Consider the following 71,044-nt stretch of genomic DNA (forward strand, 5'->3'; position numbering starts at 1 on the left):
TAGACAAACAGGTTCATCTGAAAACCAGCAGCCTTGAGTTAACACTTTACATCCTGCTGCCTCTTTACAGATTCCATCCTAAGAACCGTTTTTATCCTCTGTCCTCAAGGTTTTGCCCTGGGAGCCACCATCCAGTCCAAAACTAAGGGCATCTGGATGTGGTGTGTGCCTCACCCTGAAAAAAGAGACCACACCCTGGTGCTGCTGGATACAGAGGGGCTGGGGGACGTGGAGAAGGTGGGAGGTCAAAGTTCACTCTCTGTCAAAAACCTTTTATGGCTGTTTAGATGACAGAATATAACATTGCTATGGGTAAAATCCCATGTTATCTCAATAAACTGTGCCTAGTACTGATAGCTGATGTCATCATCTGTATATAATGTCTGACTTATAAATGTATGATGTATACCAATTGATTCTAAAGAGTATAACAAATAAATAATGACCCATGAGCTTAGTTCAACTGTCATACCCCATCAGAACCCAAAATATAAGCTTGTTTTACTCCAATGTTTGTAAATGTAATTAAACTCTGTATAACATCATGGTTAACTACAATTATGATGTCATGGATAGTGAGTCATTGCACCCATAGCTCTATGAATTTGAGTGGTTACATTTCTCCAGGCCCATCCCTAATTTATTTATATTTTTTTACCAAAACCGAGTTTGGGTGCAGCTTTGTTATTGTTTAAATTAAGGATTCCAGCTTTGACCTTTATTTAGGGAGGGATCCCATAAAACGGCATATGGAGTAGACATTTAGTTACTGACTTAATTTCACTCTAATATGAACAGAGTACCAATGTGTTCCTTCTGTTGTGTCTGCAGGGTGATGAGAAGAATGACAACTGGATCTTTTCCCTGGCTGTCCTACTCAGCAGTACTCTGGTGTACAACAGCATGGGAACCATCGACAACAATGCCCTGGAGAAACTACAGTATCCTTCAGCAGGCCTATAAAGAAATATAGATTGATGTCGTCTAATTTGGTTAGAGGAAATGTACAAACACAATCAGAGTAAGAATCAATCCTTTCTTACTCTTTGAACCAACCAGCAGTTTACTGTGTAGTGTTGTCTATCTGGGTTCATTTCGTCCTCAACCTCTCCCCACCCCTACAGCTATGTGACAGAACTGACAGAGCACATCAAGGTGAAGTCCAACCAGCGAGACGGGGAGGAATCTTCAGAGTACCTGCGTTACTTTCCTTCCTTTGTGTGGACAGTCAGAGATTTCACCCTGACCCTGGAGGTTGATGGAAGACCCATCACAGCCAATGAGTACCTGGAGAATGCTCTTAAACTGAGAACAGGTGAAGAGAACACCAGCTAGCACAGCTAACTTAATCTCTGAATATAAACTATGGTTAGATTGAATTTACCAAAGTTAACAATACTTTTACAAATGACACGTTGGACATAAAAATATGAAATGCTTTTCTTCCACAAAAAATGTCACGGTTAAACATTTAATTAGTTAATTAATGATTGATGTACTTTTCCTTTCATTTACAAAGGTCATAGTGAGAAAGATCAGGCATACAATCTGCCTCGTAGCTGCCTGCGGAACTATTTCTCTCCTCGCTGGTGCTTTGTGTTTGAGAGGCCAGCCAGCAGAGACAAAATGAGACGTATTGAGGAGCTGACCGACGCTGACCTGGAGCCTGCCTTTGTGGAGCAAGCCAAGGAGTTCTGTGACCACGTCTTCAATGACGCCAAGACCAAGACCCTGAAACAGGGCCTGAAAGTTACCGGCAGACGTGAGTATTACAACACTGATATTGAGGATGGAAAGCAGTTATGAAAGTGGGTCATGATGTTTGATAATACAACTAAACTACTGCTGCTACTATTACCACTTCCTCTATTATTATAATTACTACAAGTACCATGACCAGTACAACTAACAACACCATTAGTACTTAAATTACTACTAATTCTACTACTTACTTTACTTCTATACAAGCACTACTGACCACCACAGTACTACCACCATCACTACCACATCTACCAGATATGCTGATTTCCTGCCCTCTCCTGCAGTGCTGGGAAACCTGGCAGAGACGTATGTGTCTGCCATCCGGAGTGGGCAGATCCCCTGCCTAGACAATGCTGTGTTGGCGCTGGCCCAAATTGAGAACTCCGGTGCCATCGAGAGGGCCAGGGCCCACTACCAGAAGGGCATGGCTGACTGGGTGGCCTACCCCACAGAGACCCAAGAGGAGCTGTCTGAAGTGCATGCTGTCATGGAGAAGGAGGCTGTGGCCATATTCATCAACAACTCCTTCAAAGACGAGGACCAGAAGTACCAGTTGGAGCTCATGGTATGAGAATGTAGATTCTATATTCAATGAGTCAATATTCAATTCAGTGATGTATGGATTTACAAGATGAGGATAACCTGTCATTTGGGTGAGCTACCCCTTTATGCTACACTTACATGTACATTTTAGTCCTTTAGCAGACACAACTTATCCAGAACGACTTACAGCAGCAATTAGGGTTAAGTGCCTTACTCAAGGGCACATTGACAGATTATTCCCAATTTTTTACCTCAACTGAGCCAAAACATTATGGTTTGTTCTGGTACATTCTGAACCAACCTCTTTCTATAGAAAGTGGTTCAAGAGGAGTATGAGAAGATCTGTGAGAGGAACTACAAGGAGTCCCAGAAGGCATGCGAGTCCAAAATCCAATGCATCTTTGCCCCCCTGGAGGAGAAAATAAGGGATGGCTCCTACATGACCCCTGGAGGATACAAAGAGTACTGCAACGACCTGAAACTGGCCACCAGCGAATACAGATCTGAGGGAGGAAGGGGAGTGAAGGTATGTTGGGGAGGTGGTGCTATTTTAGGATATTATGTAATTATCATGTTTTATGGATGCTGGTCAAAAGAGTTATGAATGCACTGATGTGATGTTGGAAGTTAAATATTATGTGTGGTGGTTCCAGGCTGAAGAGGTACTGAAGGAGTACTTGGGAAGGAAGGCCAGCATTGGTGAGGCCATCCTGTCAGCAGACCACTCCCTCACTGAAGCTGAGCAGAGAGCAGAAGGTGATATAGGTCACCATGAATATGCACTCCATGACCTCGCAACAACATTGTAATGACTTCCAAATGGAGGCTCGTTCTGTTTGATATTTATCTCACTCTCTCACACATACTCTGTCCATCTTTCTCTGCAGCGGAGCAAGCAAAAAGGGAGGCATCTGAGCGGGAGAATCGAGCCATGGAGGAGCAGCTGGTTGTCCAGGAGAGGTTGAGAGCGGACCAGCAAAGGACGTATGAGGAGAATGTGAACCAGCTGATGGAGAGGATGGAGAGAGACAGCAGAAATGCCATAGCAGAGCACAATAGAGTTCTGCAGGCCAGACTCAAGGTAGGAATAAAAAAAAACACAAACATTGAGAAGTACACTTTAAAACTACAGTAACTCTAGCGGTAAGATTAACTGTGTGTATGTATTTTGTTTTAATGACACAGTCCGTGATGTGTAAAAACAAACCTTGTAATTTCAGGAGCAGAATGACCTTCTCCGGCAAGGGTTTGATGACAGAGCACACCAAATGCAAAGAGAGATAGATGCCCTTAAGGGTGCGAAGGCACAAGAGGAAGAGAAAAAACCCTCATTTATGAGCACAGCTCTGGATACTGTTGGGACTGCAGCTGCCTTGTTCCTTCCAGGAATAATTCCCAAAGTAGGAGGAATGGCTGTGAAATGGCTGTCGAAGTTGTTCTGATGTAGGTTCCCGAGGAGGATGATGAGCTGTTATTCTTATAGACGTGGATTGATTGAATCTGTATTTATTGATAGTTGATTCATGGATTTAGGTTAAGCACTCAGTTAAGGTTTTAGGTTATGTTTTGAATAAATATTTTGAATGCCTAATCATGATAAACTAATGCTTTTAGAAAACACACCTAAAAATGGTTTTGCACAGGTGTTTTTTAAATGTTACTATTACCAAATAGGCCTAATTTTTAACACTGATGTTTATATGCACACCAATATCCCGTTATTGTCAGGCATATGTGTATAGGTGGCAGGGAAGTCAGGCGCAGGAGAGCCAAACGGAGTGTAAAATGGAGTCTTTTAATAATGTCCTAGTAACATGCTCCATAACACTAAACAGGAAAAGAACATAAACAAAATATGGGTACGAAGACCCGACGCGCACCTATACAACAAACAACGCTACACTGACAATAAACAATCTCTGACAAAGACATGAGGGGAAACAGAGGGTTAAATACACAACAGGTAATGAATGGGATTGAAAACAGGTGTGTGGGAAGACGAGACAAAACCAATGGAAAATGAAAAAAGGATCAATGATGGCTAGAAGACCGGTGACGTCGAACGCCGAGCACCGCCCGAACAAGGAGAGGCAACGACTTCGGCAGAAGTCGTGACAGTTATTATTCGGCATACTCAAGTATTCTATTCTTGAGTTGACTCATATAAACGTCATATGCCATTTACAATAACCCGAAAAATCTTGGCGTATACTGCGTCGTAACTGTTGCTCATTTAATGATTAAAGGTTTTTAATTGCGTGATGAACTGAATCAAGTAATTATTAACTCATTAACCTGGGGCACCATGGGAAAATTAGTTTTATTGAGTTTCTATCTCCCAAATGAACTCAAAGAATATCAGAATATCGATTTGACAACAGCCGCTAATTAATAGGTTACCTCTACAGTCTCGTTCTGAACGTCGCATAATCCGGGAATCTGCACGGACCCGGGTCTCACCAATGAGTTCGTACCACACCAATCTTTGTTTAGTATTTATTTACTAGAAAGCTGAAATGATGATAAAAGATATACATACACAAAAACACATTCTAGGCTATTGATTAGAACTTAGTATAATGGGCCAACACACTATGGCGCATGTTACCCAAAATGGGGATTTAAAAGAGAGAGAAAAAGAGAAAGTACACGAGAGAAATATACATTTGGGTGAATTTGTCAGCTATGCTTATTCTAACCCGAGCCTTGCCCCAACTGCCGCTCTTATGGGTCAGAATATAATGATGTAATTACGTGGGGAAGGTCTCTGTGGATTCTCGGTCTCTGTGGATTCACGGTCTCTGTGGACTGTTCAGGCTGCTCAATGACGCATTTCTCCGGCGCAACTCTTTGGTGTTCCTCACGATGTCAGTGTCCTTTTGGCTTAGGAGTCTGTTCCCTCGCCCTTGCTCTGGAAGGGCTCTTCTGAGGACAGACAGCTCTGTAGCTCAGAGCTCACAGCGTAGGAATGAAACCGTGTAGATACCACGATTCGATGGGGAGTGGAGGCTTGGTGGTTCGACTTGAATTCACCCGCTTAGACACAGCCACTCATCCGTAGCTTGGGTAGAAAAATATTTATTTGTCTTCAAACTTGTGTTGCGTTTTGGGTTCGTTGACTTTTTAGACCTCGGCTGCAGCTTGGGTCACTTAGTCTTGTCATGATGTTGGCCTGGGGCTAGGTTTATGACAGTCATAAATACCTCTTCCCCCCTTTTTGCTCTCTCTACCCTACTGATGTTACATTTGCAAAACCCTTGGTTAACATAGAGATTCTGGGAACATCAGAAGGTGGGGGGAAATGAACTATATTCTGGTAATCTGACCAATTGAACATATGCGGTGGTACTTAATGAATATGATGTCAGTTCGGTTGTCATCTGAGACATTCTCATCAATGATAAGATGACAAACTCTACACATCAGAGTTATCTGATTCACATGGAATTGTTGTTCAATTTAAATGTTTGAATATGAAATTATTTGTGATGGGATGAAATGTGATTTTAGCTTCTAAAATGTGAGATTTGGGTTTTCATAAGGTTAGGGCTCTGCTCAATCAGTGACCTGCCCCTGCGAAGGGACATGGGCTGTCAAACACGCCCTCCTCTCCCTTCCTATATAAAGCCTTGACGACAATATAACCTCCTGTTCCGAGGATGTGAGGACGACGGTCCGATGTCAGAATGGTTCAGATAATAACTACAGAACGAAGCCAACATCAGCGTGAGCTTTGGTTGCGAATGGTATGAACTTTGAACTCTTATTCACTACAGAAGTGATACCGCCTAGCCGTTGAATTAGCAACAGCAGCTGCAAACGCAGGTTAGGAAGGAACAGACAGAGTATTCCGTCTACCACACAACGACGTTACTACAACGTATTCAATTTACTAGCAGAGACATTCTTCAAAGGACTCGGTTGGGCAACATGGCCTTCCATCTACCACCGACCTACCGAAGCGCAGCTCAGAGTAAATATTTATTGCATTTTCCTTTTCCAAATGGGCGGTAATTTAGAATGCATAAAATACTGTATTTATGATAGCACAGATTCTCCCTGTGTCCCTCAGTCTTCCCACTCTTTCACTCAAACCCAGCCACTTTTCTTTTGTGTAACCTGCTGTCATATCTGTTCCGCCCGCTAGGGGCGTTTTCCTTTATGACGTAATTTGTAATCATGTGTATATGTAATTCTGTGTGATTAGTTGGGTATTTAGTAAATAAATCATTAAAACCAATTTTGTATTGCTGATTCAACTTGTTAGCCAGGGTTCGTGCAGATAACCAAGAATTTACAACTTTCAGATGACTGAATTAAGATGACGATTAATATTGACTGCTATTGATGTAAAATATTACTAGGTCTTTAAGAGTTTATTCAGAAGATAACAGCTCTATAAATATTATTTTGTGGTGCCCCGACTCTCTAGTTAATTACATTTACATGATTAGCTCAATCAGGTAATATTAATTACGGATAAATGATTTTATAGAATAGCATGTCATATCACTTAATCTGGCATAGCCAAAGACACGACAGTCTTATCTGTAAATTCTTCACTCACAGGTTTTATACCCTCAGGTCAGAAGCAGGCGTAACCGCCTTTAGGGCAATTCTCTGGACCAAGTTAAAAAGCAAGGTCTAGATTTTACTCAAATCCAATTTTAGACAACTAATTTGATTCCGTCTCTCACAGTTGAAGTGTACCTATGATAAAAAAAATTACAGACCTCTACATGCTTTGTAAGTAGGAAAGCCTGCAAAATCGGCAGTGTGTCAAATACTTGTTCTCCCCACTGTATGTAAAAGGTCTTGGCTAAATTACTCTATCATGGCATTGTCTCTAATGTCATGTCTAGGGTGATCCTACTTGCAGGTGGGTAGTTAAGGCACTTGGAAAAACTTGGCCCCTGAAGGCCAAAGCTTACATTGGGCACATTACTGGATTGACCTAGCGAGTTCGGGAGAGGAGGCTGGGACTGGGCCCCCTAAGGGGCTTTCAGGATCTATTGCCAACTTTCCAAAAATCAGGATCGCTTCCTTCCCACGGGTGATCCTTGTATAAGACCTCATTAGGTCTTCCATTGCACGTGTGCGCCTGTGTACGTAGTAGGTGCACACGCCAAGGGAAATAAGACCAAGGATCATGGTAACAGTCAGAATACTGTCTGGCACCGTCCCAAGAGCGGACGACAGACCAATCTTTTGGTCTGTAGTCAGTCGGGTCAACTAAAAGTGCCCCATCCAGTACGCTAAGATCAACGGTCATGGGTCCCTCGTACTGGATTTGGTTTTGAATGGCTTGTGGTAACTCAAGGGAACGTTTAGCAAAAGCGTCCGGCATTTCAATCTCTGTGTCTATCCTGTCGTCGGGACGTTGGTATAGAGCGAGGTAGTCTATGTGAATAATCACCCTCTCTGGTACCTTAACAAAAACAGTCTGGTTGGGGATGTTCAATTGGGTGATGGAGTCATGGCGTTCGTAAGTCATAGTGGCGGACGTAAACGGTGTGTTGACCAACCATCGGTTCCCTACCACCTCCACTTGTGGTCCTTCTGTAGCACAGTTGGTAGAGCATGGCGCTTGTAACGCCAGGGTAGTGGGTTCGATTCCCGGGACCACCCATACGTAGAATGTATGCACACATGACTGTAAGTCGCTTTGGATAAAAGCGTCTGCTAAATGGCATATATTATTATTATTATATATTATGGTGGTGGCCCCATCCCTGGCTGTTAGTTTGGCTCTATAGCGTTCTTCGCTGGTGATAGCTTTAATACCACAAAGATCCCTGACAAACGGTTTGCTAGGACAGAGGTAGTGGACATCTTTGGTTAGAGTACACATTAACAGGTTAGGGGTGAGATAGAAATCTGCGTTGTTTTCCTGGTAAGCTACAACTGGAGGCGTGGCAATCTTTACATGGGTACTATCGCGCCAAAATCCTACATTGAGAACTGTTTTCAATCTATAGATATTCTCCAGTTCAACAACCGGCAGCGTCAGTAGAAATCCCACTTCATTACGATCAAGATCAACGTGTATTGGGATGGCCGACCCCAGACTATAGGCCAAATGTGACTGTAATGGCCTTATCGTGGTTGAAGTAGCTGAGGTCAATATGTTGTGCACCATTGAGAGGGGCACTAGATATGAGGGGATTCTATTCATGGCCAAGTAGTCCATAGAAGAGCTAACTTCACGGAGAAAATCCTCCAGTAACAATCAAACCAATTGGACATGGGCATAGTCATGGTTCATGACCTCTGCTAGCTTTCCTACAGACAGGATAGTTTTGTTCAGGACAGTAGCGTGTGTGTTGACCACCAGAATTAGTGTCCTGGAGAGACTTTCCCACATGTTGCAACCTGAGGGCCTGTGCCTTAATCTGCAGCTGGATAAGTGGCATCTCTTCAGTAATCTCCCTAACATTCCTCTTGACTTGGGCTAGACTGATTGCGTTGACGGCAGTGGTACCTAGGGCAAATAGTCACCCTACGGCTGCCCCTATCGATAGTAGTGCCCCGACAAATCGTTTCTCTCACCTGGGCTCGGCTAGTTCTGACTGGGTTACTGTGAACTTTTGGAGTTGAGCCAACATATGGGCAGTGTCTAGCTGGGTGTGCTTAATTGCCTGGCTGGTCCAGTCAGCCCCGGCCCAAATCAAATGCGCCGCAGGTGGAATGTGTTGGCGGTACACATTCTCTGCATCTAGGCGGACATACACCCTCTGCGTGTGTACTCTGCAGTTGGTTATGAGGAGTCCTGGGTCGGGTCGGAGAACGATTCCCGTAGGGGGTCCGTTCGTGATTACGTCTGCTGGGTTGGTTTTGACCAGGGCGCAGAGTGTCAGGATCAGCCAAAGGAACTCCATCCTACAGAAATGCATAATCAGACATTTTTTAAAAACAGTACAACGCAGGACGATATCAATAGTGTCAACAGATGTATATCTGGTAGCTGGGAAGCAAATAAGAGATGTTAGGTGCAACGTACTGATCTCTTGGAAGGGATCAGCTGAGGGTATTTAAGAATTTTCTTAGTACATCTGACTTTGCTAGGTTTTATCTATTCGGTGCTGGCTTGCACCCCTTCTATTCCCATGGGCGGACTGTCCAACTTGATTTGGTTCCGGTGGACCCACTTTAATGTGGCATTTTGTCGACCTTTGCTGATTCTGATCTGGTAAGCTACCGGTGATAGCTTCACCACAATCTCGTGTGGCCCCGTCCAGTGGGGCAGGAACTTTGTTGCGACGTCTGTGGGTTTGGTGTATATGGAGTACCACACCCTTTCCCCGACCTCGAACACCTGGTGTGAGGCCTTTTTGTCGTAATAGGTCTTGTCACCTTCTGCACTTCTTTACAACTGTCCTTGAGCATACGCAAAGGTAGTCTGGAGATGGTTCCACAGGTCGGTCACGTATTGATGAGCCGTGTAGGCGGTGGCTGCGGCGATATCTCCCGGTTGGTACAGGAGATGCAGTGGAAGCGTCATTTGCCGGCCCGTCATCATCTCGAAGGGTGTTATTCCTGTAGACCTGTTGCGTGTGGCTCTGATCGCCATCAGTACCAGTGGGAGTTTGAGGTCCCAATCTTTGTGGTTGGCTGCCACATACTTCCTCAAGATTCTGATGATTGTTTGGTTGCTCCCTTCTACCCTGCCCGAGCTCCTAGGGTGGTATGCGATGTGGAGTTTAGTTTTGACTCCCAGAAGCCTCCACAGTTCGGTCATTACAGCTGCCGAGAAGTGGGTTCCTCTGTCGCTGTCTACAGTTTCTCCTGGCAGGCCGAAACGACTGAAAACGTGGTTTAGCAAAAGAACGGCCGTGGTTTCCGCTGTGTCATTGGTCGCTGGCAATCACTCCAACCACTTTGTGAATGTCACTGCAAGTCACTGTGAGGAGATACTTGTTACCTCTGGCCGATCTGGATCGAGCTCCAGGAGTAAGACACACCCTTGTGTGGCAGGGGTGCTCTGTGAAGTGGCTTGGAGGGTTGAAACTGGCAGCAAACTAGACACCCCCTTACGTATTGGGCCACGTCTTGTTCCATGTGAGGCTACCCGTTGCAATGTTTCACATGTAGCCTTGACCCCCCCCTATGGCCTCCACATGGCTCATCGTGGGCATGGGCTATCATTATCCCCCTCTGTGTTTTAGGAACCACCCACCTTTCAGTGGTGTCAGGTGTTGTTTCGTTGCGTGCAGCGAACGCAAGTCGTGTGAACCTGCCAAAGCCAGTTCGGACACTGGGTGGTTGACAGGATCCGACAGGAACGCCATCAAAGTGGCGAGGGACTCATCTTGGTGTTGCATTGCTACCAGGTCGCCATTCAGGAATTAAGGTGTTAGCAACACATTATGTTCGTACGAAAATGTTTTCTGTGGTGCTACATGGCTACGTGTTACCGCAGACACCATAGCTTCCTCAGTGGTTTTTTCATCTCAAGCATCAAACACCCAAGGGGTGCCGTGAATTGCACCGGATTTCGCCATGCTGTCGCATGGTCGTTGCCAAGTTTGTCACAACCAGGTGATTTGGAGTGTCCTTTGACTTTCTCCCAATACACCTGTATGTCGTGTTTGGTGATGAGGTCATCACAAGCTAAGATGAGCTCTTTGTTTTTCACCTCTTTACCACTTGACGTAGTCATGTGCTTTGTTTCCAAAATGGCAAGTGGCGTAGCCTAGTGGTTAGAGCGTTGGACTAGTAACCGGAAGGTTGTGAGTTTAAACCCCCGAGCTGACAAGGTACAAATCTGTCGTTCTGCCCCTGAACAGGCAGTTAACCCACTGTTCCCAGGCCGTCATTGAAAATAAGAATATGTTCTTGCCTGGTTAAATAAAGGTTAAAATAAATAAATAAATAAATAAAAAAATAAGAAGGTGAGTTGGTGCAGATCGCCAGTTCTGAGAATTTGTGTTTCACCGCCGTTTGCAGGGTGATCAGCACGCCAGCCACTTCTGCAAACTGGCTGGTCTTGTTGCCAAGCTGAAATTGAAGTGGTTTGCACGGAATGACATTGTGCCATACCAATCCCACCCCAGCTTGCAAGTGGTCTAGATAGTGGTAAGAACACCCATCTACAAATGCCATTGGCATTTCAAGACACACTTTCTCTTCGAAGTAGTGATGGTTCGAAGGCAATGGCGGAGCGATGTCATGCGGGGGTGGTGCGGAGTCGGTTTCATCGTCACCACAGCGTTGACACACCGCCAAAGCACTGCCCAAAGGCAGGTTGATTACTACATCATGGCTCTGCAGCATCATAAGCCATGCCGCTATCCTGCTGTTGTGTACAGCACCCGGCTTTTCAGAAAAGTCACAGGCTGGCGACATGTTTCTATGATCACCTTTTGTCCGCCGACATAACTGGTGAAGTGTTTGATTGCCCAGACTATCGACACCAGCGCTTTTTCGCAGTCTGAGTATTTGTGTTCAGCGGGGTTGAGTGTTTTGCTCGAGTAAGCAACCACACATTTGTCTTGGTCATATTTATGGTACAACCCAGCGCTAAGGCAGTGCTCTGAGAAACGACTTCCAAAAAGAATGTCTTGTCTTTGTTGGGGTATACCAGGCAGGGTGCCATCACAAAGCAGGTTTTTCAAGGAAGCCACAGCTTCGCTGTGAGTGACATCCCAAACTAATGGGGTGTCTTTCTGAAGAAGACGAGTCAACGGTTTTGACAAGTCCTCTTAGTTTTTGATGAATTGACGGGAGTAAATACATACTCCCAAGAAGCTGCGCACTTCTTGGGAGGTTCGTAGGTGTCTCGGTGTTGCGGACTGCTTGGATTCAGTTAGACTGTGGCAGGATGCGCTCTGCACCCACCAGAAGCCCAACGTTTACCTTGGTCCTGCACCATTGTCCTTTCATGATGGCCAACTTAGCCCCTGCAGTCCCGAGTTGGGTGAGAACGTGGTCCATTTCATTGAGGTGATGTGACCAAGTCTCACTTCTCATGAGAACGTTGTCCACGTAGATTATCGTCCCGCTAGATGCTGCGTCTGGCATTGCCTTGTGCAGGAAGATGTTGAACTCTGAGGGGGAGTTCCCATACCCGAATGGGCAACGATTGAATGTGAAAGCCAACTTGTGTTGGTCATGAGGGTCGACTGTCATGGTCCAGAAACCATTAGCCACATCGATTGTGGAGAAGTACTTGGCCACCTTTGCCAACTCTTGGTCTAGCTGTGTCATTGGCCAACGAGACAACGGAACCAGTTTGTTGAGTTCTCTATAGTCAACGGTAAGACGCCATTTACCCGTTATTTTCAGATCAGGCCACACGGGAGCGCTGTACGTACTATTACATTCCCTGATTATCTGTTTATTTAATAGGGAGTTGATAATCTCTTGTACCGCTGCGTATGCTGCGAGCGGGATTTTGTATTGTCTAACAAATGTAGGAGTTGCTCCGGGTGGCGTAGGAATACGCACCACATGGATACCCGTAACACCACAATCCAGTGAGTCTGTTGACCAGATCTCACTGTGTTTCTGAAACAATTCTCTCAACTGATGGCGTTCAGTGTCATTGACAAGAGCATCAGCCTCCAACAGTAGTTGTATTACCTGTGCATGGAAACCAGGATATGGTTCGGTGACATTGTACAGGCTGTTCATCGGGTGGTGATGGCATGTCACTTTTGGGAGAGTCATCGGTTGTTACCTCACAAGAGTGTACTTCGCATGCAGGAGGAGACACGATATCATCCTCTGTGACGCTGGAGTATATTAACAGGTTGCTGTCAGAATCGACATCCAGCCTGAACGTTGATGTGTCGTTAAGTGGTAATACAGGAGTTAGTGTGATTGCTTTTGACTGACAAGTAAACAGAGTACCTCCCTCTCCATCTAGGTCTAGGGAGGACGGAAGAGGCTCAATCACGGGAACAACCAGTTCAAAATCATGGAAGGAATAATCGATCAATATTCCTAGCTGAGTGTGCAGAGAAATGGGAATATCCGCTTGAGTCAGATTTTGTGCCAGGAGGTAAGTGGATCTAGCGGTTAGTTCAAACAGCGGGTTGCCATTGATAGTTAGCCCCAGGTCGAATAGTTGCAGAGAGGGTTGGAAGAACGCAGTGGTGCCTTCCATCCGGTATCCGGGCGCCAGGTTCAGTCTTACAGATACCTCTGTGGTTCTTGAATCAACATGGCGGACTCAATTATCACCTTGCAAGCTTCAGGAATAGTCTGCCCGGATGCCATTTGCAACAGGTCGAAAGACAAGGCATGTTGGTTTGACCACGCCAAAGACCAAAGAACTTGGTGTATGGTGTCGAGTTTAACACCCAATCTTACCAAAATGTCCACTCCCACATTGACTGTATGTGGGAGGTCCGCGAACAACCAGTAGGTAGTGAGATACTTCCTTGGTTCCAATGCGGATCGATAGCACACACACCCCTATTGCGGTGAGCGTCGTCTGGGGAGTCGTTCCCAGTGGAAATCTAAACGTTTTCGGGACAAGGGGGTGGCAGTTAGCCGTTTTCGAAATTTCGATGAACATTTCCAAACTGATTGCGGATTTTTCTGACCAGTTTGCCAGTCTGGCATCCTCAACCATAGTGCCGTTTAGGCACACGCCCCTTACCAGAGGAGGGCGGTAAGTATCGGCTGGTGAGTCACCCAAGCCACACAGGAAAATCTCATGTTCGGTTAAGTTCCGAGTTGAACTCACCTTGACATTTGCCACCAATGGCGGGCTCATGGCCAAGTTGACCGGGTTTGTGTCAGATGCTGACGTCGAACCCACGTCGTTGCACAATGCGGTGAAGTCAACGGAGGTATTTGTGACCAGATTTGATTGGTTTTCCAATCCATTAGTGGTACCAAACGGTCAATTAAATCGATCCCAATCAGCATCCGTTCAATTTTGATGCTAGTCAAATACACGGGGTGGATTAGTGACACGCTTTCGAAGTTGAGTTTAAGTAGGAGACGTTTGGTTAGGGGCGAGGTAGCTTGAGTGAAGCCTCGAAGATTCGTATCAGAACGTTCCGTTTTCAACCAACGTTTTGCAGGGTCCACTGCCCTTTTTAGTTCATCCAGCAAGGTTTCGAATATGAGGGAAATTGTCTAACCCGAATCTATCAGATTGTGACAGTTCAAACAGTCCTCCAGGACTGTTCTAAGGTATGGCCTGTTCGAGTTGTTTTTTCTCGTCATATCCCCAACAAAATGGAGTGGGTTGGGAGAACGGAGCGGTTTGTAATCTGGGTCGATTTCCAAGACAGATAAGTCACCTACGTGATCCAGTAGGTCCTCTATCGGAATGGGAGAGGAATCATCTGTTGCAAAGCTGCTTATCTTGTGCATCTCCACATCCGTATCCAAGTCTGTAGACAAAACCGTAGCATTGTCGTTTTGCACGTGTTGCTCTTGTAGACGGATGAAAATTGTCACGTGTCTGTTGGACGTTCGCTTCAAAAGGTAGATAGAGCCTGTCTGCATTCGTAGAATTTGGGTAGCCATCCAAGGCGTTCTCTATGCCTGCTAAGAATGTCTGTGTCGTTTGGCTTTCCTGGAACGGGGTCAAAGAGGCGGAAGTTTTTGACAATTTGGTCAAGGCGATCCCCGCCAGGTGCGCGGGGAGCATCTGCACTCTCCCGTGGGGAATTGTGGGCCGAAAGGCCAAGAGGAAAAGTCAAGCTGTGGTTGTGTTGGCGAGGAGGCCCCAATTCACTGTGGGCCGAATGGCCAAGAGAAAGAGGCTGAAATCTCCTGTCATCTACATTCCTTCGGTCTCTGAGCTCCGGATGTGAGCTAGGTTGCTTGGTTTGGTTGTCCCGCGATAGCGCGTGACTGTTCTGGAGTTCCTCCAGATGATACCTAAGGGTAACAACGACGAGACGGCCTACAGGGAGGAGGTGAGGGCCCTCGGAGTGTGTTGTCAGGAAAATAACCTCACACTCAATGTCAACAAAACAAAGGAGATGATCGTGGACTTCAGGAAACAGCAGAGGGAGCAGCCCCCCCATCTACATTGACAGGACAGTAGTGGAGTGGGTGGAGAGTTAAGTTCCTCGGTGTACACATCACGGACAAACTGAAATGGTCCACCCACACAGACAGCGTGGTGAAGAAGGCGCAACTGCTATTCTTCAACCTAAGGGGGCTGAAGAAATTCGGCTTGTCAACAAAAACACTCAAACTTTTACAGATGCACAATCGAGAGCATCCTGTCGGGCTGCATCACCGCCTGGTACGGCAACTGCTCCGCTCATAACCGGAAGGCTCTTCAGAGGGTAGTGAGGTCTGCACAACGCATCACCAGGTACAAACTACCTGCTCTCCAGGACACCTACACCACCCGATGTCACAGGAAGGCCAAAAAGATCATCAAGGACAACAACCACCTGAGCCACTGCCTGTTCACCCCGCTATCATCCAGAAGGCGAGGTCAGTACAGGTGCATCAAAGTGGGGACAGAGAGACCTGAAAAACAGCTTCTATCTCAAGAACATCAGACTGTTAAACAGCCATCACTAACATTGAGTGGCTGCTGCCAACATACTGATTCAAATCTCTAGCTACTTTAATAATGGAAAATTGATGTAATCAATTTATCACTAGCCACTTTATATAATGTTCACATACCCTACATTACTCATCTCATATGTATATACTGTACGCTATACCAATTACTGCATCTTGCCATCTTGATGTAATGTATCACTAGCCACTTTAAACAATGCCGCTTTATATGTTTCCATACCCTACATTACTCATCTCATATGTATATACTGTATACCATCTACTGTATCTTGCCTATGCCATTCGGCCATCACTCATTTATATATTTTTATGTACATATTCGTATTCATTCCTTTACACTTGTGTGTATAAGGTAGTTGTTGTGGAATTGTTAGGTTATATTACTTGTTAGATATTACTGCATGGTCGGAACTAGAAGCACAAGCATTTCGCTACACTTGCAATAACATCTGCTAACCATGTGTATGTGACAAATAAATTTGATTTGATGAGAGAAATTCCACTTTTTGTCTCCTACCAATGCTTTGAAATTTGGCACAAATGGTGTGCATGCGAGCAACTCGGTGAGCCTGGTGCGGTATTTGTTTTTAATTAAGTTAATTGTGGAGGGCCTCCTGAGTGGCGCAGCGGTCTAAGACACTGCTTCACAGTGTTAGAGGTGTCGCTACAGATCTGGGTTCGATCCCGGGCTGTGTCGCGACTGGGAGACCCATAAGGCGGTGCACAATCGGCCCTGCATCGTCCATGTTAGGGGAGGGTTTGGCCGGCTGGGATGTGCTTGTCCCATAGTGCTCTTGCAACTCCTTGTGGCAGCTGAGCACATGCACGCTGACTTCGGTTGACAGCTGTACGGCGTTTCCTCCGACACATTGGTGCAGCTGGCTTCCGGGTTAAGCAAGCATGGTGGGTTTGTGTGGGTTTGTGTTTCAGAGGATGTTGCAGTGACGGGACAAGACTGTAACTACCAATTGGATATCACGAAAAAGGGGTAAAAAGTACTATAAAAAAAGTATATATATGGAGAAGGCTGATGTACAGCTGTATGTGGAGCCGAACATGGTCAGGATGTGTAGTGCCAGTTACTTGAGAACTGTGACATCAGCTGCAAGCACCATCTTTCCCCAGAAGGTGGCAGGGTCACAATCATAAGCCTGCTACTTCAAAGCCACATTTCCTTGCAGCTCAATCAACTCCATTTGCAGTGATGTGACATCTACCCATCTGAAAATCTGTTTTTCTTCCTCTGACAATTTTGTCACATTTATGACCAAGAAGGTTCTGGATTAGCAGTAGTTCTCTTCCAACAGTGAAGTCATCAAGCTGGGCATTGAATCATCCACATCTAATGAAGTACATGGTGCATTTTGAGTGGCCTCATCAAGTTGTTAAGTCAAAACTTCAGCAAATATTTCAGTTCTCATTGCTGTGGAATCTGACAGTGGGATCAGTTTTATATTTTCCATTCAAGCAAAGTGTCAGTAACTCCACACAAGCATTATTTTACCATCTCAGCGTCAGTTAAACCAAAGTTATCCGCAATGAACAGTCCCTTGCACGTTGTTTGGCTGTCAGGTAATTGACTTTGGTGGATGTGATTGGTGTCATAATAGAGCTTAATGTTGCCACTTTTCACGAGGACGACGGACTTGCTGCATGTCAGGCACGTTGGTTTTGTACGCATACTTTTCCGTCCACTCGTCTTTGAGTATTTTTTTAACATGTCATATTAACAAAGATACTGCTAACTTAGCTCTTTCTTCCATCTGTGATATTAACACTTGAACAGTGGTCAAATCTTTGTATCTTTCTGTCTGTTTGTCCCGAGGTTCCACAGAGGATATTTGCATTTATGTGGTTGGGTAAAACGAGGGGTTGAATTTCAGACGGGGAACTAGTAGAGGTGAGGGTTACTTCAAGAGAGAGAGAGTTGCTGAGTTAGAAATAACGCCACACCCAGTTGATTTTTGAAAGCTGTCCTAAAAATAATGTATTCATTTTGATATGACTGAATGCGATGTTGCCCGGTCCATATTGACCCTTCTCTGGGTCCAGACCCGGACCGCGATTTGAGTTTGGTTGATCTATCTGGTCAAGCTGGTCGACAAAACCACACCCATCATTATCCTATGTTTTTATTGAACAAACACAAGAATGGTGTATAGGTATAAATTACAAGTATACCATTCTTATCTAAACATAAAAGAGCAGACAGAAACAACAAGACCCAGAGTTCTGGGTACAAAACAAATAATACAGAACACGACATACAAAACAAGGACTGGTAGAAAGAAAGAGGGTATTTTATTCCTCCCCCTTATTCCCCACTATTCTAGCCTGACATTTATCACACAGGGGATGTATCAGGAAATATCCTATGCAGTTTGGTTTTGGAATCGTGTAATCTGTGTAATACCTTGAATTGTATAACGGACAGGACAGGAAGACCCGGACAGGAAGACCACGTCAGTGACTCAACCCACTCAAGTGACGCACCCCTCATAGGGACGGCATGGAAGAGCACCAGTAAGCCAGTGACTCAGCCTCCGTTATAGGGTTTAGAGGCAGAAAATCCCAGCTCATCAGTTCTCCCTGGTTATAAACTAAGGAACTGACTAAGGAACTCACTTCTATGAAGTGACAGCTGGTTTGGCCCCATTGTACCATTGTTGAACAGCAGTGTTTCTGTTGCACTATTTCCTAGTAGTTTTACTGGGCTCTTCTGGTTAATGTTGAGACTGGAGAAAGGTGTAGCTGCTGATCAGACAGGGCTCTAACTCCTCTAGCCACAATGACATAGGTTACAGGCTGGGCAGCAGGCTGTTATCCAGCCTGCCAGCTTAGTGGAGTCTGTCACTAGCATAGTGACTTTAATATTCACATGGAAAACTCTACAGACCCACTCCAAAAGGCTTTCGGAGCCATCATCGACTGGATCACCATCTCATTATGTTTGCAATCGCAACAAATAATCTACTTATACCCCAACCAAGGATCATCAAAAGATGTGCTATGAATTATCGGACAACCCAAAGATTCCTAGATGCCCTTCCAGACTCCCTCTACCTACCCAAGGACGTTGGAGTACAAAATCGTTTAACCACCTAACTGAGGAACTAAATATAAACTTGCGTAATACCCTTGATGCAGTCGCACCCCTAAAAAAAAACATTTGTCACAAGAAACTAGCTCCCTGGTATACAGAAAATACCCAAGCCCTGAAGCAAGCTTCCAGAATATTGGAACGGAAATGGTGCTCCACCAAACTGGAACTCTTCTGATTAGCTTGGAAAGACAGTACCTTGCAATATCGAAGAAGCCTCACTGATGCTCGATCATCCTATTTTTCCAAAATGTATTTTTGATACTGTCGCAAAGCTAACTAAAAAGCAGCATTCCCCAAGAGAGGATGGCTTTCACTTCAGCAGTAATGAATTCATGAACTTCTTCGAAGAAAAGATCATGATCATTAGAAAGCAAATCACGGACTCCTCTTTGAAGTTGCGTATTTCTCTAAAGCTCAGATGTCCTGAGTCTGCACAACACTGCCAGGACCTAGGATCAATGGAGACACTACATTTAAAAAATCCTATCTTTACACATTCATGAAAATAGTCATGGCCTGTAAACCTTCAAAGCTGCATACTGGACCCTATTCCAACTAAACTACTGAAAGAGCTGCTTCGTGTGCTTGGCCCTCCTATGTTGAACATAATAAATGGCTGCCTATCCACCGGATGTTTACCAAACTCACTAAAAGTGGCAGTAATAAAGCCTCTTGAAAAAGCCAAACCATGACAAAAACGATTGTCCTATAACGAAGCTCCCGTTCCTTCTCATTTTTATTAGAAAAAGCTGTTGCGCAGCAACTCACTGCCTTCCTGAAGACAAATAATGTATATGAAACACTTAAGTCTGGTTTTAGACCCCATCACAGCACTGAGACTGCACTTGTGAAGGTGGTAAATTACCTTTTAATGGCATCAAACCAAGGCTCTGTATCTGTCCTCGTGCAGCTAGACCTTAGTGCTGCTTTTGGTACCATCGATCACCACATTCTTTTGGAGAGATTGGAAACTCTAAGTGGTCTACATGGACAAGTTCTTGCCTGGTTTAGATCTTATCTGTCGGAAAGATATCAGTTTGTCTCTGGATGGTTTGTCATCTGACAAATCAATTGTAAGTTTCCTCAAGGTTCGGTTTTAGGACCACTATTGTTTTCACTATATGTTTTACCTCTTGGTGATGTTATTAGGAAACATAATGTTAACTTTCACTGCTGTATGGATGATACACAGCTGTACATTTTGATGAAACATGGTGAAGCCCCAAAATTGCCCTCCCTGGAAGCCTGTGTTTCAGACATAAGGAAGTGGATGGCGGCAAATGTTTTACTTTTAAACAAAGACAAAACAGAGATGCTACTTCTAGGTCCCAAGAAACCAAGAGATCTTCTGTTGGATCTGACAATTATTCTTGACGATTGTACAGTCGTCTCAAATAAAACTGTGAAGGACCTTGGCATTACACTGATCTCTCTTTTGAGGAACATATCAAGAATATTTCAAAGAGAGCTTTTTTCCATCTTCGTAACATTGCAAATATCTGAAACTTATCTGAAAAAGCTAATCCATGCTTTTTGTCACTTCACGATTAGACTACTGCTGTGCTCGACTTTCCAGCTACCTAGATAAGGCACTAAATAAACTTTGGCTAGTGCTAAACATGGCTGCTAGAATCTTTACTAGAACCAAAAAATGTGATCATATCACCAGTGCTAGCCTCTCTAAACTGGCTTCCTCTTAAGGCTATGGCTGAGTTCAAGGTTTTTCTGCTAACCTACAAAGCATTACATGGGCCTGCTCCTACCCACCTCTCTGATTTGATCCTGCCGTACATACCTACACGTACGCTACGGTCACATAATGCAGGCTTGCAAATGGCTGGAGGCAGGGCTTTCTCCTATAGAGCTCAATTTTTATGGAATGGTCTGCCTATCCATGTGAGAGACGGAGACTCAGGCTCAACCTTTAAGTCTTTACTGAAAACTCATCTCTTCACTTGGTCCTATGATTGAGTGTCGTCTGGCCCAGGGGTGCGAGGATGAACAGAAAGGCACTGGAGCGAAGAACCGCCCTTGTTGTCTCTGCCTGGCCAGTTCCCCTCTCTCCACTGAGATTCTCTGTCTTTGACCCTGTTATGAGGGCTGAGTCACTAGCTTACTAGTGCTCTTCCATGCAGTCCCCACTTGAGTGGGTTGAGTCACTGCAAGCTGTATCTTCTCAAAGACTGCTGTGTTCACCTCCCTCAGTTACTACAATCTAGTAGTTAGAGAGGATATAGTTAAAAAAATATGAAATATAAAATGGAGGGCAAGTTTTTTTTCGGTGGGGTATCGGATGCTTGAGGGGCAGCTATCGGGGAATGGGGAAATCATGGAGGGTTGGTTGCCTGGCGGTTGGGAGCTTGAGCCGGTGGCCGATATGTCGCTGGTTTGCATCCCCGTTTTGACTTGGTGGAAGATCTGTCGACGTGACCTTGGGCAGGGCGTTGACCCTGGTTGATTTTGTGGGTCGCTGTGGAAGGGAGTCTGTTAGATGACTAAATGTAATGTAAATGTTGAGCGGCTACACTGCAGGTAGATTGTATGTTTTAATATTCAATTATAAAAAAACATTTAAAAAAATACAAATAAAAAAGAGGTGCTGTCACGACTTCCTCCGAAGTTCGTCCCTCTCCTTGTTCGTTCGGCGGTCGGCGTCACCGGTTTTCTAGCCGCCACCGATCCACTTTTCATTTTCCATTTGTTTTGTCTTCATTGTACACACCTGGTTTCCATTCCCATAATTATATGTTCCTTATGTAACCCTCTGGTTCCCCTATAGTTTTGTGCGTGTTTGTTTGTTTGTTGGTCTGTATTTGTGAGCTTGATTATTTTCCTTCTTGGAATATTTGTTGTTTTGAGTAAAGTTACATGAATTACTCATCTCTTTGTCCTGCCCCTGACTCTGTCTTACCTGCTACACCTAGATGCCTTACAGGTGCATCAGGCCACTAAGGCATACATGGGGTTTTCCAGATGCAAGTCAGTAACAGACGATTACTACTTACTTAAACACAAAAAGATTCAAAGTGGATTCAAATGAATATATTTATTTATAAACTGATATGCATTTTATACCCAGTGCAACTTCAGAGATGAATTTTTCATATTATATAATATCCAAATGAATTATATTTAGCTTCAATAGACAATGTTCTCAAAGAGTATAAGACCATGAAAAGTAGACTGAACAAAAATAGAAATGCAACATGTAAAGTGTTGGTCCCATATGTCATGAGCTGAAATATAAGACACCAGACATTTTCCATATGCAAAGAAAGCTTATTTCTCTCAAATGTTGTGAACAAATGTGTTTACATCCCTGTTAGTGAGCATTTCTCCTTTGCCAAGATAATCCATCCACCTGACAGGTGTGGCATATCAAGAAGCTGATTAAACATCATGATCATTACAGAGATGTACCTTATGCTGTGGACAATAATAGGCCACTCAAACGTGCAGTTTTGTCACAACACAATGCCACAGATGTCTGAAGTTTTGAGGGAGTGTGCAATTGGCAGGCTGACTGCAGGAATGTCCACCAGAGCTGTTTCCAGATCATTTAATGTTAATTTCCCTACCTTAAGCCACCTCCAATGTCATTTTAGAGAATTTGGCAGTACGTATAACTGGCCTCAACACCGCAGACCTTGCGTAACCACACCAGCCCAGGACCTCAACATCTGGAATCTCCACCTGCAGGATTGTCTAAGAACAGCCTACTGGACAGGTGACGAAACTGTGGGTTTGCACAACCAAAGACTTTCTGCACAAACTGTCTCAGGGAAGCTCATCTACGACCTCGTCGTCCTTAACAGGTTCTTGTCCTGACTGCAGTTTGGTCCCGTAACCGACTTCAGTGGGTAAATGCTCACCTTCAATGGCCGTGGGCACACTGGAGAAGTGTTCTCTTCACGGATGAATCCCAGTTTCAACTGTACAGGGCAGACAGCATGTATGGCATTGTGTCGGCGAGCGGTTTGCTGATGCTAACATTGTGAACAGTGCCCCATTGTGGCGGTGGGGTTATGGTATGGACGGGCACAAGCTACGGACAACAAACACAATTGCATTTTATCGATGGAAAGTTGAATGCACAGAGACACCGTGACGAGATCCTGAGGCCCAATGTTGTGCCATTCATCTGCCGTCATCACCTCATGTTTCAGCATGATATTGCATGGCCCCATGTCACAAGGATCTGTACACAATTCCTGGAAGCTGAAATTGTCCCTGTTCTTCCATGGCCTGCATACTCACCAGACATGTAACGCATTAAGCCTGTTTGGGATGCTCTGGATCGACAAGTACGACACCGTGTTCCAGTTCCCGTCAATATCCAGCCACTTCACACAGCCATTGAAGAGGAGTGAGACAACATTCCACAGGCCACAATCAACGGCCTGATCAACTCTATGAGAAGGAGATGTGTTCCACTGCATGAGGCAAATGGTGATTACACCAGATACTAACTGGTTTTCTGGTCCACAGCTTAACCTTTTTAAAAGGTATCTGTGACCAACAGATGCATATCTGTATTCCCAGTCACGTTAAATCCATAGATTAGGGCTTAATGAATTTATTTCAGTAGATTGATTTACTTATATAAACTATAACTCAGTAAAATCTTAGAAATGTTTGCATGTTGCGTTTATAATTTTGTTCAGTGTATATTATGATTAAAGAAAAGTCTTAGTTATAGTCTAGAAATGTTTTTATTAAAACCTCTGGATTTAAGCGCTATACTAGTACAGTGATAATTTCACCAAAACCTAAATACATATACTGTATGAGAACAATAATACATCACTCTTGCATATAAAGCTTATACTGATACTGAGCATGGCTATCAACTTTACTTTCCGCTTTACATTGCTAGATAAAGCAAACAAATGTGTACATGCTCAAGTAATACACAATTCTTCTGGTTAGTCAAATCTCAAATTTGTGCAAATTTCTGCTCAATCTTGCATGCTTTCTCAAACAACTGTAACTGTATATGCATTCGTAAATCAGCTCCTTTCTTGAGTTGGGCTCTGGGATGTAACAACCGTTGAGCATTGTGGGGGAAGTGTGTGTGTGTGTGTGTGTGTGTCTCCCACATCTGTTGCAAGGGTGTAAGGATGTTAGGCACAATATAGGATGAATCACAATATTTGTTTGCTAAAATAATAAGTGCTTGACAAAAATGTAATGTAATGCAATGGCAATCCTGGTTATGGGTAACAATCCTTTGCATGAACTGACGACATTATTACACATATGAATTGTTAATGATGGAAATTAAGATGCGCAAGATTTTTGAATATATATATTTTTAATGGCTAAATATAAAGCAGATTGAGGTGAGAGCATTGGAAATGCTTTTAGCGGTTGATCTGCTTCTGTTCAGTGGGTGGCACTGTGTGCTCTTTTCAAAGGATGGGTCCTGGCCTCTCGGGGGGCCTAAGGATCCGGGGGGACGGGGGTGGTCTGCCGGTCACTGGGATGACAACCCAACTAGGGATGGGCTTTAGTGGGTGGAATAGTGGAGAACAATTGGAGGGTTACTTAGTAGCAATGAAAATATCATGGTACAGCTATATGAACACTCAATCCCTATGGTACATTTTAATGGTAAATCTACAAACATATATTTTGATGAATAAATTTGAAACGTGTGTCTGATTATGGTGAATGGTGAAATAAGTATAGCCAGTTATAATTGTAATGGCTTAGCAGATAAGAAGAAAATCAGAAAAAATATTTACCTGGCTCAAAGAGAAGGAATATCATATCTATTGTTTACAGGAAACTCATTCAACAATTTCAGATGAAGTTGTGTGGAAAAAGGGGGGATATAATTCTCCTATGGGCAAAGAAACTCGAAAGGGGTGATGATATTAAATAACAGTAATTTTGATCCGAATGTGCAAATTGTCCAAACAGGTCCGCAAGGTAGATGGATGATTTTAAATACGTTATTGGACCATAAACTGATATGGCTCATTAACCTTTACGGACCAAATAATTATGATCCACACTTCTTTGAAAAGATAGATAATAAATGATCAACCCTACAAGCAATACAATATTATATTATTATGGTGGGAGATTAAAATACTCTTTTAAATACCTCAATGGACCAGAAAGGAAACCACACTACAAACTATCACCTTCATGCTCTTCAGGAAATGTGAATGGCATGGATATATTAGAATTAGTGGATATATGGAGGCTTAAATCTCCGGACCTAGTAAGATATACAGTTGAAGTCAGTAGTGTACATACACTTAGGTTGGAGTCATTCAAACTCGTTTTTTCAAACATTCCTCAAATTTCTTGTTAACAAACTATAGTTTGGCAAGTAGATTAGGACATCTACTTTGTGCATGAAGCAAATCATTTTTCCAAAAATTGTTTAAAGACAGATCATTTCACTTATAATTCACTGTATTACAATTCCAGTGGGTCAGAAGTTTACATACACGAAGTTGACTTTGCCTTTTTAAACAGCTTGGAAAATTCCAGAAAATGATTTGATGGCTTTCAAAGCTTCTGATAAGTTAATTGACATAATTTGAGTCAATTGTAGGTGTACCTGTGGATGTATTTTGAGGCCTACCTTCAAACTCAGGGCCTCTTCGCTTGACATCATGGGAAAATCAAAAGAAATCAGCCAAGACCTCAGAAAATAAATTGTAGACCTCCACAAGTCTGGTTCATTCTTTGGAGCAATTTCTAAACGCCTGAAGGTACCACATTCATCTGTACAAACAACAGTACGCAAGTATAAATACCATGGGACCACGCAGCCGTTATACCACTCAGGAAGGATACGCGTTCTGTTTCCTAGAAATGAACGTACTTTGGTGCGAAAAGTGCAAATCAATCCCAGAACAACAGCAAAGGACCCTGTGAAGATGCTGGAGGGAACAGGTACAAAATTATCTATATCCACAGTAAAATGAGTCCTATATCGACATAACCTGAAAGGCCGCTCAGCAAGGAAGAAGCCACTGCTCTAAAACAGCCATAAAAAAACAGACTACGGTTTGCAACTGCATTTTGGGACAAAGATCATACTTTTTGGAGAAATGTCCTCAGATCTGATGAAACAAAAACACAACTGTTTGGCCATAATGAGCATCGTTATGTTTGGAGGGAAAGGGGGAGGCTTGCAAGCCGAAGAACACCATCCCAACCGTGAAGCACGGGGCAGCATCATGTTGTGGGGGTGCTTTGCTGCAGGAGGGACTGGTGCACCTCACAAAATAGATGGCTTCATGAGGATGGAAAATGATGTGGATATATTGAAGCAACATCTCAAGACATTAGTCAGGAAGTTAAAGCAAATGGGTCTTCCAAATGGACATTGACCCCAAGCATACTTCCAAAGTTGTGGCAAAATGGCTTAAGGACAACAAAGTCAAGGTATTGGAGTGGCCATCACAAAGCCCTGACGTCAATCCCATAGAAAATGTGTGGGCAGAACTGAAAAAGCGTGTGTGAACAAGGAAGTCTACAAACCTGACTCAGTTACGCCAGCTCTGTCAGGAGGAATGGGCCAAAATTCACCCAACTTATTGTGGGAAGCTTGTGGAAGGCTACCCGAAACGTTTGACCCAAGTTAAACAATTTAAAGGGAATGCTACCAAATACTAATTGAGTGTATGTAAACTTCTGGCCCACTGGGAATGTGATGAAAGAAATAAAATCTGAAATAAATCATTCTCTCCATTATTGTGACATTTCACATTCTTAAAATAAAATGGTGATCCTAACTGACCTAAGACAGGGAATGTTTACTAGGATTAAATGTTAGGAATTGTGAAAAACTGAGTTTAAATGTATTTGGCTGAGGTGTATGTAAACTTCCGACTTCAACTGTAGTGTACATGGAGGAGGCTTAATCAAGATAGTTGTCTCGACTTTTTCTTATGTCATTCTCGTTGGCACCAACAGTTTAGAAAGTGTTGATAGGGGATAGAATTGCGGTCGGACCATCAGATAATTGGCATATACATTACTCTTACTGAATTTCCACATGGACGAGGATATTTAACATTTAGTCAAAACCTATTGGATGCTAACTTTAAACAAAACTAGGACAGAGGAATTTATAACTACATTTTTCAGACATAACACAGGCACAGCAAATCCCCTTATTGTATGGGACAATTTTAAATGTGCGGCCTTGAGGCCATGAAATTCAGTACTCATCTCTAAAACAAAAGCAATTTAGGTCAAAAGAGCCCATACTAACAAAGGAAATAGAAGGTATGGTGGCAGAATTGCAAGATTATGTTATAATAATAATTTTATCACATCAAATGGTTGTTTTATGCAACAGAATAGAGTATTCTGTTAACTATTGTGTGTGTGTTCTACGGAGGATGGGCCTCTGGGAGATAACACTGAAAGGAGAGATTTACGATGTATTTTGGGTGAAAAAACCTAAAGATCATTACAGAGCATGAGTTAATATTTCTGTTATATATGGTACCAGGGAGAGATGGTTCCAGTTTGGAGTCGGAGGGCCAGACTCTGGTCTATACAATTAAAACTGTTAACACAGCAGATACTGTCTGCTGTGTATTATAGGTATCTTTCATACAAATCTTAACCTTGTGATCCATTATACATATCTGTTGTTCGTCATGTAGGTTGAAAGAGGTGTATCTTGGCTATAAAAAAACCTTTGTATTTTTCTCACTAATAAAGATTTAGTTTAAGTATAACTCTGACTTGTGTGATAAGTTTGTCCCTCCTCATTTGATAATACAGAAATTAACCACCACAAAGGTCTAACAGAACAAAAGGATAAAAACTCTACAATGGAGGCTCAGAATGATGTTGAGGAAAAACAAAAAGAAATGGAGGAACTTATTCAAGAAAGATCAAGTGTATATATTATTTTTTTAAATTAAGCAACTGTAGATAAGGTCCCAGTTTACCTATTTGCTTATGGTCTTGCCTACACCTAGCAAAAAGTATTTTTTATTATTTCAGAAAAAAATATTATATTTCATTTGGAACCGCAAAACAGACAAAATTAAACAGGCCTATTTATATTGCAAATTAGGAAGAATGTCTCACCCTATGTTCAAGAATTGCCTTCTTTCCTTTATTCAGATTACAACCTCTCACTTTCAGTTATTTGAAAAGGAGATCATCTCCCAAATATAACTATTTTTAAAACAAGCCATAGAAAGTTGGTTGCAATTTATATTTAATCCACCAGAAAAGACATAACAAATAATACAACAAATTGTGGTTACGCTCAAATATACTAATTGATCAAAAACAAAGAAGTATCATCTTCGCAAAAGATATCATAAATAGGACTGGTGGAGTTGTCACACATGCAGCTAACAAAAACATATGGAAATGTCTGCCCTACCCAAAACTACAACCAACTAATTTCAGCATTACCGCTAACATGGAAGAGGAAAGTGGAAGGGGGAAAATAAAGAAATGTGTCTATCTGTGTACCTGCTCAAGTAGTACACAATGTTTTTACTTCATAAAAGCTCCCCTCATGAGCTTATATTGAAAGAAAGTGTTGGCAGCGTCCAATCCAAGTCGAAGAACAGGCATGACTGTAGACTCAAGGAAACCACCTCCTTCCTTCTCAGGTTTGTTGCTCTTCTTGAACTCCTCTATCTCCTGTCTCATTAAGTCAGCCTTCTCCTTGTGGCCCTTCTCCAGCAGATCCTTCTGCTCCTGCATCTTGCACTCCAAGGCCCTGTGGAAGTCCCGTTCCTGTTGCTTCATCTCCTCCTTCATCTTCTCTTCCATCTGCTTCAACTTCTCATCTTTGCTTCTGCGATCGTCCTCCATGGTTCGCTCCATCTCCAACCGTTTCTCTTCAGCAGCCTTCTTCTCCTGCTCCAGCACAGCTGATCTCTCCTTCTCCTCTGCATGGTCCAAAGGAAGAGTTGAGGTAGGAAAACACTCTAGCTTCTGGACTACTCATGTTCTCTCTCATATGGAGTCAGACAGCCCCTGATCTTTTCCATGTTCTGGAGTAGGCCATACCTTTTAGATTACTCTTTCAAACATCCCAGATCTTTGTTGACTTCGTGCAAGATTATCACCAATTTATTGTGAGAAGTCACTCCAACCAGAAAAAATGAATGCAACCAGATAACAACATCCCAATGCTATATTTTGGACTTACCGTGGATCTTTTTCTCATTTTCTGTCAATTTTTTGTCAGCTTGCAGGATGGAATTCTTCTCTAGACTCTTATCCCTCAGGAACTGCTCAAGAATCTCCTCAGCCTGTAGAAAACACCCCCAAAGGCTACATGTTTTATCATTGGTTGATGGCAATCGGTTTCTGGTATGATGCTGCAGATGGAAGCTAACATGGAAGCAAATCATAAGAGGTTGATATAAACAGCAATCCATCTACAAAATTGAAACTAAGTGGATCGGCCTGAAAGACGAGAACAGCTCCAGTGTTTAATATGGATATTTTGATGAATGTTTCAGCCCTAGCAAGGATTCTTACCCTAACTCCTTTATCAGGCTCGGCCCGGTACTGTGCCACCATGTTGTCATGGTGACTGCAGTAAAGCTCATATCCTCCAGGTGTGGCATAGATCCCCTCCTTAATCTTCTGGGCCATCGGAGCAGACAGCTTCTCCAGAAGAGCCACACACTTCTTCTCTGAGGCATCCTCGTTCTGGATGAGAAGGTCAGCGTAGTGCTTTGCAATGGTCACCTGCAGGAGTCAAGACTGTTTTAGGGAAGCATTTGTAAAAAAGTGGTCCTTGACAGAGTTAAGAACTAAGGCAGTGTTTGTACCATACACAGATCTGAAATGATGACCCTTACCGCCAACGCTTTCAAGAAATCCCCATTTTCGTCTTTGAAGGATCGTTTCATGAAAGCCTGTGTGGCCTGGTGGTCTGAGCGGAGGTGATGATCTGAAATCTGACCCATGTCCACAGGGAATAAGGCCTTCACCTCCTCCATGCCGCTCTGGTATACCGCCTGGCCCTCATCCACAGCAGCCTGATTCTCAATTTGAGCCATGGCCAGCACCGCATTCTCCAGACAGGGCACAGAGCCTTTGGCTATGGTCTCCACATAGGTTTTAACCAAGTGGCCGAGCACTGCAATTAGATAAAGTGGGAAGAAAAATATAAGTGTATACATTTGGTGGTACAATAACATAGGCTACATTCAATGCATATGTGCAAAATCTGCTGATATTTGACTTACTTCTCCCGGTTACTTTGTGTCCCCCTTTGACAGTTTTTGTACGGCTCTCCTGGAAAATAAAGCAGCAGAAAGTGTCTGCAACCTTTCGGAAGCTTCCACAGAGGTCAGCCTCGTCCATGGAATCCAGATGGGGCATGTTGGCAGGAGTTGTAGGAGTGGGGAATGCAAAGCACTTGCGCGAGGGGAAGTAGTTCCGGATGCACTCTCGTGGGAGGTTGTACATCAGGTTATTTTTACCCCCACCTGAATGATAGTCAGCATTCACCATTACAGTTGACATTAATCTATTTTTAGGGCTGGTTTCCCAGACACAGACTAGGCCTTGTCCTGCACACAAACGTGTGTTCAGTGGAGAATCTCGTCTAGAGGCCTAATCTGTGTCTGGGGTTCCGGCCCTTAGAGTTCACCATCCAAACACACAGTCATTAACAGACAAGCATATACAGAGATATGCTTAAATTAACATGAGGCAGAATACCTTATGTCCAATTAACCAACTGGATAAAATCATTTGGTTTATGTGTCTGTTTGATTATGAGTGTAATCCTACATTACATTTTCATAGGAATGATTTTATAATAGGTCATTTTGACAGGCAGAGCCAATATCAATCATCTTGTTTCACAACCCTTATGCTCTTTGTGAGATAATGATTATTCCAACTGTGTAATTGTTAATGATGCACTATTCTATGTAGAGACATTGTTCACAGTTGATCATTGGGGTGGTGCTAATGTCACCTTTTCTGAGTTCCAGGGAATGCTCCAGATACTCATCTTCGGTGACATTTCTGCCGTCGATCTCGAGTAGTAGAGTGAAATCTCTGACGGCCCACACAAAATTCGGAAAGAACTGCACAAACTGGGCGTCCCCTCCTTCCTCGTCATCGTGAGAGGATGAAGCTGCACTGGAAGAATTCACCTTGATCCGCTCTGTCAGCTCACTCACATATCTTTAGGGCCGGTTGAGGATCGACTGATAAAAGCTACCAAAGTTTTTTTAAATCATGTGCATCTGCATTGACATGTGCCTGCTACAGTTGTACAAGGACTTGCTATACAACAGTTATAGCATATGAGCTGTTTCAGGTCCTTATTGAACGGACTGTGTCCACATGCACTGAGTAACCCCTAAGGGAATTTTTTCCAACAAACTACAGTGTGTTAAACATTCTGCAAACACGTAATTAACGCTGTCAGTAACACAATATATTGCTCCGGGTCTATAAGGACATTTTGTTCAGCATCCAATAGATATACAAATGTACAGCACTTTCACTTTCAATATGAGAGGGAGTTCCAAGAAATGGCCCGGTTGGGGGAAATATCCCCTAACCATGTGATATGTACACCTGTTAAAGTCAACAGGAAAGGAAACAGGGAAGGTTTGCCATGGGGAAATAGATATTGGTTTAAAGGATACTGGAGGTTCTCCACGGCTTGATTGTCAATGGTCCCTCGACTGTTGTAGACCAGAGTACTGCTTAACAGAATGGCCAAGGAGAAGATCCAGGCATCATTCTTAGAATCTCCCTGAAACAAGTATGACAACAACAACATGCCTACTGGTGATACGGCTAAATGAAATTAAATCATTTCAAATACACTATATATACAAAAGTATGTGGACATCCCTTCAAATTAGTGGGTTCGGCTATTTAATCAAACCTGTTGCTGACAGGTGTATAAAATCGAGCACCAAGCCATGCAATCTCCATAGACAAAGGCAAGAGATTGGCCTTACTGAAGAGCTCAGCGACTTTCAATGTGGCACCATCATAGGATGCCACCTTTCCAACAAGTCAGTTCATCTAATTTCTTCCCTGCTAGAGCTGCTCCGGTGAACTGTTAGTGCTGTTATTGTGGAGTGGAAATGTTTAGGAGCAACAACACAACGGCTCAGCCGTGAAGTGGTAGGCCACACAAGCTCACAGAACGGGACCGCTAAGGGCTGACGCTCGTAGCGCATAAAAACGTCTGTCCTCGGTTGCAACACTCACTTCCGAGTTCCAAACTGCCTCTGGAAGCAACGTCAGCACAAGTACTGTTCATTGGGAGCTTCATGAAATGGGTTTCCATCGCCAAGCAGTAGCACAAAAGCCTAAGATCACCATGTGCAATGCCAAGCGTCGGCTGGAGGGGTGTAAAGATTGCTGCCGTTGGACTCTGCAGCATTGGAAACACATTCTCTGGAGGAATGAGTCACGTTTTACCATCTGGCAGTCCGACGGACGAACCTGGGTTTGGTGGATGCCAGGAGAACGCTACCTGCCCAAATGCATTGTGCCAACTGTAGAGTTTGGTGGAGGAGTAGGAATGGTCTGGTGCTGTATTTTATCGTTTGGGCTAGGCCCCTTAATTCCAGTGAAGGGAAATCTTAACGCTACAGCATACAATGACAATCTAAACAATTCTGTGCTTCCAACTATGTGGTAACAGTTTGGGGAAGGCCCAGTTTGCCCATGATTTTGGAATGAGATGTTAGACGAACAGGTGGCTACATACTTTTGGTCATGTAGTGCTTGTGTGTTTCGATATTTGTTCACTGTGCTGGATTACTAATGTGAATTGTAAAGAGACTGAACTTTGACCTCTCACCTTCTCCACGTCCCCCAGCCCCTCTGTATCCAGCAGCACCAGGGTGTGGTGTCTTTTTTCAGGGTGAGGCACACACCACATCCAGATTCCCTTAGTTTTGGACTGGATGGTGGCTCCCAGGGCAAAACCTAAATCAATATCTCAAAGACCGTTTTCAGACGAAAAAATTGAATAGACTTTTTTTTCCTGAAATAAATGTACAGATGCAAAAAAATTAGGAATTGTCTATTGAGGCACAGATTAAACCCAAACCAGTTTGAATTCAGATATGTCTCTCAGCATTAGTCAGTCTCTGTCTCACCTTTTCTCTTTCCAGCCAGCTTGTTCATGAGGTAGGACTTGCCGGTGCGGTACAGCCCGACCACCGCCACCACTACAACTTGCTGGTTCAGTCCCATCAGGTACTTGATGGCACCAGGAACTACATGAAGCTCGCCGTCGGCGTTTTCGACCAGGCACATTGGGGAATCCATGGTCAAGTGGCTTCACAGGATGATTCGCCTACAGCTCCCAGAAATATTCAATCTATAATACAATTATGAATTAAATATAGTTCAGATTAATTATGTGAATATTATATAGACTAGGACTACTGCGGAGGTTATGTAAAAAATATTATTAAGATCTGCATAATTGAACAGCTGAGCCATATGCATACAAAATTAAAAGTTAAGTTAAAATATTGTCCAATTTTAGCTTCAATTTCATTACGAAATGTGTCTTCAAACATGTAACTGTTTTCCTGCTATGGAAAAGCATTAGTCGATAGTAGCCTACTCACATAAACGACCTCTCCAAAAGCCTGCTCCAAACCAACTGTATAATTGCAGAGGATGTCGCAATCTTGAGGATCTATTTCAAGGGGGTTTCAACTAGTTACCACAGTCACAAAGTCAAACGGTCTGTAATCATAAAAATGAATGAAAACAAAACAAATAGCTTTTTTGGTCTTAATTTAAGGTTAGGGGTAGACATACTGTTAGCAGTGTCAAGGTTAGGTTTAAAATCACATTTTAAGAAGGGAAATTATAGAAATAGGCTAGGTCTATGACGTTGTGGCTGTCGTAACTAGTGGTACCTATTTGTCTGCAGATACAGAAAGTGAAAGACTTCGTGGACTTCGTGCTTTCCTGGAAGCTTAACTGTTAACGTAAGAGTTAAGAGTTTCAGTTTCAATATCACAACCGATCTCTTTTTCCGGGCAAACGCGGACAACAGACTGAACAACAACCTCACTGTACGGTACAGTGTTGCCGAGGTAAGCCTAAACTCTCTTTCACTTCTAAATGTGGGCTTTTTTACTGTGTGATATATAGCTATTGATTTGTAAAATGACTTGTTTAATGTTGGCTGGTGAAAAAAATATTTTTTACAACAAAACATTTGCGGTCAATTAATTGATTGGATAACCACGCCTGTACATCCAAGCACATTCAGAACTATTCGCGGAGTAGCCTCAACGAATCAGAGAGTGGAAGACTCCTCTCATGTCTTTGAATTTGAACGTACTTTTCATGTTGTCTGCTGTTCTTATTTTTATGACACACATATGTAACGGATGTGAAACGGCTAGCTTAGTTAGCGGTGTGCGCTAAATAGCGTTTCAATCGGTTACGTCACTCGCTCTGAGACCTTGAAGTAGTAGTTCCACTTTTACGGACGTAAAGTTGTACTGTTACACATACAGTACCAGTTAAGAGTTTGGACACACCTACTCATTCCAATGTTTTTCTTTAATTTTACTATTTTCTACATGGTATAATAATAGTGAAGACATCAAAACAATAAAATAACACATATGGAATCATGTAGTAACCAAAAAAGTGTTAAACAAATCTAAATATATTTTATATTTGAGATTCTTCAAAGTAGCCACCCTTTGCCTTGACGACAGCTTTGCACTCTTGGCATTCACTCAACCAGCTTCATGAGGTAGTCACCTGGAATGCATTTCAATAAACATGTGTGCCTTGTTAAAAGTTAATTTGTGGAATTTCTTTCCTTAATGCATTTGAGCCAATCAGTTGTGTTGTGACAAGGTATGCAGAATATAGCACTATTTGGTAAAAAGACCAATTCCATATTATGGCAAGAACAGCTCAAATAAGCAAAGAGAAATAACAGTCCATCATTACATTAAGACATAAAGGTCAGTCAGTATGGAAAAGTTCAAGAACTTTTACATTTTCTTCAAGTGCAGTCTCAAAAACCATCAAGCGCTATGATGAAACTGGCTCTCATGAGGACCGCCACAGGAAAGGAAGACCCAGAGTTACCTCTGCTAAAGATGATAAATTCATTGGAGTTACCAGCCTCTGAAATTGTAGCATAAATACATGTTTCACAGAAATCAAGTGACAGACACATCTCAACATCAACTGTTCAGAGGAGACTGCGTGAATCGGGGCTTCATGGTCGAATTGCTGCAAAGGAACCACTACTAAAGGACACCAATAAGAAGAGACTTGCTTGAGCCAAGAAACACGAGCAATGGACAATGGATATATATATATATATTTTTTTAAATACACAGTCTGAAGGTGTCCTGTGTCCGGTCATTGTCCTGTTAGAAAACAAATTATTGATAGTCCCACTAAGTGCAAAGCAGATGGGATGGTGTATCGCTGCAGAATGCTGTGGTAGCCATGCTGGTTATTGTGCCTTGGAATTCTAAATAAATCACTGACAGTGTTACCAGCAAAACACCCCCACACCATCACTCCTCCTCCTCCATGCTTCACGGTGGGACCTACACATGCGGAGATTGTCTGTTCACCTACTCTGCGTCTCACAAAGACACAGCGGTTGGAACAAAAAAAATCACACATTTGGACTCATCAGACCAAATTACAGATTTCCACCAGTCTAATGTCCATTGCTCGTGTTTCTTGGCTCAAGCAAGTCTCTTCTTATTGGTGTCCTTTAGTAGTGGTTCCTTTGCAGCAATTCGACCATGAAGCCCCGATTCACGCAGTCTCCTCTGAACAGTTGATATATATATATATATATATATATATATATATATATATATATATATATATATATATATATATATATAAATAAAAGAGCTTGGACACACCTACTCATTCCAAGGTTTTTCTTTAATTTTACTATATTCTACATGGTATAATAATATATACACTGCTCAAAAAAATAAAGGGAACACTAAAATAACACATCCTAGATCTGAATGAATGGAATATTCTTATTAAAAACGTTTTTCTTTACATAGTTGAATGTGCTGACAACAAAATCACACAAAAATTATCAATGGAAATCAAATTTATCAACCCATGGAGGTCTGGATTTGGAGTCACATTCAACATTAAAGTGGAAAGCACACTACAGGCTGATCCAACTTTGATGTAATGTCCTTAAAACAAGTCAAAATGAGGCTCCTGAGGGATCTCCTCCCAGACCTGGACTAAAGCATCCGCCAACTCCTAGACAGTCTGTGGTGCAACGTGGCATTGGTGGATGGAGCGAGACATGATGTCCCAGATGTGCTCAATTGGATTCAGGTCTGGGGAACGGGCGGGCCAATCCATAGCATCAATGCCTTCCTCTTGCAGGAACTGCTGACACACTCCAGCCACATGAGGTCTAGCATTGTCTTACATTAGGAGGAACCCAGGGCCAACCGCACCAGCATATGGTCTCACAAGGGGTCTGAGGATCTCATCTCGGTACCTAATGGCAGTCAGGCTACCTCTGGCGAGCACATGGAGGGCTGTGTGGCCCCCCAAAGAGATGCCACACCAAACCATGACTGACCCACCGCCAAACCGGTCATGCTGGAGGATGTTGCAGGGAGCAGAACGTTCTCCACGGCGTCTCCAGACTGTCACGTCTGTCACATGTGCTCAGTGTGAACCTGCTTTCATCTGTGAAGAGCACAGGGCGCCAGTGGCAAACTTTCCAATCTTGGTGTTCTCTGGCAAATGCCAAACGTCCTGCACGGTGTTGGACTGTAAGCACAACCCCCACCTGTGGACGTCGGGCCCTCATACCACCCTCATGGAGTCTGTTTCTGACCGTTTGAGCAGAAACATGCACATTTGTGGCCTGCTGGAGGTCATTTTACAGGGCTCTGGCAGTGCTCCTCCTGCTCCTCCTTGTACAAAGGCGGAAGTAGCGGTCCTGCTGTTGGGTTGTTGCCCTCCTACGGCCTCCTCCGCGTCTCCTGATGTACTGGCCTGTCTCCTGGTAGTGCCTCCATGCTCTGGACACTACGCTGACAGACACAGCAAACCTTCTTGCCACAGCTCGCATTGATGTGCCATCCTGGATGAGTTGCACTACCTGAGCCACTTGTGTGTTGTAGACTCTGTCTCATGCTACCACTAGAGTGAAAGCACCGCCAGCATTCAAAAGTGACCAAAACATCAGCCAGGAAGCATAGGAACCGAGAAGTGGTCTGTGGTCACCACCTGCAGAACCACTCCTTTATTGGAGGTGTCTTGCTAATTGCCTATAATTTCCACCTGTTGTCTATTCCATTTGCACAACAGCATGTGAAATGTATTGTCAATCAGTGTTGCTTCTAAGTGGACAGTTTTGATTTCACAGAAGTGTGATTGACTTGGAGTTACATTGTGTTGTTTAAGTGTTCCCTTTATTTTTTTGAGCAGTGTATATGTTTAAATGTAACCTTTATTTAACTGGGCAAGTCAGTTAAGAACACGTTCTCATTTACAATGATGGCCTACCGGGGAACAGTGGGTTAACTGCCTTGTTCAGAGGCAGAACAACAGATTTGTACCTTGTCAGCTCAGTCCAGCAACCTTTTGGTTACAACCCCAATGCTTTAGTGGATGTTGGGAATTGAATGTTCACCTCTCTACTAGAGGTCGACCGATTATGATTTTTCAACACCGATACCGATTATTGGAGGACCAAAATGACGGTGGGTCGTAACCAATGACTGCCTAGGAACGGTGGGTTAACTGCCTCAAATATAAAATAAATAAATTGTTTAACACTTGTCGTGGAAGGATCAGAATTTGTTGGTAACATTTGTAAGATGTTTTATATTTATAAAATGTGTGTAAGTTACTTCTCATCAGAATTGTATTTTTGTATAATACTGTGGCGAGGTTGCAGTTATCTGTTCTATGTCAAAACTAAGTTGCATGGGCCACTGAGAGGGGAGAGGTCAAAGTGTCATCATGTGTAAACATATCTTTTACTCCCTACATTTCCCAGTGGGGAAAGGAGGGTGGCAGTATCTGGAATCATTCTATGCTCCCTCTGTTGTTTCTATCTTAACCTATAGCCTCACTCTCCTCAAAGGTGAGTTTGTATTTAGAGTGGGTTGTATCTAAATGACAATTTGATATATGCCTGTTGATATGGAGGATTGGTTTATGGTTCTGGGGTTTGGGAAAGGAGACAAAGCTGAACAATGAATTATGTCTATGCTGTCTGACTATGTGTGATCTTTGCTATAAAGGATCCCATTTTTGCCATTGTGTGGGGACTCAACTTTTCATTAGAGATACTGAACTGTTGAAAGTCAAAATGCTATAGAGCTTATATAATTAAAGATGGACTTTTATAACTAACTCTGACTTGTGTGTGTGTGTGGTTTGCTCCCATGATTTGGTAAATAGAGGAAATTTCCATGACACACTTTTTTGGTGTTGTCATTCCATGTGTGTTATTTCAAAGTGTTGATGTCTTCACTATTATTATACAATGTAGAAAATAGGAAAAATAAAGAAAAACCCTTGAATGAGTAGGTATGTCCAAACATTTGACTGGTACTGTACACACACACACACACACACACACACACACAGTGTCCTACTCAATCAAAAGTCATTATACGTGTCCTTTCCAGTGTTTCTATAGGTCAGCATCATGGCATGCCAGACAGTATCCATGAAGGAACCAGTATGTCTGATAGAGAACGACAATGATGGGAAGCTGCGTGTGGTCCGCAGTGCACTGGACATCCTGGACCAGATTGACCAGCATGTGGTAGTGGTGTCGGTGGTCGGTCTGTACCGCACTGGCAAGTCCTACCTCATGAACAAGCTGGCTGGGGAGAGGAAAGGTGAGCACATCCACTAAAGCATTTTTGTGATCTATGTTCCGATCACGTTTCATGAGCCTACAATAAAAGATCCTAGACAATTTCTACATACACAAAAAGCTTATTTCTCTGAAATGCAGTGCACAAATTTGCTTGCATCCCTGTTAGTGAGTATTTCTCCTTTGCCACGATAATCCATCCACCTGACAGGTGTGGCATATCAAGAAGCTGATTAAACTGCATGATCATTACACCGGTGCACCTTGTGCTGGGGACAATAAAAAGCCACTCTAAAATGTTCAGTTCTGTCTCCCAACACAATACCACAGATGTCTCAAGTTTTGTGGGAAAGTGCAATTGGCATGCTGACTTCAAGATAGTCCACTGGAGCTGTTGCCAGAGAATTGGATGTTAACTTCTCTACCATAAGCCACCTCCAACGTCATTTTGACAGTACATCCAACCGACCTCACAACACAGACTACGCATAACCATGCCAGTCCAGGACCTAAACTCAGCAAAAAAAGAAACAGCCCTTTTTCAGGAGCCTGTCTTTCAAAGATAATTAATAAAAATCCAAATAACGTCACAGATCTTCATTGTAAAGGGTTTAAACACTGTTTCCCATGCTTGTTCAATGAACCATGAACAATTAATGAACATGCACCTGTGGAACGGTCATTAAGACATTAACAGCTTACATACGGTAGGCAATTAAGGTCACAGTTATGAAAACTTAGGACACTGAAGAGGCCTTTCTACTGACTCTGAAAAACACAAAAAGAAAGATGCCCAGGGTCCCTGCTCATCTCTGTGAACCTGCCTTAGGAATGCTGCAAGGAGGCATGAGGACTGCAGATGTGGCCAGGGCAATAAATTGCAACGTCCGTACTATGAGAATCCGAAGACAGTGCTACAGGGAGACAGGACGGATAGCTGATCGTCCTCACAGTGGCGGACCACGTGTAACAACCCCTGCACAGGATCGGTACATCCGAACATCACACCTGCGGCACAGGTATAGGATGGCAACAACAACAACTGCCCAAGTTACACCAGGAACGCACAATCCCTCCATCAGTGCTCAGACTGTCCGCAATAGGCTGAGAGAGGCTGGACTGAGGGCTTGTAGGCCTGTTTTTAGGCAAGTCCCACCAGACATCACCGGCAACAATGACGCCTATGGGCACAAACCCACCGTCGCAGTACCAGACAGGACTGGCAAAAATTGCTCTTCACTGACGATTTGCGGTTTTGTCTCACCAGGGGTGATGGTCGGATTTGTGTTTATAGTCGAAAGGAATGAGCATTACACCGAGGCCTGTACTCTGGAGCGGGATCGATTTGGGTGTGGAGGGTCCGTCATGGTCTGGGGCGGTGTGTCACAGCATCATCGGACTGAGCTTGTTGTCATTGCAGGCAATGTCAACACTGTGTGTTACAGGGAAGATATCCTCCTCTCTCCTGCAGGCTCATCCTGGCATGACCCTCCAGCATGACAATGCCACCAGCCATACTGCTTGTTCTGTGCGTGATTTCCTGCAAGACAGGAATGTCAGTGTTCTGCCATGGCCAGCGAAGAGCCCGGATCTCAATCCCATTGAGCACGTCTGGGACCTGTTGGATCAGAGGGTGAGGGCTAGGGCCATTCCCCCCAGAAATGTCCGGGAACTTGCAGGTGCCTTGGTGGAAGAGTGGGGTAACATCTCACAGCAAGAACTGGCAAATCTGGTACAGTCCAAGAGGAGGAGATGCACTGCAGTACTTAATGCAGCTGGTGGCCACACCTGATACTGACTGTTACCTTTGATTTTGACCCCCCCTTTGTTCAGGGACACATTATTATATTTATGTAAGTCACATGTCTGTGGAACTTGTTCAGTTTATGTCTAAGTTTTTGAATTTTGTTAAGTTCATACAAATATTTACACGTGTTAAGTTTGCTGAAAGTAAATGCAGTTGACAGTGAGAGGACATTTCTTTTTTTGCTGAGTTTATACATTTGGCTTCTTCACCAGCGGGATCGTCTGAAACCAGCCACCCGGGCAGCAGATGAAACTGTGGATTTGCTCAACTGAAGATTCTCTGCACAAACGGTCAGAAACCGTCTCAAGGAAGCTCATCTGCGTGCTCGTCGTCCTCGCCCTGATCTTGTCCTGACTGCAGTTCGAGGTCTTAACCGACTTCAGTGGGCAAATGCTCACCTTCATTGGCGTTATGGTATGGCCAGGCATTAGCTACTGACAACGATACCGTGACGAGATCCTGAGGCCCATTGTAGTGCCATTCATCCGCCACCATCACCTCATGTTTACACATTATAATGCACGGCCCCATGTCGCAAGGATCTGTAGACAACTCCTGAATATGTCCCAGTTCTGCATAGTCATCAGATTTTGTGGCAACCAATTTTTGGGATGCTCTGGATCGACGTGTTCGACATCGTGTTCCAGTTCCCACCAATATCCATTAACTTCGCACAGCCATTGAAGAGGAGTGGGACAACATTCCTCAGACCACAATCAACAGCCTGATCAAGTCTATGCGAAGGAGATGTCACGCTGCATGAGGCAAATGATGGTCACACAAGATACTGACTGGTTTTCTGATCCACACCCCTATTTTTTTTATGTTATATTTTCTGATTTCCTTCTTTGGACTGTAACTCAGTAAAAACTTTGAAATTGTTTCATGTATTTTTGTTCAATGTACATAACAATATGCATGACCTCAACACTGTTATATGGATAAGGAATGATTTATGTATAAGATAATTATTTCTCATAAAGATAGGGTAATAGAAATGTGAAACAGAAAGTATTATCTTATGTACTGCATTTGTCATTCAGAGTTAGAGACAGATTTGCTGCACCAAAGTACAGATTTGTCCTGTTCTGACCACATTATGCTATTTTTATTTCTCTCCAAAATTGGAAATTGGACACTGTTATTGCGTTGTGGAAACTACAGTTTCTCTTTGTTTTACACCATAACATACAACCAGACAGCAGAGCAAACATCAAAAAAACATTTTGTTTCCGACCACATTTGTTCAGGGTGGGTTGTGTAGATCAGGGTGCCGTGTTGCACTGGCTGCTAGTTTCACTTTCAGTCTGTCAGTATGGCATGCAGTATAACTAGACAAACAGGTTCATCTGAAAACCAGCAGCCTTGAGTTAACACTTTACATCCTGCTGCCTCTTTACAGATTCCATCCTAAGAACCATTTTTATCCTCTGTCCTCAAGGTTTTGCCCTGGGAGCCACCATCCAGTCCAAAACTAAGGGCATCTGGATGTGGTGTGTGCCTCACCCTGAAAAAAGAGACCACACCCTGGTGCTGCTGGATACAGAGGGGCTGGGGGATGTGGAGAAGGTGGGAGGTCAAAGTTCACTCTCTGTCAAAAACCTTTTATGGCTCAGATTGTTTAGATGGCAGAATATAACATTGCTATGGGTAAAATCCCATGTTATCTCAATGAACTGTGTCTAGTACTGATAGCTGATGTCATCATCTGTATGTAATGTCTGACTTATAAATATATGATATATACCAATTGATTCTAAAGAGTATAACAAATAAATAATGACCCATGAGCTTAGTTATAAACTTGTTTTACTCCAATGTTTGTAAATGTAATTAAAACACTGTTTAACATCATGGTTAACTACAATTATGATGTCACAGATAGTGAGTCATTGCACCCATAGCTCAGTCTATGAATTTGAGTGGTTACATTTCTTCAGGCCCATCCCTCAGCTCTTTTTTAGTTAGCTTTTTTTTAACCAAAACTGAGGCAGGGTGTGGCTTGGTTAATGTTTCAATTAAGGATTCTAGCTGTGACCTTTATTTAGGGAGGGAGCCCATAAAACGGCATATGGAGTAGACATTTAGTTACTGACTTAATTTCACTCTAGTATGAACAGAGTACCAATGTGTTCCTTCTGTTGTGTCTGCAGGGTGATGAGAAGAATGACAACTGGATCTTTTCCCTGGCTGTCCTGCTCAGCAGTACTCTGGTGTACAACAGCATGGGAACCATTGACAACAATGCCCTGGAGAAACTACAGTATCCTTCAGCAGGCCTATAAAAAAAATATAGTGTAGTGTCGTATGTCTGGGTTAATTTCATCCCCAACAACCGAACCGACCTCAAAAAGTACTAATCACTCAGCACTATATTGTATGTTAGTATATCTGGTTTCATTTTTGTCCTCAACACCGCCTTCTACAGCTATGTGACAGAACTGACAGAGCACATCAAGGTGAAGTCCAACCAGCGAGACGGGGAGGAATCTTCAGAGTACCTGCGTTACTTTCCTTCCTTTGTGTGGACAGTCAGAGATTTCACCCTGACCCTGGAGGTTGATGGGAGACCCATCACAGCCAATGAGTACCTGGAGAACGCTCTTAAACTGAGAACAGGTGAACACCAGCTAGCACAGCTAACTTCATCTCTGAATATAAACTATGGTTAGATTGAATTTACCAATGTTGACAATACTTTTACAAAAGACACATTGGATATAAAAATATTAAATGCTTTTCTTAATTAATTAATGATTGATGTACTTTTCCTTTCATTTACAAAGGTCATAGTAAGAAAGATCAGGCATACAATCTGCCTCGTAGCTGCCTGCGGAACTATTTCTCTCCTCGCTGGTGCTTTGTGTTTGAGAGGCCAGCCAGCAGAGACAAAATGAGACGTATGGAGGAGCTGACCGACGCTGACCTGGAGCCTGCCTTTGTGGAGCAAGCCAAGGAGTTCTGTGACCACGTCTTCAATGACGCCAAGACCAAGACCCTGAAACAGGGCCTGAAAGTTACCGGCAGACGTGAGTATTACAACCCTGATATTGAGGATGGAAAGCAGTTATGAAAGTGGGTCATGATGTTTGATAATACAACTAAACTACTGCTGCTACTATTACCACTTCCTCTATTATTATAATTACTACAAGTACCATGACCAGTACAACTAACAACACCATTAGTACTTAAATTACTACTAATTCTACTACTTACTTTACTTCTATACAAGCACCACTGACCACCACAGTACTACCACTACCACATCTACCAGATATGCTGATTTCCTGCCCTCTCCTGCAGTGCTGGGAAACCTGGCAGAGACGTATGTGTCTGCCATCCGGAGTGGGCAGATCCCCTGCCTAGACAATGCTGTGTTGGCACTGGCCCAAATTGAGAACTCCGGTGCCATCGAGAGGGCCAGGGCCCACTACCAGAAGGGCATGGCTGACTGGGTGGCCTACCCCACAGAGACCCAAGAGGAGCTGTCTGAAGTGCATGCTGTCATGGAGAAGGAGGCTGTGGCTATATTCATCAACAACTCCTTCAAAGACGAGGACCAGAAGTACCAGTTGGAGCTCATGGTATGAGAATGTAGATTCTATATTCAATGAGTCAATATTCAATTCAGTGATGTATGGATTTACAAGATGAGGATAATCTGTCATTTGGGTGAGCTACCCCTTTATGCTACACTTACATGTACATTTTAGTCCTTTAGCAGACACAACTTATCCAGAACGACTTACAGCAGCAATTAGGGTTAAGTGCCTTACTCAAGGGCACATTGACAGATTATTCTAAATTTTTTACCTCAACTGAACCAAAACATTCTGGTTTGTTCTGGTACATTCTGAACCAACCTCTTTCTATAGAAAGTGGTTCAAGAGGAGTATGAGAAGATCTGTGAGAGGAACTACAAGGAGTCCCAGAAGGCATGCGAGTCCAAAATCCAATGCATCTTTGCCCCCCTGGAGGAGAAAATAAGGGATGGCTCCTACATGACCCCTGGAGGATACAAAGAGTACTGCAACGACCTGAAACTGGCCACCAGCGAATACAGATCTGAGGGAGGCAGAGGAGTGAAGGTATGTTGGGGAGGTGGTGCTATTTTAGGATATTATGTAATTATCATGTTTTGTGGATGCTGGTCAAAGGAGTTATGAATGCACTGATGTGATGTTGAATGTTAAATATTTTGTGTGGTGGTTCCAGGCTGAAGAGGTACTGAATGAGTACTTGGGAAGGAAGGCCAGCATTGGTGAGGCCATCCTGTCAGCAGACCACTCCCTCACTGAAGCTGAGCAGAGAGCAGAAGGTGATATAGGTCACATTCTAATGACCACCTCTCGTTCTGTTTGATATTTATCTCACTCTCTCACACATACTTTCTTTGCAGCGGAGCAAGTGAAAAGGGAGGCATCTGAGCGGGAGAATCGAGCCATGGAGGAGCAGCTGGTTGTCCAGGAGAGGTTGAGAGCGGACCAGCAGAGGACGTATGACGAGAATGTGAACCAGCTGATGGAGAGGATGGAGAGAGACAGCAGAAATGCCATAGCAGAGCACGATAGAGTTCTGCAGGCCAGACTCAAGGTAGGAATAAAAAAAACACAAACATTGAGAAATACACTTTGAAACTACAGTAACTCTAGCGGTAAGATTAACTGTGTGTATGTGTTTTGTTTTAATGACACAGTCCGTGATGTGTAGAAACAAACCTTGTAATTTCAGGAGCAGAATGACCTTCTCCGGCAAGGGTTTGATGACAGAGCACACCAAATGCAAAGAGAGATAGATGCCCTTAAGGGTGCGAAGGCACAAGAGGAAGAGAAAAAACCCTCATTTATGAGCTCAGCTCTGGATACTGTTGGGACTGCAGCTGCCTTGTTCCTTCCAGGAATACTTCCCAAAGTAGGAGGAATGGCTGTGAAATGGCTGTCTAAGTGGTTCTGATGTAGGTTCCCGAGGAGGATGACAAGCTATTATTCTTATAGATGTGGATTGATTGCATCTGTATTTATTGATAGTTGATTCATGGATTTAAGTTAAGCACTCAGTTAAGGTTTTATTTGATGTTAGTTTTTTTGTAAGTCATTTGAACAAGTAATTAGCATGCCTAATCATAATGAAGTAGATCTTTTAGAAAGCACTCTTAAAAATGTTTTTCAGTTGTTTTACGATTACCAAATAGGCCTACGTCATTTTAACACTGACGACATTTACATGCACACCAATATCCTGTTATTATTCGGGATAATCAAGTATTCTGTTTTTGAGTTGATGCATATAAACGTCATATTCCGTTTACAATAACCTGAAAAAGCTTGTATCCCGGTTATGAGAATCCCGTATAAGATGCCTGGGATATGCTGATTTTAGACGGTAATCTGTGGCATGTAAACATCCTCTTCCATTTCCTGTTTTCCACGGTCTGCACAGGCTCAATATCACATATCATTGGTGTTGTGTGATTATGTTTTCATCTGATTGTCAAAGAAATCACTTTAAAAAGTAGGCTACCAGTGCAATTCAATCCACCATGATAGTTTATTTTGCTGATACTCCGTGCTGGACCGTATAGCCTACTAGCTACGTTCACCCCTAATTTAGACAAGTTTGTGCCTATAATTTCTGAGATTTGGTTGACCATTTGTTTGTCAACTATAGTTAGATCCATGCAGCTTCTCGTCTGTCATGACTAAATATTGTAGTGCTCACCAGAATAATGTCTTACATAGATAGCATGAATGCATTATTAATGTAGTTAACACCGGTATAGTTGTCTGTTTGGTTTAGGAACCAGGGAGAAAACGTAATAACTCCAAAACAGTGGAACTATTGGTGTTTGTATTTATGTGTTTATGTGTTTGAAATACTGTCTGGTTGCCGAACAATGTCATAACAAAACTTTCAAATTTTCTCAAGAGATGCTGAAATAAATATTTCTCCCCTCCTGTTCCCAAGACAAAACTAACATTTATTGTATAATTTTACTGCTAGAAATGCATAATTCAGTAGGTGTTATTATTATATTACACTACATGTGAGTGGTATAGGCCTAGAGTCAGTATCCAGATTTTCAGTTACTATTCCATTTAACCCATATGAATTTAAATGAGGAATATTCTGTTTATTAATTCATTATTTTTTAAACCTTTATTTAACCAGGTAGGCCAGTTGAGAACAAGCTCTCATTTACAACTGCAACCTGGCTAAGATAAAGCAAAGCACTGCGACACAAACAACACGGAGTTGCACATGGAATAAACAAACATACAGTCAATAACAAAATACAAAAGTCTATATACAGTGTGTGCAAATGAAGTAAGATTAGGGAGGTAAGGCAATAAATAGGCCGTAGTGGAGAAATAATTACAATTGATCAATTAAACACTGGAGTGATAGATGTGTAGAAGATTAATGTGCAAGTAGAGATACTGGGGTGCAAAGGAACAAAAAAATACAAATAATAATATGGGCATGAGGTAGTTTGGTGGGCTATTTACAGATGGGCTATGTACAGGTGCAATGATCTGTAAGCTGCTCTGACAGCTGATGCCTAAAGTTAGTGAGGGAGATATGAGTCTCCAGCTTCAGTGATTTTTGCAATTTGTTCCAGTCATTGGCACCAGAGAATTGGAAGGAAACGCGGCCAAAGGAGGAGATGGCTCTGGGGGTTACCAGTGAAATATACCTGCTGGAGCACGTGCTACGGGTGGGTGCTGCTATGGTGACCAATGAGCTGAGATAAGGTGGGGCTTTACCTAGCAAAGACATAGATGACCTGGAGCCAGTGGTTTGGGCGACGAATATAAAGCGAGGGCAACCAACGAGAGCATACAGGTCACAGTGGTGGGTAGTATGTGGGGCTTTGGTGACAAAACACGGATGGCACTGTGATAGACTAAATCCAATTTGCTGAGTAGAGTGTTGGAGGCTATTTTGTAAATGACATCACCGAAGTCAAGGATCGGTAGGATAGTATGTTTGGCAGCAGGAATGAAGGATGCTTTGTTGTTAAATAGGAAGCTTATTCTAGATTTAATGTTGGATTAGAGATGCTAAATGTGAGTCTGGAAGGAGAGTTTACAGTCTAACTAGAAACCTAGGTATTTGTAGTTGTCCACATATTCTAATTCAAACCAGTCCAGAGTAGTGATGCTAGACGGGCAGGCAGGTGCGGGCAGCAATCTGTTGAAGAGCATGCATTTAGTTTTACTTGCATTTAAGAGCAGTTGGAGGACACGGAAGGAGAGTTGTATGGCATTGAAGCTCGTCTGGAGGTTTGTTAACACAGTGTCCAAAGAAGGGCCAGAAGTATACAGAATGGTGTCGTCTGCGTCGAAGTGGATCAGAGAATCACCAGCAGCAAGAGCTACATCATTGATGTATACAGAGAAAAGAGTCGGCCCGAGAATTTAACCCTGTGGTACCCCCATAGAGACTGCCAGAGGTCCGGACAACAGGCCCTCCAATTTGACACACTGAACTCTGTCTGAGAAGTAGTTGGTGAACCAGGCGAGGCAGTCATTTGAGTTGAGTCTGCCGATAAGAATACGGTGATTGACAGAGTCGAAAGCCTTGGCCAGGTCAATGAATACAGCTGCACATTATTGTCTTTTATCAATGGCGGTTATGATATCGTTTAGGACCTTGAGCGTGGCTGAGGTGCACCCATGACCCGCTCGGAAACCAGATTGCATAGCTGAGAAGGTACGGTGGGATTCGAAATGTCCGGTGATCTGTTGGTTAACTTGGCTTAGAAAGGCACGGTAGGATAGATATAGGTCTGTAACAGTGATGAGGGGTTTGACCACAGACCCATTACGGATGCAGGTAATGAGGCAGTGATCGCTGAGATCCTGGTTGAAGACAGCAGAGGTTTATTTAGAGTAGAGGTTGACCAATTAAAATCGGCATGGCCGATAACAATCGGGAATCAGCATGTTTGGACGCCGATTATGGCCAAGGAGGCTGCGTGGCAGAATGACCACCTGTTACGCGAGTGTAGCAAGGTAAGTTGCTAGCTAGCATTAAACATATCTTATAAAAAACAATCAATCTAGTTAACTACACATGATTGATGATATTACTAGTTTAACTAGCTTGTCCTGCGTTGCATATAATCAATGCGGTACCTGTTAATTTATCACCGAATCACAGCCTACTTCGCCAAACGGGTGATGATTTAACAAAAGCACATTTGCGAAAAAAGCACAATCGTTGCACCAATGAACCTAACCATAAACATCAATGCCTTTCTTAAAATCAATACACAAGTATATATTTTTAAACCTGCATATTTAGTTTAAAGAAATTAATGTTAGCAGGCAATATTAACTAGGGAAATTCTGTCACTTCTATTGCGTTCATTGCAAGCAGAGTCAGGGTATATGCAGCAGTTTGGGCAGACTGGCTCATTGCGAACTGTGTGAAGACCATTTCTTCCTAACAAAGACCGTAATTAATTTGCCAGAATTTTACAGAATTATGACATAAAATTGAAGGTTGTGCAATGTAACAGCAATATTTAGACTTAGGGTTGCCACCCGTTCGATAAAATACAAAACGGTTCCGTATTTCACTGAAAGAATAAACAGTTTGTTTCCGAAATTATAGTTTCCGGATTTGACCATATTAATGACCTAAGGCTCGTACTTCTGTATGTTTATTATATTATAATTAAGTCTATGATTTGATATTTGATAGAGCAGTCTGACTGAGTGGTGTTAGGTAGCAGCAGGCTCGTAAGCATTCATTCAAACAGCACTTTCCTGCGTTTGCCAGCAGCTCTTCGCAATGCTTGAAGCACAGCGCTGTTTATGACTTCAAGCCTATCAACTCCCGAGATTAGGCTGACAATACTAAAGTTGCTATCAGAACATCCAATAGTCAAAGGTATATGAAATACAAATGGTATGGAGAGAAATAGTCCTATAATTCCTATAATAACTACAACCTAAAACTTCTTAACTGGGGAATTTTGAAGGAACCGCCAGCTTTCATATGTTCTCATGTTCTGAGTAAGGAACTTAAAACGTTCGCTTTTTTACATGGCGCATATTGCACTTTTACCTTCTTCTCCAACACTGTGTTTTTGAATTATTTAAACCAAATTGAACATGTTTCATTATTTATTTATTTATTTATAAATAATATTATTCATTATTTATACATTTATTTGATTTATGTATTATATTAAGTTAAAATATAAGCATTCATTCAGTATTGTTATAATTGTCATTATTACAAATATATATAAAAAAAATATATATAAAAAATTTTTTTAAAAATCGGGCAATTAATCGGTATAGGCTTTTTTTGGTCCTCCAATAATCATTATCAGCATTGAAAAATCATAATAGGTCGACATCTAATTTAGAGGGCAGGTTGGTCAGGATGATATCTATGAGGGTGCATGTGTTTAAGGATGTAATGTTGTACCTGGTAGGTTCCATGATAATTTCTGTGAGATTGAGGGCATCTAGTTTAGATTGTAGGATGGCCGGGGTGTTAAGCATACGCCAGTTTATGTCACCTAACTGTACAAACTCTGAAGATAAAATGGGGGTCAATTATGGGTACAGGGATTCTCTTGAGCAGGATATCAAAGGTACATATCCTGAATAAGATCTTAAGCGAGATATGAGCTAGTATCCAGAATACTGTGTGCATGTAAATATGGTAATTGAAACGTGCAGTGCCTTTATTATCTATAGAGTGCCTTTGTTATTGCACCAGACATGCTAGGTTTGAGTGTACATTGAGATATTTGTAATTACCCTTGGCTTTATTTGTGTACCTGTGAGGGAACATTTTGTTGTCTGAAGAGATAGCATTGAATTGTACACAGCATCTCCTCTCACTCGATCTTGTTTCCTGCAGGTGACTGACCTCTTCCCAAGACCAATTGGCAGTACACCCAGAACATTGTTCTGTGAACCCAAAGGACTCTCTCAGTTTCAAGGTCTCAGCTTTGAGAGAAGACGCCTCGTCAGTCACATGCAGGAACCAACGGTGACAATGAACAATGTAAATAATGCTTATAGGACTTGTTTGTATCGCAGTATAAAAAGGACTGAGAACCCTTTGAGTTTTCATCCAGATTTAGTTTGAACCTCTTCAGCCGTGATAATACAGATTTATTCATTGAGTTTGAGTCCCTAGTGGTGAATTTCCATGACACTTTACCAATTTCACGCTTTTCTGTTAATAGTTTGACTTAATTGACAGGTTGTTGAACTGAATAAATGAAGTGAAAGTATGTTAAAGTAATTCACTAATTTAAAATCTGCTAAACCTCATAAAACGAGTCAACACACATAAATAGTCGACATATACAGTTGAAGTCGGAAGTTTACAAAAACATTAGCCAAATACATTTAAACTCAGTTTTTCACAATTCCTGACATTTAATCCTAGTACAAATTCTCTGTATTAGGTCAGTTAGGATCACCACTTTATTTTTGGAATGTGAAATGTCAGAATATTAGTAGAGAGGATTATTTATTTCAGCTTGTATTTCTTTCATCACATTCCCAGTGGGTCAGACATTTACATACACTCAATTAGTATTTGGTAGCATTGCCTTTAAATTGTGTAACTTGGGTCAAACGTTTAGGGTAGCCTTCCACGAGCTTCCTACAATAAGTTGGGTGAATTTTGGCCCATCCCTCCTGACAGAGCTGTTGTAACTGAGTCAGGTTTGTAGGACTCCTTGTTCGCACACGCTTTTTCAGTTCTGCCCACAAATTTTCTATTAGGGTTGAGGTCAGGTCTTTGTGATGGCCACTCCAATACCTTAACTTTGTTGTCCTTAAGCTATTTTGCCACAACTTTGGAAGTATGCTTGGGGGTCATTGTCCATTTGGAATACACATTTGCTTTAACTTCCTGACTGATGTCTTGAGATGTTGCTTCAATATATACACATAATATTCCCTCCTCATGATGCCATCTATTTTGTGAAGTGCACACTCCCTCCTGCAGAAAAGCACCCCCACAACATGATGCTGCCACCCGCTGCTTCACGGTTGGGATGATGTTCTTCGGCTTGCAAGTCTCCCCCTTTTTCTTCCTAACATAACGATGGTCATTATGACCAAGCAGTTCCATTCTTGTTTGATCAGACCAGAGGACATTTCTCCAAAAAGTACGACCTTTGTCCCCATGTGCAGTTGCAAACCGTAGTCTGGCTTTTTTTATGGCTGTTTTGGAGCAGTGGCTTCTTCCTTGCTGTGCGGCCTTTCAGGTTATGTCGATGTAGGACTCGTTTTACCTTGGATATAGATCATTTTGTACCAGTTTCCTCCAGCATCTTCACAATGTTGTTGTTCTGGGATTGATTTGCACTTTTTGCACCAAAGTACTTTTATCTCTAAGAGACAGAACGTGTCTCCTTCCTGAGCGGCATGACAGCTGCGTGGTCCTATGGTGTTTATACTTGCGTACTATTGTTTGTACAGATGAATGTGGTACCTTCATTTGGAAATTGCTCCCAATGATGAACCAGACTTGTGGAGGTCTACAATATTTTCCTGAGGTCTTGGCTGATTTCTTTAGATTTCCCCATGATGTCAAGCAAAGAGACACTGAGTTTGAACATTGGCCTTGAAATACATCCACAGGTACACCCCCAATTGACTCAAATAATGTCAATTAGCCTATCAGTAGCTTCTAAAGCTATGACATAACTTTCCAAGCTGTTTAAAGGCACAGTTGACTTAGTGTTTGTTAACTTCTGACCCACTGGAATTGTGATAGTGAGTTATAATGAAATAATGTCTGTAAACAATTGTTGGAAAAATGACTTGTGTCATGCACAAAGTAGATGTCCCAACTGACTTGCTAAAACTATAGTTTGTTTACAAGAAATTTGTGGAGAGGTTGAAAAACGAGTTTTAATGACTCCAACTTAAGTGTATGTAAACTTCCGACTTCAACTTTATCTTTATGTACCTACAAAATATTCTGTAGTTCAAAATAGTTGTAATCACAATGTAGCAAGCAGTACCTTTTGAACATGGGCCATTGTTAAATACTGATGAAGACCTTTGTTGAAATGCGGTAAAATGTATACACTGCTGAATCTAGTAAAACGTGATTTCTTCATCAAATCAATCTAAAGTAGGCAACAAGAGCACATTCTAAAACAGAAGGTACAATGTCAAATAAAAAAGTTCTAAGGTGAACGCTTGCTCAAAATTACACTGCCAGTATTTGCTATTGGTACTGACATGTACTGTGCCTTCGGAAAGTATTCAGACCCTTTGACTTTTTCCACATTTTGTTATGTTACAGTTATATCACAGTCATAGCAAGTAAACCATTTCTGTAACCATTACTGGGTGTAGTTAAGGATACATTGGTCTTCAAAATATCCTCTATTTGTAACAAGATAACTTGTGGATGTGTCTTTACCCATCTCTGGCTACAGCAAAGTGCATTACTGTAATTTTCACGTTAACTTACCAGTAGCTTCCTATAATTTACAGGAAAATGTGGAGTAATGACACTACAATACTGTAAAATTAGCGTACTATACTGTACTATAGTGTAAGAAAGGATATGCTACTATTGGTATTTTACTATAATTACATGGAATTAGTGCAAGCAGGTTGGCTGCTAGGTATTTGTATATTACAGCATATATTTTTCTATTTTATATCACTTGCACTTTTAGAGGCCTAAACAAAGGCTTCTAAACTAGCAATGACTACAGGGTGAAATAGATCGAAAGGACATGGATAGCCACTCAACCATTAAAGGTTTGAAACTTGCTGCCACTCTGATCTGTCCTCTATATACACTGAACAATAAAATTGGCGCCACATAAAACAAATTCAAAGATTTGACTGAATTACAGTTCATTTAAGGAAATCAGTAAATTGTAATAAATTCATTAAGCCCTAATCTATGGATTTCACAGACTGAGAACACAGATATGGATCTGTTGGTCACAGATACCTTCAAAAAAGGTAGGGGGCGTGGATAAAAAAAAACAGTCAGTATCTGGTGTGACCACCATTTGCCTCATGCAGCACGACACATCTCCTTTGCATAGAGTTGATCATGCTGTTGATTGTAGCCTGTGGAATGTTTTCCCACTTCTCTTCAATGGCTGTGCGAAGTTGCTGGATATGGCGGGAACTGGAACACACTGTTGTACATGCCGATCCAGAGCATCCCAAACATGCTCAATGGGTGATATGTCTGGAAAGTTTGCAGGCCATGGAAGAACTGGGAAATGTTCTGCTTCCAGGAATGGTGTACAGATCCTTGCGACATGGGGCCGTGCATTATAAAGCTAAACATAACGTGATGGCAACGAATGAATGGCACGACAATAGGCCTCAGGATCTCGTCACGGTATCTCTGTGCATTCAAATTACCATAGATAAAATGCAATTGTGTTCATTGTCCGTAGCTTATGTCTGCCTATACCAGAACCCCACCATGGGGTTATAGCTGTGTGGGCGAGCACACAGCTATAACCCCAAAGGAGAAATGCTCACTTACAGAGATGTAAACAAATTTGTGCAAAATATTTGAGAGAAATAAGCTTTAGGTGCATATGGAACATTTCTGGGATCTTATATTTCAGCTCAAGAAACATTGGACCAACACTTTACATGTTGCTTTCATTCTTTTGTTCAGTTTACATTTAATTGTTTGGGAATTTCTTCTTTGGTAAAATGGCGGTCTGCAAACAAAAGTTACAGGTGCATGCCGCCACCTACTGTACAGGCTGTGTATTAGCCTTCTATTCTGTTGAATAAAACTTTATGAACAAATTGCCCTACCGACTCACCCTACACCCATCAAAACCTTCTCCATATTCCAATACTTTGGCCCTATCTGATCCTACACCAGGCCTGCAGCCTGGGAGTACGGGCACTATCATTCAAAACACCTTGCAACTTCTGCAGTAAAATCTCATACCCAAAGTACTTCTCTGCAGCTGCCACTACAACATCTATCCTCTCTGATTTATGTTCCATTCCTGCGGTACAACTGACAACCATGGCCATGAACGCCAAAAACCCTACCGTACTATATTCCTACAGCTCTCTATTGACCTCGACCTCCTCTTAGGATCCATCACCCTGGACCCATCTTCCTCTACTACGCTCTTCACTGCCTCAGCAAACAACACCTTCTACACTACTCTGATCCTGGCAACCTCAACCTGCCATTCTCTCACCTCTGATCTCCAGCACCATGGGTTATGAGTGGGTAGTAAAGACGCTCCATATTCTTACTTTGTTCTGGGAGTAGGACATAGTGCTCTCGAACGTCCCCTTCTCAGACTGCAGGTTGTCCACGCTCATCTTCTGGACCAGCGTGCTTCCTGATGACAGTGTGATTTGGAGGAGAGGGGTGATTGTCATCATGGATACCCTTTATTAGGCCCTTTTTTTTAATTCCCCAGAGTCAGATTACTCGTTGAGCTGATAAGAGCTATTGATAAGAGCAAGGTAAACAACTAATCCGTTGGATAAGGGAATTGTAAGTATAAATGACAATCTATTTTACCTTATGATGGCTGGAGACAAATGTGAAATGAGTCATATGAAGGCAAGCTGAAGCATATCAACATATCACGGTAGCCACTGTCACTTACCAAAGACATTTATAACAGTGACTTTGGTGTTCGTTTCCTTACATTTTGCATCATTCCATGACATTGTTAGTTTACCTTTCTTTACCTTGTCATGTTTGTGTGGTTGTTCCTGAGCATTGCTAGCAATAGTGGATCATATTTGGCTAACGTTTTACAAATTGGGCAATAATTTGGGACATGTAGCCTATTTGAATCATTATGGGACGCAGACCATACAGTAGCAGTTTAAACCTGGAGCACGGTTCACCACGACTGGACCGTTATCATCACAGTTCAATGATTAGTGAGGATTATTAGGGTAGATTTATAGGACTACTGTTCTATTCCGATTGTAAACCTTTCTCCCATTCCAATATTTCATGGATTGAACTATTGAATATGGCAACTTTCAGTATTAATCAAATCACTGTATTTTTTATTTACCAATATATTTTGTGCGTAAAAGCTCTCCAAAACATTTTTTAAATTATTATTTATAAATACTTTTCTAACCTTAAATGATATACAAGATCAGAGTATGTTTTGTGAGTACCAATTTGTGTTGAAAAGGCAATGAATATGTGTACATTTCCTGAGTCTGAATCAGCCCTTGATGATTGACTTTATAAAGTGAGTCTGCAACTATGGGCACTTCCGTGTCCTCGGATTAATTTTAGGGATTTTATAAAAAATAAAACAAATATTTGTATGTTAAGTTCACACTGGAATCACCCCATACCTTTTGAAATACCTATACCTAGCAAATATTGTACCTACATTCAGATACCTCAATTTCACTATTTTGCCCTTGTTCCTGACTTGTAAGCTTCTACTATGTTTTTCTATGAAACTCTGGGGGCGGTATTTCATTTTTGGATAAAAAACGTTCCTGTTTTAAACGGGATATTTTGTCATGACAAGATGCTCGACTATGCATATAATTGACAGCTTTGGATAGAAACCACTAACACTCTTCCAAAACTGTAAAGATATTGTCTGTGAGAGCAACAGAACTGATGTTACAGGTGAAACCCAGATAAAAATCCAATCAGGAAGTGCCCCATATTTTGAAAACGCCGCATGCCAATGACTCCTTATATGGCTGTGAATGGGCTACGAATGAGCTTACGCTTTCTACGTATTCCCCAAGGTGTCTACAGCATTGTGACGTATTTTTACGCATTTATGTTGAAGAATAGCCGTAAGGGACCACATTGAGCAAGTGGTCACATGATGGCTCCCGTAAAGTACAGAGGTAGTGTCAGGATCCGGTTACGAACCCGGGTCTCCGGAGTGACAAACAGTCACTTAACCAACTGAGCCACGAATAGTCGGCAGAACCCAGAAGATGAGGCAGACACAGCAGTACTTGAGACGGTGTATTTAATGAAGTAAAAAGTGAAGTCCTTCAGGAAAACATGTAACTCCACAACCTCAAAAGGAATTCCACAAGAACAAAGGTAATCCTCCAAGACAAAAAGGTAAATCCACAAGGTGGTAGGTATAGCATAAAAAGCCTCAAAAGATACTCAAAAATAAATAAACAAGAACAAAAAACAGAATTCCACAAGAGAGTCCACCGGGATCAACAAGAGTTCACAGAATACTAGGGCTGGGTGCTAACATACAAACACAGAGCAAAGAACTGAGGAAAACTAAGGGTTTAAATACAATCAGGGGAAATGAGGCACAGGTGCAAATAATAATGGGGATCAAGGAAAAACAAAAGGTCAAAAAGCACAATGGGGGCATCTAGTGACCAAAAACCGGAACAACCCTGGACAAATCCTGACAGGTAGCCATTATTCCAATCGCTTCTAATGAGAAACCAATTGTCCCGGTGGATATATTATTGAACAGATATGTGAAAAACACCCTGAGGATTGATTCTAAACAACGTTTGCCATGTTTGTCGTTATTATGGAGCTAATTTGGGGAAAAGTTTGGCGTTGTAGTGACCGAATTTTCCGGTCAATTTCTCAGCCAAACATGAAGAACAAACGGAGCTATTTCGCCTACAAAAATAATATTTTTTGGAAAAAAGGAACATTTGCTATCTAACTGGGAGTCTCGTGAGTGAAAACATCTGAAGTTCTTCAAAGGTAAATTATTTAATTTGATTGCTTTTCTTATTTTTGTGAAAATGTTGCCTGCTGCTAGCAGGGTATAATGCTATGCTAGATAAACTTACACAAATATGCTATGCTAGATAAACTTACACAAATGCTTGTCTCTAAAGCATGTTTTGAAAATCTGAGATGACAGTGTGATTAACAAAAGGCTAAGCTGTGTCTCAATATATTTCACTTGTGATTTTCATGAATAGAACATTTTCTGGGGATATTTATGTCCACTGCGTTATGCTAATTAGTTTCAGGCGATTACACTGCCGGATCCGGGATGGGTAGTATCAAGATTATTAATAATTACACATTGTATAATGTTATGTACAACAGAAAGAGTCAATTAAAATAAAATCTATATCAATATTTATTGTGAGTATGCCCTTCATAATGTTTTTTTTACACAAAATATACCTGGTGTCATTTCCACCACTGAGGAGAAATTCCTCATTAATAAAGTTTTCAAGAGAATGTTCATTTAGTTACCATGGAAACATAGTGACACTGAAGCACATGGCTGCAGTGGACAGTTGTTCCAGATGTGATGTCCAGAAGTTGAAGAAAAATCGAGGTAAATGTTGCTTGTATAGAGAATATTTTAATTATATTTTAATATTAATATGTTAAACTGTAATGTCATTTCCATCACAAACTTAAGTGTGGTGGAAATGACACAAATCCATTATCTTATTCATTTTTACTTTACTATTTTTTTTTTAACTTTAGGCTTATTTAATCATGTTTTAAATTAATTGAATCTAGAAAATGCTCCAAGGTGTGCACAAGTTGAAAACTAAGTAGTATGTGTTCATTTTTAGAAGATGCCACAAAACAGCACAGAGGTCACAGACATATAGAAACAAAATGAAAACGGATCCTATACGATACCAGGAACATCTGCAAAAAGATAGGGAGAGATACTGGAAGAAAAAAGAGAAGGGAGAAGTTAAATCTATCTCTGAGCTTACAAAGCGAGAACAAAGAAACAAGAGATGGCAATGGAAATGTAACCAACGGAATAAAAGACAGACTTTAAAGAGAATAGTTGCAATGCAGACCTACCTATCAGCCAACACACCACCTCAGTCACCAGATGACTTGCAGCCAGAACATGAGGCTAACATACCTGCCCCCAACTTACCTGCCCCTGATGCACACCCTGATACCCCTTCCTCATCGTCTGCAACATGAATGAGAAGTCGAATACTTGCTGGAAGGAAGAAGGTTGGAAGACGTCGCTCGAAAGCATACAGAGATCATTGTATGACAAACGTCAAACTTGATAATGCTTTACGGAAAGCTGAGAGATACAAAAAAAGGTACGATCGACTGAACAAAATGAAGAGACAAGATTCCCCAAAAACAAAGACAAAACAGCAAAAATGCCATCATTGCAGAGTTAAAACAAAAGTATAAAAAAAAAGGTGCTGTGCCAAGGACAAACAAGTTACTTAAAAAAATGCTCAGAGGCAACATCCTGAGAAAGTATGTCCTGGTCAAAGCCGCAAACAGAGAATTAGGATTTTCAGCAAAAGCAATGAGGGCAAATGAAAACAGGCCATCAAGTCTTCAATACTCCAGGAAAAATCTGTGTAACAGAATTAGCACTGTCACAGAAGAGTAAATCACCAAATTCTATGAACGTGATGACAACAGCAGAGCAGCAACAGGGAAAAAAGACACACTAACGAGGAACAAGAAGAAAAAGCAGAAGCGCTTCTTGAATGGCACAATTCAGAACTTTTATCAGAAGTTTAAGAGGGAATATTCAGAAATTCCAATTTCCTACTGTGAATTCTGCAAAAGACGTCCTTTTTGGGTTGTCAAGCCAACAGTCCAGGATAGGGACACATGTCTCTGCAAAACCCACGCCACCCTCCAGTTCATGGCGGACAAACTACAGTATCTCAAAGTGCCCAGCTGCAGCAACATTGAGAAAGTTTTTGAGTCTTTGTGCTGTGAGAACCTGAAGAAAGAGCTCATGTAAAGAGAGTGCTCCCTTTGCCAAGCAAAATAGCTTAAAACATCTGACTTTGATGCTGGTGAGCAGACATGGTGGTTTGAGTGGAAAAACAAAGCTGTTCACTGTACATTTGACAGTAAAAGAAAAGGTATGTGACGCACTGCAGATTCTATTGGAGGACTTCTTCAAATGATTGAAAGAGAAGTTGGGGAAACACGTGTACAACATGACACCAATACTCCAAACTGAGAGAATTAAGAGAATCTGGAGAAAGAGGAGATCATTGTGCATGTTGACTTTGCAGAGAACTAACTGTGTAAATACATCAGTGAAATCCAGGCAGTTCACTTTGGTGATTGTCACAAGCAGGTGACCCTCCACACCTGTGTTGGATATACCACAAATGATACCCCTCTGCTGTCTGGGCCCATCTCTCAAAAACACTGGCCTACTCCCTTGAGCCCTGCCCATTGGCTACTGCTGTACACTTTGAGTGATGGGCCTACAACCCAGTATAGGTCTGAAATGTTGAACAATGGTTGTTGTTCAAAATGTTTGCAATAAAATATTGTTTTCATATGTTTTTTTTTTATATAGATGTTATTTCCACCACACCTTGTCATTTCCATCACAACCCATATTTTGAGGTAAATGAGTATATTATGTATAATTTACATACATTTATTTGTTTTAGACATGGAAATCATATGGTTGTTATCACAATCTCACAAAAAGGTTGGGTGGAAATATCTTATTTTTTATGATAAATAAATGTTTTCAGCTGTCGCCAAGGCAAGTTTATACATTCAGTCGTCGTGTTGAATTATTATTATTAGGAAAACCTTAAAAATTACTTGAAATAATATTTCAATACAAGTTCATGTACAAATGTATAAGAAATCCATTATAAATCAATTTTATGATATTTCATTTTCAACTAAAATAGATGTTTAATGATGTGATGGAAATTTGGATGGAAATACATTTGTCTATGGGATTAGGCTTGATCTGTGGCTGAGAAACCGCCCCAAAAGGTTCGGCTTCATCTAGAAAAGTGTCAATTAAAACCAAGGCGAACATAATCTGTTTCTTAATAGTGTGACCCTATGGTTGAGAGAATGCCATTTCATTTTCCTACCATTAGTGTACTGTACAGTGTTGTAGACATTACAAAGGTCATTGGATTTTCATTGAGTCCACACATTCACACCCCTTAATAGTGGGTCCAAAGGCAAGGGTTATTATGGGTAGGTTATCCATATGGGTTGAGAGAGCGAGAGAGCGTGTTCTGTTATTGTGGATGTGTCTTCCTGTGGCTGCTTACATATTGACCAGAAACTGTAAGTCCAGTTTTACATCCAAATGAACATCAAAGACCAAAGTATATATTCTAGGACCTGAAGGAATAGCTACTGTAGAAATTGCCTTCATAACATTTTCAGCAACCTGTTTGAATGACTCATCACTGCTATTGTCCCACTGCTATTACAAGGCGACTCAGTAAATAGGAGAAATGTTGGTGGGGCAACAGTTGATTGAACGCACTGCATTTCCCCCAAGGGAACTTCAGGTGTGGCATTTGTTATTCAGAAACACACAATGAGTGAGAGAGAATCCATGACCTTAGCAATGCGGAGAAGAGGGAGAGAGAGAAGTCATGCAGAAGAACAACTTCTGACTTGTTATACCTTTCTGGTTGTTAAGAGTGAGATTAACATTTTTATTTATTTATTTATTTCACCTTTATTTAACCAGGTAGGCAAGTTGAGAACAAGTTCTCATTCACAATTGCGACCTGGCCAAGATAAAGCAAAGCAGTTCGACAGATACAATGACACAGAGTTACACATGGAATAAAACAAACATACAGTCAATAATACAGTATAAACAAGTCTATATACAATGTGAGCAAATTAGGTGAGAAGGGAGGTAAAGGCAAAAAAGGCCATGGTGGCAAAGTAAATACAATATAGCAAGTAAAACACTGGAATGGTAGTTTTGCAATGGAAGAATGTGCAAAGTAGAAATAAAAATCATGGGGTGCAAAGGAGCAAAAGAAATAAATAAATTAAATACAGTTGGGAAAGAGGTAGTTATTTGGGCTAAATAATAGGTGGGCTATGTACAGGTGCAGTAATCTGTAAGATGCTCTGACAGTTGGTGCTTAAAGCTAGTGAGGGAGATAAGTGTTTCCAGTTTCAGAGATTTTTGTAGTTCGTTCCAGTCATTGGCAGCAGAGAACTGGAAGGAGAGGCGGCCAAAGAATGAATTGGTTTTGGGGGTGACTAGAGAGATATACCTGCTGGAGCGTGTGCTACAGGTGGGAGATGCTATGGTGACCAGCGAGCTGAGATAAGGGGGGACTTTACCTAGCAGGGTCTTGTAGATGACATGGAGCCAGTGGGTTTGGCGACGAGTATGAAGCGAGGGCCAGCCAACGAGAGCGTACAGGTCGCAATGGTGGGTAGTATATGGGGCTTTGGTGACAAAACGGATTGCACTGTGATAGACTGCATCCAATTTGTTGAGTAGGGTATCGGAGGCTATTTTGTAAATGACATCGCCAAAGTCGAGGATTGGTAGGATGGTCAGTCTTACAAGGGTATGTTTGGCAGCATGAGTGAAGGATGCTTTGTTGCGAAATAGGAAGCCAATTCTAGATTTAACTTTGGATTGGAGATGTTTGATATGGGTCTGGAAGGAGAGTTTACAGTCTAACCAGACACCTAAGTATTTGTAGTTGTCCACGTATTCTAAGTCAGAGCCGTCCAGAGTAGTGATGTTGGACAGGCGTGTAGGTGCAGGTAGCGATCGGTTGAAGAGCATGCATTTAGTTTTACATGTATTTAAGAGCAATTGGAGGCCACGGAAGGAGAGTTGTATGGCATTGAAGCTTGCCTGGAGGGTTGTTAACACAGTGTCCAAAGAAGGGCCGGAAGTATACAGAATGGTGTCGTCTGCGTAGAGGTGGATCAGGGACTCACCAGCAGCAAGAGCGACCTCATTGACGTATACAGAGAAGAGAGTTGGTCCAAGAATTGAACCCTGTGGCACCCCCATAGAGACTGCCAGAGGTCCGGACAGCAGACCCTCCGATTTGACACACTGAACTCTATCAGAGAAGTAGTTGGTGAACCAGGCGAGGCAATCATTTGAGAAACCAAGGCTGTCGAGTCTGCCGATGAGGATGTGGTGGTTGACAGAGTCGAAAGCCTTGGCCAGATCAATGAATACGGCTGCACAGTAATGTTTCTTATCGATGGCGGTTAAGATATCGTTTAGGACCTTGAGCGTGGCTGAGGTGCACCCATGACCAGCTCTGAAACCAGATTGCATAGCAGAGAAGGTATGGTGAGATTCGAAATGGTCGGTAATCTGTTGACTTGGCTTTCGAAGACCTTGGAAAGGCATGGTAGGATAGGTATAGGTCTGTAGCAGTTTGGGTCAAGAGTGTCCCCCCCCTTTGAAGAGGGGGATGACCGTAGCTGCTTTCCAATCTTTGGGAATCTCAGACGACACAAAAGAGAGGTTGAACAGGCTAGTAATAGGGGTGGCAACAATTTCGGCAGATAATTTTAGAAAGAAAGGGTCCAGATTGTCTAGCCCGGCTGATTTGTAGGGGTCCAGATTTTTCAGCTCTTTCAGAACATCAGCTGAATGGATTTGGGAGAAGGAGAAATGGGGAAGGCTTGGGCGAGTTGCTGTTGGGGGTGCAGTGCTGTTGACCGGGGTAGGAGTAGCCAGGTGGAAAGCATGGCCAGCCGTAGAAAAATGCTTATTGAAATTCTCAATTATGGTGGATTTATCAGTGGTGAAAGTGTTTCCTATCTTCAGTGCAGTGGGCAGCTGGGAGGAAGTGTTCTTATTCTCCATGGACTTTACAGTGTCCCAGAACTTTTTTGAGTTAGTGTTGCAGGAAGCAAATTTCTGCTTGAAAAAGCTAGCCTTGGCTTTTCTAACTGCCTGTGTATAATGGTTTCTAGCTTCCCTGAACAGCTGCATATCACGGGGGCTGTTCGATGCTAATGCAGAACGCCATAGGATGTTTTTGTGTTGGTTAAGGGCAGTCAGGTCTGGGGAGAACCAAGGGCTATATCTGTTACTGGTTCTAAATTTCTTGAATGGGGCATGTTTATTTAAGATGGTTAGGAAGGCATTTAAAAAAAATATCCAGGCATCCTCTACTGACGGGATGAGATCAATATCCTTCCAGGATACCCCGGCCAGGTCGATTAGAAAGCCCTGCTCGCTGAAGTGTTTCAGGGAGCGTTTTACAGTGATGAGTGGAGGTCGTTTGACCGCTGACCCATTACGGATGCAGGCAATGAGGCAGTGATCGCTGAGATCTTGGTTGAAGACAGCAGAGGTGTATTTAGAGGGGAAGTTGGTTAGGATGATATCTATGAGGGTGCCCGTGTTTAAGGCTTTGGGGGGGTACCTGGTAGGTTCATTGATAATTTGAGTGAGATTGAGGGCATCAAGTTTAGATTGTAGGATGGCTGGGGTGTTAAGCATGTTCCAGTTTAGGTCGCCTAGCAGCACGAGCTCTGAAGATAGATGGGGGGGGCAATCAGTTCACATATGGTGTCCAGAGCACAGCTGGGGGCAGAGGGTGGTCTATAGCAGGCGGCAACGGTGAGAGACTTGTTTTTTTAGAGAGGTGAATTTTTAAAAGTAGAAGTTCAAATTGTTTGGGTACAGACCTGGATAGTAGGACAGAACTCTGCAGGCTATCTTTGCAGTAGATTGCAACACCGCCCCCTTTGGCAGTTCTATCTTGTCTGAAAATGTTGTAATTTGGAATTAAAATTTCAGAATTTTTGGTGGTCTTCCTAAGCCAGGATTCAGACACAGCTAGAACATCCGGGTTGGCAGAGTGTGCTAAAGCAGTGAATAGAACAAACTTAGGCTTCTAATGTTAACATGCATGACACCAAGGCTATTACGGTTACAGAAGTCATCAAAAGAGAGCGCCTGGGGAATAGGAGTGGAGCTAGGCACTGCAGGGCCTGGATTCACCTCTACATCGCCAGAGGAACATAGGAGGAGAAGAATAAGGTTACGGCTAAAAGCAATAAGAATTGGTCGTCTAGAACGTCTGGAACAGAGAGTAAAAGGAGGTTTCTGGGGGCGATAAAATAGCATCAAGGTATAATGTACAGACAAAGGTATGGTAGGATGTGAATACAGTGGAGGTAAACCACCATTATCTTATTGCCTTGCACTAAGTTTAGTTTGGTTTTATATTAGGGCATGGAAACAGTAGAGCCACAGCAATAGTTCAAAAAGTAGTTCAAAAAGACATATGTTCTCCACTAAGACAATTGCATGCATGTAGGACCAGTCCTTGGCACTTTACAGAAATAACCAGACATGTCATCCTGCTAACTCATGGACACCCATGTTCTGGAAAAGACACAAGCGGTGTAACCATAGCAACAGTATATCAGGCCATAACACAGTTACAGGAATAACCAGTCCTGTCCACTCCCCAACAGGTGCATGTCTAATGGTGTCTAATGACCCAGAGCACATATAGAGTGCACTAGTTTTGCTGACTATCCTGAAATGTATAATGGCCACACATGTTCTGGAAAATTCTCAATAGAATTAAATCAGAGAAGGGAAGAATCTATTTTAGACACAGAATTCTGAGGGAGAACCTGGAAACTTTATTTGCCGACTGCTCACACAACAGGACTGTTGCAAACCTGTTATTTTACACAGATCACACTACTGCCTGGCATACAGCTGTAACCAGACATTTCAGCTATACAACAAAGAAAGGCATCTGCAAGAGAAGGCATTTTTGAGGACAGCGAGAAGGATCAGGAAAACAGGTTTCTGACGGTAAACATGTGCCAGAACGGCACTACAACAGGTATATCCTCCCCCCTGCTTGCCTACCACCACCAGAGCCAAGACCAGAGGCTCACATGGGGACACCTACTACAGAAAGAAGCTCTCCGGCCCCCCCTTGACACACCCCCACACACCCTTCCTTGTACACAGGCCCTGTGTACCCCAGCCCCAGACCGTAAAACCCACTGATTTGGCCATCCCCATTGACTCAAATGGGAAATTCATCCAAGAGGATAAACTCTTCCCCCACCACAAGGTGTCCAAAATATGGTGTCCAAAAACACAGGATGCACTCCACATCCTGTCCCAGTCTGACTTTGGCACACCAGTCCAGATGATTATTCACACCGGCACCAACAACCTACAAGAGGAGCAGAAGAGAGTAGGCAGCTCTAGTCAACAGAGTAGCAGAGAGGGCCTTTGAGTGGTTCCCCAACTCCCACATCAAAATCTCCACTCTGCTGCCCCGCAAAAACTTTGATCCCCATACCATTCAGAAAGTCACCGCTGACATCACCAGAGGGTGTGGCCTACTCCCGAACGTACACGTTGCTCACCCAACAATCACCCCAGAGCATCTGCACCACCTGAGGAAGCAGACAGTAGGGAATGTGTGCCAAGTCTCTAAAGGACGTGGCACTTGGTAGACAAACATCCCATGCCGCAGAGGACCACCCAGAGACCCCTACCAGACCACTGCACCACCAAGGAGCCCCAGGCCCTCTCAACCCACCACCAGACCCAGCACACCCCACAGGCCCCACCCACCACCAAAGCATCACCACATCTATTGGCTTAGCCAGGCTGGACCGGGCCCAGCCTACTATCCCGCATCAGACTACCACCTCTACCAGACCAGAGAGGAAGCCCCACGGCCCAGACCTGGCCCCCCTCCACTCCACAGGGTCCAACAGCAGGACCAGCGCAGCTACGCAGAGGTCGTCAGAGGACAGGAGAACCCTGTAGGATTAAGTGAGATTAAACAGCTCCTCCAATACATCTGCACTAAACACACGGACACACACACACACCTATTGTACTAAAAGTTTACTTGTTCAATGAATAGGAACATATATATACAGTTGAAGTCGGAAGTTTACATACACTTAGGTTGGAGTCATTAAAACTAGTTTTTCAACCACTCCCCAAAATCTGTTGTTAAACTATAGTTTTGGCAAGTCAGTTAGGACATCTACTTTGTGCATGGCACAAGTCATTTTTACAACAATTGTTTACAGACAGATTATTTCACTTCTAATTCATTGTTTCACAATTTCAGTGGGTCAGAAGTTTACATACACTAAGTTGACTGTGCCTTTAAACAGCTTGGAAAATTCCAGAAAATTATGTCATGGCTTTAGAAGCTTCTGATAGGCTACTTGAAATCATTTGAGTCAATTGGAGGTGTACCAGTTGATGTATTTCAAGGCCTACCTTCAAACTCAGTGCCTCTTTGCTTGACATCATGGGACAATCAAAGGTAAACAGCCAAGACCTCAGAAAATAAATTGTAGACCTCCACAAGTCTGGTTCATCCTTGGGAGCAATTTCCAAACGCCTGAAGGTACCACGTTCATCTGTACAAAACAATCGTACGCAAGTATAAACACCATGGGACCACACAGCCGTCATTACCGCTTAGGGAAGGAGAAGCGTTCTGTCTCCTAGAGATGAACGTACTTTGGTGCGAAAGGTACAAATCAATCCCAGAACAACAGCAAAGGACCTTGTGAAGATGCTGGAGGAAACAGGTACAAAAGTATCTATATCCACAGTAAAAACAAGTCCTATATTGACATAACCTGAAAGTCTGCACAGCAAGGAAGAAGCCACTGCTCCAAAACTGCCATAAAAAAGCCAGACTACAGTTTGCAGCTGCACATGGGGACAAAGATGATACTTTTTGGAGAAATGTCCTCTGGTCTGATGACACAAAAATAGAACTGTTTGGCCATAAGGACCATCGTTATGTTAGGAGGAAAAAGTGGGAGTCTTGTAAGCCGAAGAACACCACCTAACTAACCGTGAAGTGCGGGGGTGGCAGCTTCATGTTGTGGGGGAGCTTTGCTGCAGGAGGGACTGGTGCACTTCACAAAATAGATGGCGTCATGAGGAAGTAAAATTATGTGGATATATTGAAACAACATCTTTGAGACATTCTTGAGACATACTTTCAAAGTTGTGGCAAAATGCTTAAGGTCAACAAAGTCAAGGTATTGGACCTATATCCCATAGAAGCTAGTGGGAAGCTTGTGGAAGGCTACCTGAAATGTTTGACCCGAGTTAAACCATTTAAAGGAATTGCCACCGAATACTAATTGAGTGTATGTAAACTTCTGACCCACTGGGAATGTAAATGAACGAAATAAAAGCTGAAATAAATAATTCTCGAAGACAGCCTTTTAACAAAGTGACTTTTTCTGTTTCAAATATTTTTTATTAAACACACACAAGAATGGTGTATAGGTATACAAGACAGGTATACAATTATTATCTAAACATAGAAGAGCATACAGGAACAACAAGACCCAGAGTTCTGGGTGCAAAACAAATAATACAAAACACGACATATTAGTTGTTTTTGGGGGTTGGTTAATCCGTTTAGGGACTCAGATACTCCCAGGATTATCAGAAGCGGGTCTGGATCTATTGAAGTCTCTAAAACTTCAGAGAGGATCCCAAAAATTCCACACCAATAACCATGCAAGCTAGAGCATAGGGCAAAGCAGTGGAGTAGTGTACCCTGCGCAGCCTGACATTTATCACATGTAGGGGATTTATCAGGAAATTTCCTATGCAGTTTAGTTTTGGAATAGTGTAATCTGTGTAATACCTTGAATTGTATGAGACGATGTCTGGAATTAATAGAGCACGTGTGGATATACTCCAAGCTCTCTTCTCAGTCTGCCACCGAGATGTCAGTCCCAAGTTCTTCCTCCCATTTTGCCTTGATGGCATCTGTAGAAGGTGTGCTAACAGATTGAAAAGCATCATATCAGTTTATCTGAGGTGGGACATATTTTTATGCATCCATCAAACATGGAAGGTTTAGCATTCCCAAATGTTGGGAGGTGTTTTCTAACGTGGTCTCTAATTTGTAGGTATCTGAAAAAATTACTTCTGGGAAGATTATAAGTTTCCCTCAGCAACTCAAAGGAAGCAAAGGTCCCTTCTATGTATAAATCCCCTATGGTACTTATCCCCAACTCTCCCCATCGCTCAAAGGTATTATCAAGGTTAGAGGGGGCAAAGGAGGGATTCCTGGCGACAGGGAGCATGAATGACATTGGTCTAAGCTCAAAGTGGACTTTAATTTGCTTCCAGATTCAGACTGTGCTATGTACAATAGGACTGTTACAATAAAGTGACATCTCCAGATTGACAGGCGACAAAATCACAGTGCCAATAGAGAAGGGGTGACACTCCTCACGCTCCATACTAAGCCAGCTGGATGACAGAAGTGCGTCATCCAGCAGAAACGTAACAACGCGGAGGTTAGCGGCCCAGTAATAAAATGTAAAATTTGGGAGAGACAATCCTCCTTCCATCTCGGATTTACAGAGGTGTTTTTTACCTATCCTGTGTGTTTTATAATCCCAGATGAAAGGATTGATAATTGAGTCCAGTTGTTTATGAAAGGATTTAGGTACTGGGATGTTCTGATATAGGTAGAGCAGTTGTGGGAGGAAGACCGTTTTAATGGCATTAATTCTTCCGAGCAGAGAAATTGGGAGAGTTCTCCAAAATAGTATGTTTTCCTTGAGGTTGTATCAGAGAGGGGAAATTCTCTTTAAATAGTAAGGAGTATTGTTTGGTAACTACAATTCCTAGGTAGGTACATTTTTCTGAAGATAACTTAAATGGGAGATGTTCTAGCCAGGAGGTGTTTTGCGACCGTATGGGCATTAATTCACTCTTGTTCCAATTTATTCTGTATCCTGAGAAGGTACCAAACAAATTGATCACATCAAGAATAGCTGGGATACTAGCCTGGGGTTCTGTTACATAGAGGAGGATGTAATCTGCGTATAGGGAAATCTTATTTAGAGTATCTTTAGTATTATAGCCGTGTATTGCTGCATGAGATCTAATCGTCTGAGCGAGCGGTTTGATAATTAGGGTGAAGAGCATAGGCGACAGCGCACAACCCTGCCTAAAGGTTAAATCGGGGCGACAATGATTGGTTAGTGAGTATTCTGGCACAGGGGTTCCTATATAAAAGCTGGATCCAATTTATGAACCCATCTCCAATATTACATTTCTGTAGGACCTTGAATAGATAGGGCCACTCAACTTGGGCCACTCAACTTGGTCAAAGGCCTTTTCGGCGTCAAGAGATATGACGGCAAGGTCCACGTTGGGTAACCTCTGAGAATACATAATATTGAAGAGGCGCCTGAGATTGAAGAATGAGTTTCTTTTAGGGATAAAGCCGGTCTGATCCGAATGGACCAATTTGCCAATTAAAGTGCTAAGCCTGTTAGCCAGAGTTTTTGCTCAAATCTTTTGGTCTGTATTAAGGAGAGATATTGGTCTGTATGACCCTACCTCTTCTGGATCTTTCCCTTCTTATGTTTAACTGTAATGAACGCTTCGTCCAAAGTAGAAGGGAGAGCTCCATCCTCATTGGCCTGAACCAACATTTTGTGCAGGTAGGGAGAGAGCATGTTGCTGAATGTTTTATAGAATTCACCAGGGTATCCATCTGGGCCCAGGGTCTTGCCACTCTTTAGAGATTTAATTGTTTCTCGAATTTCATCAAGAGATATTTCCTTATTCAGGAAGTTAGAATCTTCCTGGTTCAAGGCGGGAAGATTACAGTCCTCTAAAAATGTTTGCATAATTAAGGAGTTAGGATCCGCTTTAGATGTATATAGAGTCTCATAAAACTGCCGGAATCTGTCATTGATGTCTTTGGGGGAAGAGAGTAATTCCCCAGATGCAGATTTAACTTTGTGAATCATTCGGTCACTCACATTTTTTCGAAGTTGTCTGGCGAGTAATTTGTGTGGTTTGTCACCAAACTCAAAATATTTTTGCTTGGCAGAGAAAAGATTTAGCAATTTTAGCTGAGAGAATCTGATTATATTCAAATTTGAAAGAGGTAATTTTTTTATGTTTCTCCGTAGATGGATGGTTAGCATTCTCCCTATCCAGTAAGTGAATTTGTCCCTCCAGTTCTTCCAGTTTTCCTCTGTTTTGCCTACTCCTGGCAGCCTGAAAGGAGATGATACAGCCTCTCAGATAAGCCTTCAGTGTTTCCCACAATAATGCTGGGGAGGTCTCTGTGTTGTCGTTGGTATCAAATAAAAAATGTATTTGGTCTTTAAGATATTCACAGAATGTTGGTTCTGTGAGTAGCTGAGGATTCAACCTCCAGACCCTCTCGTTTGGTACAATGTCACCTAATCTCAGGGAGAAGGTGAGTGGACTGTGGTCCGAGATTATAATATCATGATACCTCACATTAAAGGTATAGGGGAGTAGTCTAGCATCCACCAAAAAGTAGTCAATTCGAGTGTAAACATTGTGAACATGAGAGTAAAAGGAGTATTCCCTACCCGTAGGGTTAGCGATCCTCCATATATCAAATAAGTTTGCATTTTTTATGTAGGTATTCAAGAATTCACTTGAATAGGAGGTAGGGGTTCGCCGGGTAGAGGTTCTATCCAAATATTGGTCTAGCACACAGTTAAGGTCCCCTCCAATGACCAGGTTGGTATGGGAGATATCTGGAATCAGGGCAAGGACTCTTTTGAAAAAAGAGGGGTTATCAATGTTTGGCCCATAGATATTTAGTAGAGTTACTGAGGTAGAGTGGATTTCTCCTATTATGATCACATACCGACCCTCTTTATCCGCAATAGTGGTTTTGTGTAGAAAGGGAATTCCTTTCCGTACCAGAATCGCTGTGCCTCTCGTTTT

The 71,044-nt window shown here is 42.4% G+C and overlaps 3 protein-coding genes across 4 annotated transcripts in view; 2 read left to right on the forward strand and 1 right to left on the reverse strand.

The window, feature by feature from the left end:
- LOC118386282 (guanylate-binding protein 1-like) overlaps window positions 1–6,544 on the forward strand; it is a 13,221-nt gene extending 6,677 nt beyond the window's left edge. Inside the window, exons 3-11 of the mRNA XM_035773905.2 lie at window positions 110–237; window positions 832–941; window positions 1,125–1,315; window positions 1,520–1,762; window positions 2,046–2,326; window positions 2,618–2,830; window positions 2,958–3,060; window positions 3,192–3,385; window positions 3,525–6,544. Coding sequence (XP_035629798.2) covers window positions 110–237; window positions 832–941; window positions 1,125–1,315; window positions 1,520–1,762; window positions 2,046–2,326; window positions 2,618–2,830; window positions 2,958–3,060; window positions 3,192–3,385; window positions 3,525–3,746 — 1,685 coding nt within the window. The 3' untranslated portion in view covers window positions 3,747–6,544. The remainder of the gene's footprint in view (window positions 1–109; window positions 238–831; window positions 942–1,124; window positions 1,316–1,519; window positions 1,763–2,045; window positions 2,327–2,617; window positions 2,831–2,957; window positions 3,061–3,191; window positions 3,386–3,524) is intronic.
- Window positions 6,545–28,107: 21,563 nt separating this feature from the next.
- Window positions 28,108–33,820, reverse strand: LOC118386288 (guanylate-binding protein 1-like). Of its 2 annotated transcripts, none has more exons than XM_035773921.2 (11): window positions 33,802–33,820; window positions 33,505–33,575; window positions 33,025–33,248; window positions 32,724–32,851; window positions 31,549–31,658; window positions 30,867–31,078; window positions 30,127–30,369; window positions 29,737–30,017; window positions 29,411–29,623; window positions 29,076–29,178; window positions 28,108–28,812 (listed from the first exon to the last, which is right to left on the reverse strand). In XM_035773921.2, exons 3-11 carry the CDS (start codon window positions 33,194–33,196, stop codon window positions 28,412–28,414), a joined length of 1,863 nt encoding a protein of 620 aa, XP_035629814.2. In that variant the 5' UTR covers window positions 33,197–33,248; window positions 33,505–33,575; window positions 33,802–33,820; the 3' UTR covers window positions 28,108–28,411. The 2 variants fall into 2 exon arrangements, with proteins under 2 accessions (XP_035629814.2, XP_035629812.2); XM_035773919.2 differs by having other exon boundaries at window positions 32,724–32,863.
- On the forward strand, window positions 33,812–46,527 carry LOC118386286 (guanylate-binding protein 1-like). The gene is made up of 11 exons (XM_035773917.2): window positions 33,812–33,981; window positions 38,566–38,781; window positions 42,008–42,135; window positions 42,720–42,829; window positions 42,995–43,185; window positions 43,353–43,595; window positions 43,873–44,153; window positions 44,445–44,657; window positions 44,785–44,887; window positions 44,969–45,162; window positions 45,301–46,527. The coding sequence occupies exons 2-11, from the start codon at window positions 38,586–38,588 to the stop codon at window positions 45,520–45,522; spliced, it is 1,881 nt and encodes a 626-aa protein (XP_035629810.2). The 5' UTR covers window positions 33,812–33,981; window positions 38,566–38,585; the 3' UTR covers window positions 45,523–46,527.
- Window positions 46,528–71,044: the final 24,517 nt, after the last annotated feature.

This window comes from Oncorhynchus keta, chromosome 7 (genome assembly GCF_023373465.1).
Source record: "Oncorhynchus keta strain PuntledgeMale-10-30-2019 chromosome 7, Oket_V2, whole genome shotgun sequence".
Classification (NCBI taxonomy): Eukaryota; Metazoa; Chordata; class Actinopteri; order Salmoniformes; family Salmonidae; genus Oncorhynchus; species Oncorhynchus keta.

Excerpts from the sequence above, each read along its gene's own strand:
- LOC118386288 (XM_035773919.2), bottom strand. The coding sequence starts at position 33,196 with ATGGATTCCCCAATGTGCCTGGTCGAAAACGCCGACGGCGAGCTTCAT. Across the intron at positions 30,018-30,126 it reads ACACAAAGTAACCGGGAGAA|TGCTCGGCCACTTGGTTAAA; the intron begins GTAAGTCAAATA and ends ATCTAATTGCAG. Across the intron at positions 28,813-29,075 it reads AAATGAGAAAAAGATCCACG|AGGAGAAGGAGAGATCAGCT; the intron begins GTAAGTCCAAAA and ends TGGACCATGCAG.
- LOC118386286 (XM_035773917.2), top strand. The coding sequence starts at position 38,586 with ATGGCATGCCAGACAGTATCCATGAAGGAACCAGTATGTCTGATAGAG. Across the intron at positions 44,888-44,968 it reads AGCTGAGCAGAGAGCAGAAG|CGGAGCAAGTGAAAAGGGAG; the intron begins GTGATATAGGTC and ends CTTTCTTTGCAG. Across the intron at positions 45,163-45,300 it reads TTCTGCAGGCCAGACTCAAG|GAGCAGAATGACCTTCTCCG; the intron begins GTAGGAATAAAA and ends TTGTAATTTCAG.